Source organism: Panicum virgatum, chromosome 2N (assembly GCF_016808335.1).
Source record: "Panicum virgatum strain AP13 chromosome 2N, P.virgatum_v5, whole genome shotgun sequence".
Taxonomy (NCBI): Eukaryota; Viridiplantae; Streptophyta; class Magnoliopsida; order Poales; family Poaceae; genus Panicum; species Panicum virgatum.
The window spans coordinates 45601301-45671869 of NC_053146.1; the positions used below are offsets into that span (position 1 = coordinate 45601301).

General features: G+C 47.7%; 4 protein-coding genes across 6 annotated transcripts; 3 read left to right on the forward strand and 1 right to left on the reverse strand.

Moving 5' to 3' along the window:
- Positions 1-17404: 17404 nt before the first annotated feature.
- LOC120660705 (AP2-like ethylene-responsive transcription factor At1g16060) lies at positions 17405-22811 on the forward strand. The gene is made up of 8 exons (XM_039939327.1): positions 17405-18960; positions 19062-19144; positions 19514-19522; positions 19720-19808; positions 19907-19980; positions 20408-20458; positions 20624-20700; positions 21828-22811. Exons 1-8 carry the CDS (start codon positions 18794-18796, stop codon positions 22430-22432), a joined length of 1155 nt encoding a protein of 384 aa, XP_039795261.1. The 5' UTR covers positions 17405-18793; the 3' UTR covers positions 22433-22811.
- Positions 22812-30298: 7487 nt separating this feature from the next.
- Positions 30299-37143, forward strand: LOC120660706 (queuine tRNA-ribosyltransferase catalytic subunit 1-like). 3 transcript variants are annotated; one of them, XM_039939328.1, is made up of 16 exons: positions 30299-30515; positions 30605-30699; positions 33039-33132; positions 33575-33753; positions 34023-34073; positions 34361-34417; positions 34537-34657; positions 34866-34932; positions 35035-35076; positions 35188-35293; positions 35500-35610; positions 35829-35900; positions 35980-36081; positions 36165-36211; positions 36299-36326; positions 36546-37143. In XM_039939328.1, the coding sequence occupies exons 2-16, from the start codon at positions 30682-30684 to the stop codon at positions 36705-36707; spliced, it is 1257 nt and encodes a 418-aa protein (XP_039795262.1). In that variant the 5' UTR covers positions 30299-30515; positions 30605-30681; the 3' UTR covers positions 36708-37143. The 3 variants fall into 3 exon arrangements, with proteins under 3 accessions (XP_039795262.1, XP_039795264.1, XP_039795263.1); XM_039939330.1 differs by lacking the exon at positions 33039-33132 and having other exon boundaries at positions 30300-30515; positions 36546-37094; XM_039939329.1 differs by lacking the exon at positions 30299-30515 and having other exon boundaries at positions 30624-30721; positions 36546-37094.
- Positions 37144-47037: 9894 nt separating this feature from the next.
- On the forward strand, positions 47038-48441 carry LOC120658852 (gamma-glutamyl peptidase 3-like). The gene is made up of 3 exons (XM_039937002.1): positions 47038-47754; positions 47836-48003; positions 48139-48441. The coding sequence occupies exons 1-3, from the start codon at positions 47239-47241 to the stop codon at positions 48253-48255; spliced, it is 801 nt and encodes a 266-aa protein (XP_039792936.1). The 5' UTR covers positions 47038-47238; the 3' UTR covers positions 48256-48441.
- Positions 48442-50297: 1856 nt separating this feature from the next.
- On the reverse strand, positions 50298-53558 carry LOC120660707 (S-adenosylmethionine decarboxylase proenzyme-like). The gene is made up of 3 exons (XM_039939331.1): positions 53324-53558; positions 52069-52227; positions 50298-51953 (listed from the first exon to the last, which is right to left on the reverse strand). The coding sequence occupies exon 3, from the start codon at positions 51761-51763 to the stop codon at positions 50579-50581; it is 1185 nt and encodes a 394-aa protein (XP_039795265.1). The 5' UTR covers positions 51764-51953; positions 52069-52227; positions 53324-53558; the 3' UTR covers positions 50298-50578.
- Between the last annotated feature and the right edge of the window lie 17011 nt (positions 53559-70569).

Consider the following 70569-nt stretch of genomic DNA (forward strand, 5'->3'; position numbering starts at 1 on the left):
CTCAAAAATCTTTCCATCCCATAGCTGTTTATTGAACAAAGTTATTAGTTGGCTTTGGCACTGTCTCTTAACCTATGCACTTGGGCCAAGTACGTGAAGGACAATTTTTCAATCTACCCTATGTTACTGCTTTCTTCCTTTGGAAGTAAATGAAATCATCCAAAAGATCAGAAGGGAAGGGATAACATTGTGAAGTATTCATGAAGCTTGCAGCATTGTTGTACTGTTATGGACAAGTCAGTTATTTGTCCTCAGCAATTATGGCTTTTATTATAAGGATCGTTTTCTTTACCTCAGTTGTCCATTTGGTTAATGTGTTGTAAATTCCAAGATGGTTGAGTAGTGCATATTACCTGTTGGCGTATTTCAGTGATTGCAAAATATTAACGAATCAATTCCATCTGTATGTTTTCAGTTCCAAATTTATTTTTTTAAGTGTAACTTTGTGCTTTTGCTGGTTAACTTCTAACCACAATTTGGGACTATTCTGTATTGTATGGGGCTGTATGCATGACTATTTATTTTGCATTGTTGTTCCTTATATTAGGTAAAACTAAAGGTGAATGATTCTGTAGAAAAAGGGATGATGCATTGATATCTGGAAATCCCTTATATTTACCTGTTTTGTCTTTTATGTTTTGCTGGGAGCTATTTTATCTTTTCTTTTGGGCTCATTTGGCTATGGGGGCAGAGATGGTGTCAGCAGTCAAGACAAAAATTGTACCAAGGATTGGACTGCTTTGAGCCATACAACGTAGATCCTCCAAATGGAAGTAGCCAAAGCTGTTGTTTGTTTGCCATTGCAATTGATAGAACTTACAGCGCAAAACAAAACGACGATTGATTGGAGTTGTATGAATTGATTGTGACTTTTATGGCATATCACTATTACCCTGAAATGTAAAAGTTCTTCATTAGATATATGGAATTTATACAACCTGTACAAAATAATACATCAGTATATATTATTTTGTGATCTCTGTTGGCTGTAACTTCACCTTCAACAGAGGGCTTGAAGTTAGATTTCTTCATGACACGACTTAACTTGATGAGTTTTTGCAGTTTTGTTTGTAGATCTGCTGTACTGAGAAAATTGATCTGGTATCAAATGATCAGAACCTACCTTTTCTTATGCGATGGCTGATCTGGACACTGAAAGAAGCTATGGGAGATGAAGAGAAGCTAGACAGCCCAAGGTCATCTCTAATCATCCAATAAGTAGTTATGGTTTTACAAGCTCACTCTCAATATCTCCAGGTACATTCTCAAACCTCCCTTGCTGTTCCATCCGGATGGGAAGATTTGGATTGCCTTTTTTACTGATGCTACTGAGAACTGGATGAAAATGATGCGCAAATAGGGAAAATTTTGTCATGCCCCAAGTAGCCCCATGCATGGAGCTCCATCACACAGATACATGCAGGGGATCCAATTGCTTGTCGATTAGGGAATCTTAAGGTGTTGTCGGAATTTGTGTTAGCACCCTGCTAAATAATGGTGAGGGGTTGGGTTTGCGTATGGTGCTGGTTTACTCTGTCCTGTCCAACCATAAGAAACATAATTAGTCCATTTGGCGCATGATGAGCGAGGCATGTTGAACCTGATTGGTCCCCGGGACCTGCTGGGGCGTATGAGGTATGACTCTCGCGATCAGGTTGGTTTGGGGCATAGGTGGCTGGCTTCAAGTCCTGCCCCCAGTCGCCATTGCGGTCCTGAACTGAACATCAGGTGTAGGCATTAAGGACTGTCCATCCGCAAAATCATGGCAGGGATCAGCGCATTGAAAGGTTTTCTTTTTGATAGCAAGGCACCGATTTGTCTTGTTAATTTATTGTCATGAAATACAGTTGAGCACTTGACTCTTGGCTATTTTTGAGTCCAGCTGGCGATGGACAAGATAATGAATTCACCAGTTGGGCAGGATGAGTGAGTATTATGTACTGTAAGTAAGGCAGCAAAGCTTAGATAACCTGGGTGCAATTTCACAGTGTCCAACAGCCCCTTTGGATGTATTGAAGTTAGAATATTTGAATCACCTTGTTAGAGTATATCAAGGATATTATCTCTATATTAGATAGATTACGATTGTATCCGTGTTCTACTATATCTATAGGAGAGGCTTCTTGCCCTCCAAATCATGTACCCCTATATATTCAACCCCAAAGCTCAGGCTAATACAATCCAAGCATTATAAATAGAAGATCCTATTATTCTACATGGTATCACGAGATTAGGGTTTGGGATCTTAGGCTAAACCTTCTGCTGTCGCCACCCGCGCCCTGTCTTCCTCGCGTCTCCAGTCGTCTTCCACAGCACGCCTCTGGCGCCACCCCTCTCCCCCCCTCGATGGCCTTCTAGCGTGCCCCTGGGGAGGCCACCCATGATCTCTGCCGGGGCCGCCGCCTCCACAGTCTAGTGGCCGATCGATCCAATCCGCCGCCGTCGTCAAGTAGCAACAGATCGTGAAGAACTCACCAGGTGTCGTCGTCCGCAGGTTAGCCTTGGCCTCCCACCTCTTGCTCCTATCCTGGCAGGATCTGCCATAGGCCGGTCGGTTCCGCGCTCGTCCTTACTAGGCAGACTCCGCTGGATCCGGCGGCCCCTTCCATGATCGTTAGCGCGGCTCCACCTGCCGGGCCTTGGCCCGTCAGTGGTCGCGGCTAGCTGTGCACCCCTTCTACCGCCCCTTCCTCTGGTGGGATCCGCCAGTCTCTAGCACCGCCTGGCGCCAGGATGACACGGTGGACCCCCTCCGCCATCGGTGGAACCTCTTCTGCGCCTCGTAGACAGCGGCGGATCTTAAGGGGGGCTGGGGTGGGGGGCTCCAGCCCCCCTAAGAGCAGCTAATCACACCTAAATTACTGTAGCAAAAGCCTCAAATCACCATTAAATCTTCACGCAAATCAACATCTCCATTGTTTCAGCCCCCTTGTCCCCCATCCTGCATCCGCCACTGCTCGCAGACGCCACGGCCCCGCCTTATCTACGCTGCCGGCGCCGCAACCCCGCCCCCTGCCCCCTTCCTGCTCGCGCCTCCTGTCGGACTGCTCCACCTCCCTCTATCTCTATCCGTCTCTCTCTACGTGTGGCTGTTGACGGCAATGGGAAGAGAAGGAAAGAGATAAGAGAGGGGGAGGGTTGGTGCTAGGCGTACCCGAAGGTTCTCCACGAGATGTAGTTGTGTATCTTTTTCTTTTTTACTCGATCAGAGATTGGGATTGCGTCACCCACCGCCCGTTGACCTCACGCCTCTACTTTGACGTTGACGTCGACTTCACTAGTCTCTTCTTCTGTTGTCGGTCAAAACCCACCGGCGAGTAGCGACAGGCAACACGAAGAGCCGGGAGGTCGCCGGGGCGCTGGCAGGCACTGCTCCCTCGTCAACGGCCCGCAATCCTGGCACACGCCGCGGATTTCTAAGACGCAGGGCGTGCCACCTGACCTATACCTGATCAGTAAGGTGCGAACGTGCCTTCGACGATTTGCCTACAAGCACAGACACGTGTAAACATTAGTCCGAGCCGTGGTCGGCTCCCCGGGACGACTCTTGCATCAGCTTTAAAGAGCCGATCGAGTCCCGGTGTCAGATTGGATCTGCATATCCAGATGGTAATGGATAAAGCAAATAACTGCAAAAACTGCTTCAATTAAATCTAGCTAATTTAATCCACGACGATAAAAGCTTCACTGCTAGATTGGAGCATCCTACACGTAGTTAGGCCTAACGAGCGTAAAAGATAACCGAACCTTAACCAGAAAAGAGGCCTAAGAACAAGCGAAAGCCGATTCCCGGATCAATCCCTATTAAGATCAAGGCAGAGCATCTAATACGTCGCCGGATCGTCCAACCCGTTTGCAAGGCCTAAACTAGCAGATATTACGCCAATTCTTAAGTATAAGAACAAACCATAACAGATTAGATCTACTAGATAAAAAAGAATCAGAGTGTCATCTCTACGCGACTAATTCCATGCAACGAGAATTAGTATAAGATTAAAACATGATCGCGTAGAGATGACATGATATTCGTAGATGGTAAGCAACAAAAGCACGATGAATCTACCAAAAATCATGCTACGGATATCAGGATAACTAGCACTACTCGCCATCAAAAACGCTTCAGTACGAGTAATACCAAGGTAAAAGCAAGAACAACGCTGCCCTGATCGCAAGAAGCGATCAGGGCAGCATGACGCTTACTTGGATGAAATCCTAGAATTAGGGGTGGCGGTGCGCCGAGAGTTGTTGTTTGCAAAACGTGATGACGTTCCTCCTTTACAAATGTCATAGGGTACATATTTATAGTCTTGTAGACTTGACGACCAAGTTAAACAAAGCCTAGTCCAATACGAAAACTAATCTATCTCTAATGATTACAGATAAAGAGAGCCCATTGGCTCCCGACGCACACAGATAAGAAGAGCCCATCGGCTCTTGGCATGGACCACAATCGCCTCTTCCCTGGACAATCTGTATAGGCCCATCGGCAGCTTCGGCCCATATCCTTCTCGACCAAATTCTGGTGGTAACATAACCGATTCACAAGCCTTCTTTAATTTCCGCACTAAGCCCAACTTGCTCTCGGCCCATTAATTAACCCTATTAATTTATGGCGATAACACATGCCCCCCAAGTTTCAAAGTATGAATTCTTTGAAACTTTGTATAGTCGACACCTCAATCTGCATGATAGACTCAGCGCCTCGGCTCTTCAGATGCTGCTCTTCCGATAGATGATGCTTTACTGATAGCCGACGCAAAGAGACGAATCGACTTTACTCCTACTAAATAACTTGGATCTTTTGAACAGAAAATAACTTCACTCCTCAAATGATTCTCTCAAATCGCTCAATGTGTATGATTCCTCACCAAAACATTATATTGCCTCCTTTCTCCCTATCTCTAGTATGGCTTTTTGTGGAGTTCAGGGTAGGGAATGAAGAGGTAGCATACTCGGGCCGCATATGTTGCAAAGTCAAAGACCGGATCCAATAGAGAAAGCAAGTCATACAATCAGATCAAGACGTGCATGTGTGTGGAATTTTTGTGGCTGGAACTCGCATCCCCCTTTTGCAGAATTCTCCCTTTTATCTTTTGCTGAGATATGAGCTGTCTTTCATTTTTCTTTTTTTTTCTCATGCCTTTTGGGGCACGAACATTTATATTTTTTTCTTCTTTCTTTACATAGCCCAAATCTTTCTACATGATGAATATAAAGAGTTCTGTCAAAAAAAGAATGGAGCATTTTTATGGATGGAAGGCATATACTTGCGTAACTTCCAGTGTAGAAGTCAGCATATGAGTGATTGAGTACATGGAGTGTACGTGATCTTGATCTTAAAAATATGAAGCGAATCTCACAAGGATCACAAAGAATTTGACAATGCCTAATGCAAACACAAGCAGCATATGTATAAAGGTTTTAAATGTGTACATATGGCTCCGGTAGGAATTTAGCATGTCACTGAGGAGCTAAGCTATTTAAATTCAAAATTCCCAAGTATTTTGCAGTAAGAAATAAAGTTTGCTCGTCATACCGGTATCAGTAGTGTTGGCGGCATCGGTAATTTGTTGGTGATCTCCTGTAGCTTCCTGATGCTCTCAACAATTGGTCGATAGAACAGATTCTGCCCTTTTTTTATACTGGCCAACTCAACGTGTTGGCCTCTCTCACTTTTGCTTTTTTTACTGGCAAACTCAACGTGTTGGCCTTTTATAATGCAGCCAGATGGACCTCATCGGCTCTTGTTAGTCGTCTTCCCACATGCTCGGAAAATATTTCTTGAGGTGTTGGCCATTGACGGCTACAGGAAACTTGAGACCATCTAATTCTTCAAGCATGTACGCATTTTCAGGCAGGACCTGATCAACCTTGTACGGTCCATGCCAAGTAGGAGACCACTTACCATACTTCCTGTCTTTAGTTCCCAATGGTAGCACTGCCTCCCAAACTAGGTCTCCAACCTGGAATTCTTTCGGCTTGACCTTTTTATTGTATGCACGAGCAACTTTAGCCTTGTTTTCCTTGATCTTCTCAAGTGACCAAAGTCTTAGCTCTGTAAGATCCTCCACATTATCGCTCATCAAGCCTGCATACTCTTCAGCCGATAGATCATTCTGAAACTCAACACGTCTTGATCCGGCCGTGATCTCCCATGGCAACACAGCGTCTTGACCGTAGACCAGATGGTATGGTGACGTCTTGATGGATCCGTGACACGAAATACGATATGCCCACAAAGCCTCTGACAACACCTCATGCCAGTGCTTAGGATATTCATCGATCTTCCTTTTGATCAGCTTGATAAGGCTCTGGTTGGATGTTTCAGCCTGTCCATTAGTCTGGGCATAATATGGGGATGATCTGATCAGCTTGAACCCCGTGTCATCGGCAAACTTTCTAAATTCCTCCGATATGAAGACTGATCCTTCATCGGTTGTAATGGTCTGAGGAATCCCAAACCTATGAATGATGTGCTCTTTAACGAAACTGATCACATCTTTCGATGCCACCGAGCTCATGTGTACCGCTTCCACCCATTTTGTGAAATAATCCGTGACAGCTAACACCCATTGGTGACCTTTGCTAGATGGCAGGTTAATCTGGCCAATCATATCCATAGCCTAACCCCTGAACGGCCATGGCTTAATGATAGGATTCATTACTGATGCCGGCACCATCTGAATCTTGCCGAATCTCTGACATGCCTGACATCCCTTGTAATATTTAAAGCAATCCTCAAGCATGGCAGGCCAGTAATATCCCGATCGTTTAATCAGTCATTTCATCTTGAGCCGATTGATGAGTACCGCATGCTCTTTCATGAACCTCATGCAAGAGCCGATTCAACTCCGAAGGCCCCAAACATTTAAGCAGCAGTCGTTCCAAAGTCTTGTAGAACATGTCGTCCCCTATCAGAACATACTTCATAGCTTTGAGTCTTATTCTTCTGGGTGCCCCCGAGCCGAATCCTTCAAATAATTGAAGATATCGGCTCTCCAGTCTCCAGGTTCTAGAAACTAAACCTCTACATCGACCCCATCGGCTGTTTTCTTGTATCCGGAAGCCATCTGTGCCAAGTCATTGGCTTCACTATTCAAAGTCCTTCGTATCCAGTGGAAATTAATGTACCTGAATTGTGACATCAACTCACGGCACTGCATCCATATCGGAAAAAGAGCCTCGCTCTCACATGTATATTCTTCCGCGAGCTGAGAAATCATCAGTTTCGAATCCCCAAATATTTCCACTGCTTCTGCACCAGCCTCCAGGAGTAATTCCATCCCCTTGCGAACGGCCTCATACTCTACTAAATTATTGGTGCATGGAGTAGCCATCCTGATGGAAAAAGAATAAGTCGCCCCACGAGGCGATACCAAAAGAATTCCTACGCCGCATCCATCATCACAAGCCGATCCGTCGAAAAACATGGCTCAGGCACGTACAAAAAGTGCAGACACGTCAGTGTTGACCCTGTCTGCAATGAGATCCGCCAGTGCCTGTCCCTTGACTGCCTTTGCAGGTTGATATCGAATATCGAATTCTGACAACGCAAACATCCATTTTCCTAGTCGGCCTTTTAGAATAGGAGCCGACAGCATATGCTTGATGACATCCGATTTACATATGACGATCGTTTCCGCCGAGAGCAAAATATGTCGAAGCTTTGTACAAGTAAAGAATAAACAAAGACAAAGCTTTTCAATCTCAGGATAACTGGTCTTGGCGTCCAACATGCGCCTGCTGAGGTAGAAGACAACCCTCTCCTGATCGTTATGCTTCTGAATCAGAACCGAGGCGATGGAAGTGTCACCCACGGATAGGTACACGTAGAAAGGTCTGTCATGTTGAGGCGGAACCAATACTGGAGGCTTCGACAAATATTCCTTGATTTCATCAAGAGCCTGCTGCTGTTCTGCCCCCCCAGTGAAACTCATCCTCGGACTTGACCTTCACCAGACCCATGAATGTCTCGATACGACCAGACAGATTGGAGATAAATCGTCTGACAAAGTTGATTTTGCCGATGAGCTTCTGTAACTTCTTCGTAGTAGGCGGTTTCATTGTCTTTACTGCTTCTTGACTCTTCAAGACGATCTCGATTCCTCGCTCATGTACCAGGAATCCTAAGAACTGACCGGCTGATACGCCAAAGGCACATTTCTTCGGGTTCATTTTGAGCCCGAACTTCCGAGTCCGCTCCGAAACCTTACGCAAATCTTCCAGATGCCCCCCAGCCGATATGGACTTGACCACGACATCATCAATGTAGATTTCTACCAGCTTGCCGATGAGATCATGAAAAATGTAATTCATGGCGCGTTGATATGTTGCACCGGCATTTTTCAATCCAAAGGTCATAACCAAGCACTCGAACAAGCCGACCGCGCCTAGTACTCTGAACGCGGTCTTGCTTATATTCTCTGGGGCCATGAAGATTTGGTTGTAGCCGGCGTTACCATCCATAAAACTCAGCATTTTATGACCGACAGCGGCGTTGATCAACGTTTTTGCCACAGGCATCGGATATTCGTCCTTTGGCGTCGCTCTGTCGAGGTCTCTGAAATCCACGCAGACTCTCCATCGGCCATCCTTCTTCTGTACAGGGACCACACTGGAGATCTATTCTGCATACCTACATGGCCTGATGAACCCTGCTTCCAACATCTTTTGCACCTCTTTCTTGACCTCCTCCAGGACTTTAGCCTTCATCTGCCTTGCTCATTGTTGAAACGGCCGAAATCCTTTCTTAAGCGGGAGCTGATGTTCGACGATGCTTCTATCCAGACCAGGCATTTCAGTATAATCCCACACGAAACAATCCCGGTATTCCTTCAACAGTGCTATCATCGGCTCACGCAGGCTCGGGTCTAGCTTCTTGCTGATAAATGTTGGTCGCGGCTTATCCCCGGAACCGATATCAACTTCCTCCAAATCGTCAGCTGATGTAAACCCGTACCCCAACTTGCAATCGCCTGTAAAATTGACTGTGGACGCAGGCGACTCGTCATCATCTGCCATGTCGACAGCAAACACGGGGAGATGACAAAAGAAAATTTTCGGCCGACCGCACGGGCCGGCCGTCTCTATATTACCCCTCGAAACTGAATGCTCATTAATTAACCAACTGCCAGAGCAGGCTAAAGTCTGTCCGCAATGTAACAGTTTCGACTCTAAACAAGGATTGACTATTTTTTGGGGCCGATTGCCGGGACCGGCCTCTCTAAACCTACTAGGCTCCGTAGCGTGCCAGGATGTATTTATTCTGTGAGGCCAGTGGATAAGACCAGGCTCAATCTGTTTTTTGTCGCTTCGATCCGATCACAGTCTTCCAGCGCGATCCCTGAGATCGGCTCTTGCCCTTCCGCGTCCCAGGCATTCATGTCTGCGAGCGAAACCTCGCTGGAGTCATCTGCGCGGACCACCTCCACTTCATCGCCATCCCATTGTACCAAACACTGGTGCATCGTGGAAGGAACACAACAATTGGCGTAAATCCAATCCCTCCCAAGCAGCACTATGTACATACTCTTACTGTTGACGATGAAGAACGAGGTTGAGACGGACTTGCGGCCAACTGTCAACTCCACATTGAGGACGCCCTGTGCCTCCGATGGCTGGCCGTTGAAATCATTAAGCATCACGTTGGTCTTGATAACATCAGCAGCAGAACGACCCAATCGGCACAGTACTGAGTACGACATTAGATTGACCGCGGCGCCAGTGTCGACCAACATCCTGTTCACAGGCTTGCTATCGATGAGGCCCTTGAGATATAATCCCTTCAGGTGCTTGTAGCTTTTTTCCTTGGGCTTCTCGAAGATGATCGGCTGTGGGCCAAGATCTAGCTGCGCGACAGCCAATTCCTCCGGTTGGGGCGCCTGAAACTCCGACGGGAGCACAAACACCATATTCACATCAGCCGATGGCTTTTCATCGGCTCTTGGCTGCTTGGGGCGCCACTCCCTCCTTGGAGGGTGCCTTTCCACCCTTCGCGGGTGTCTAACTTGCTCCGCGAGATCCGGACGCATTTTCCTCAACACGTCGAGGTACCTTGCTTCTGCCTCCTTGAGATTGCGTAAGTGCTGCACCATCGTGGACGATGATACTTATCTTCCCCTTCTAGCTCAAGATCATCCTTCGATGGCCGCTCAATATGGTCGTCGTGACGTGCTTTGGGCCCCAAGCGCTGGAACACCGACGTCTCGCCTGGCTGGCGTCCCCGAGGCCTGCACTCCAAGCAATCATCGATAGTAGGCAACTGGCTCATGCCGGAATTCCAACAGTACCTGAAGAACGGGCAATGCCAGTGGTCGCGCATAGCCTGGCGCCTCCCCAGCGTCCTCCCTGTATGGTGCTCATACTCCTCTTCCGATTCATATCGACGGCGCAACTTGTACTGATACTGGTATTTTTCAAGAAGCCGATTGGAAGCTGGGAGTTGATTGCGGATGTGACGCACTTGTTCTTCAGTAACATGTTGCTGCTCCGGCTCGTCTTCATCCTAGGGCCGTTTGCCAGAAGCGGCCTCTTTCCTTTGCTCGTCACGGCGGCGCATGGGTCCCGCCATGTTAATCTGGAACGCCAAGTTCTGACCCTCAGGTCTAGAATCCGACAGCTCCACCACGTTAGCTTGTGGGAATGGTTGATTGTCCACCTTCATCGTGTGTTGGGCCAGAATTAATCGGCCTTGCTCGATAGCCGATTGGATCTGCCGACGCAGCTCCTTGCAGTCATTCGTGGCATGGGTGAACGAGTGGTGCCACTTGCAGTACAGCCTCCCCTGCAGCTCTTGCGTCGTTGGCAGTTTGTGATTCTCTGGGAGCTTCAACTGCTTTTCCTTGAGCAGTAAGTCGAATATCTGCTCTGCCTTGAGCACGTCAAAGTCAAAGCCCTTCACAAGCCCCATCTGTTTGACCCACTTGCACGGGACGGGGTTTGGCCCCCGGGTCCATTCTGCCACACCCACTTCTTGTTCCCCGCTAGAATCATCTGTTTGGGCCACATTCACATGGCGTTTGAATCTTTCCTGGTACAGATCAGGGTGATAGTGTTCATACGCCGTGAGCTTCTGTACCATATGCGCCAGAGAGGTGAATTCCAACTGAAAAGCCAGATCCTTGATCGGCTTAGCGAGCCCCAAAACTGCCAAATCGACTGCCTCCTTTTCTGTGATGCGCGATGAGTAGCATCGATTCTTAACCTCTCTGAAGCGCTGCACGTACTCCGACACACTTTCCCCTCGCTTCTGCTTGACTTGGGCGAGGTCGGCAATCTGGCTTCAGCAGCCTCTGAGTGATACTGGGTGTGGAACTGATCTTCCAGCTGCCTCCAAGTCCGAATCGAATCTGGGGGCAGTGACGTATACCACCCAAAGGCTGAACCCGTGAGAGACTGGGATAAGAAACGGACCCTTAGAGGATCCGACACTGAGATCATCCCGAGCTGCGTTAGGTATCGGCTCACATGCTCGATAGAGCTGGCCCCTTCTGACCCGCTGAACTTGGTGAACTCCGGGAGCCGATACTTGGGTGGCAACGGGATCAAGTCGTAATCACTTGGATACGGCTTAGAATAGCCGATCGCCTTTTTCTTGGGCAAGATGCCAAACTGGTCCCTTAATATTGCACTGACCTGCTCCACACTCAGAACTCCTGGGGCCGAGGGCTCAGTACTCGGCCCGGTAGCGTACTTCGCTAGCCATGCCTGCTTCTCCGCATCTGTCCCTGAAGCTCCTGTATTCGCCAGCTGTCCCGCGCGCGTTGGGTTGATGTTATCAGGTATGTACACGCACGTGTAGCCGTGCGGGATCTCCTTAGGAGGCTCGCTCAGGAACTGGCCTTCTCCAGGGTCACCGCCGATCTTGTGGACGACGTAGATCGGCGAACCTTGCGGTCCTGGGGCCGTGAGCAAGTACGATACTGGTGGCCTAGAGTGGAGCAAGGCTTCTCCCCTGTGACTCCCCAAGATTGGTCCTGCTGGGGAGTACTGGTTCTTGATCACCTCCTGGACGACACGATGTGCCACACGCTCGAGCTCATTCACCAGGCTTTCTGAGTGCCGATGAAGCGTGTGAGCCACCATGTAGTTCATCTCCTGGCGTAGGGCTCTGGTGCGCTCCTCTGATGGTACGGACAAGTCAACATTGTCTAGAGCGCCTTCGGGTGAGAACCCCTTCCACCTGATGCCGTGGTTGCGGGTCCTCTCGAAAGAGCCGATGAGATCGGCTTCGAACTGAGCTTTGACCTCATCGTATTTCTGCTTGTGTTCTGGAGTCAGCTCTTCATATGTGACAGGTTTGGTGACCGGCGGAATCGGTGCTTGGTCCTGAGGTCCTGTCATCTCTGCGGCGGGCGTTGTTACTGATGAGGGTCCCACTGGGCGTGCCAGATGTGTTGTCGGTCAAAACCCACCGGCGAGTAGCGACAGACAACACGAAGAGCCGGGAGGTCGCCGGGGCGCTGGCAGGCACTGCTCCCTCGTCAACGGCCCGCAATCCTGGCACACGCCGCGGATTTCTAAGACGCAGGGCGTGCCACCTGACCTATACCTGATCAGGAAGGTGCGAACGTGCCTTCGACGATTTGCCTACAAGCACAGACACGTGGAAACATTAGTCCGAGCCGTGGTCGGCTCCCCGGGACGACTCTTGCATCAGCTTTAAAGAGCCGATCGAGTCCCGGTGTCAGATTGGATCTGCATATCCAGATGGTAATGGATAAAGCAAATAACTGCAAAAACTGCTTCAATTAAATCTAGCTAATTTAATCCACGACGATAAAAGCTTCACTGCTAGATTGGAGCATCCTACACGTAGTTAGGCCTAACGAGTGTAAAAGATAACCGAACCTTAACCAGAAAAGAGGCCTAAGAACAAGCGAAAGCCGATTCCCGGATCAATCCCTATTAAGATCAAGGCAGAGCATCTAATACGTCGCCGGATCGTCCAACCCGTTTGCAAGGCCTAAACTAGCAGATATTACGCCAATTCTTAAGTATAAGAACAAACCATAACAGATTAGATCTACTAGATAAAAAAGAATCAGAGTGTCATCTCTACGCGACTAATTCCATGCAACGAGAATTAGTATAAGATTAAAACATGATCGCGTAGAGATGACATGATATTCGTAGATGGTAAGCAACAAAAGCACGATGAATCTACCAAAAATCATGCTACGGATATCAGGATAACTAGCACTACTCGCCATCAAAAACGCTTCAGTACGAGTAATACCAAGGTAAAAGCAAGAACAACGCTGCCCTGATCGCAAGAAGCGATCAGGGCAGCATGACGCTTACTTGGATGAAACCCTAGAATTAGGGGTGGCGGTGCGCCGAGAGTTGTTGTTTGCAAAACGTGATGACGTTCCTCCTTTACAAATGTCATAGGGTACATATTTATAGTCTTGTAGACTTGACGACCAAGTTAAACAAAGCCTAGTCCAATACGAAAACTAATCTATCTCTAATGATTACAGATAAAGAGAGCCCATTGGCTCCCGACGCACACAGATAAGAAGAGCCCATCGGCTCTTGGCATGGACCACAATCGCCTCTTCCCTGGACAATCTGTATAGGCCCATCGGCAGCTTCGGCCCATATCCTTCTCGACCAAATTCTGGTGGTAACATAACCGATTCACAAGCCTTCTTTAATTTCCGCACTAAGCCCAACTTGCTCTCGGCCCATTAATTAACCCTATTAATTTATGGCGATAACACTTCTTCATCTTCGACATGCGGCATGGCGGCATGGACGATGCCCTATGTGATACCCATTTGCGCTGCCCTCCTCATCGCTTCGTCCGCATGTCAACCCTCGCCGGCACGTCTTTGTCTTCACGGATCTGGACGCCTTCACCGACTTCGCCCACCGTGGTCTCACCTTACGCTACTCGATCTAATCAGCCGACGTGCATGATCCACCCGGCTCTCGTGACGTTCGTCCTCATTGAGCGTGCCCCTTCACCGAGCATAGAGGGCTGCCCCTGCGTCGTCTCTTCAGGCAGTAGTGGCGTCACCCCATGGTCTTCTCCGCTGTTGCTTTCTCACCGCCGCCAACCACATCCACGACCTCATCGTCGACTTGTCGCTGCACGCTTCGCACATTGTCTTCGTCAAGCTGTACGAGTTTTTTGCCGTCTCTTTCAAGCACTGCTGCCGCGTCATCCGCGTCATCCGGATCATTCGGCCTTATGCTGGAAAGTCTGGGTTTCCCTTCTCGCTTCGTCTAGCACAACCATGTCGCTAGCATCGCCATCTCATCCCCGATTACTTCGTCTACTCCATCAACAGCAGGCGTTGGCATCTTCTACCCCGCCTTCTTCTGCGCCTGTGACCGCCTTGGAGGGCTTCTCTGCTGGTCCCTTAGACGATGGCATCTGGTTGTGCATCGTCGCTTGCACTGGCAACACTAGTGCATGCCCATCGTACTCGACGCAATCCCGGGCCTGGCAAACCCGGGTATGCCTCGCCCGCTGGCCTGACTGCATCGACTTCGGCATCGACCCCCTCTACGATTGCCTCGGCGCGTCGCCATCTTCTTCGGCGTCTTCTCCGTCACGCCACCATAATGGCGCCTCCTCGTGCGCCCGTGGCTTCATGCGTGGCTTCCTCGTCTTCAGCAACCTCAGCAGCTACGTATAACGACCACGGCTACCCTACGCACGACATACTTGACCATGGCTACTCGCCATCCAGCTTGGCTACCTCAACGTCGTCACTTGAGCAACTTCCAGTCTCAGCATCGGCGACGCGTCGCCCCGGGGGGGGGGGGGGTCGTCAGTTTCAGCCTTCGGCATCTTCTCCTTCTGCTGTCTCATCGTATGTGCCGCTCCTGCTGTGACTGCGGGGGGATGTTAGAGTATATCAGGGATATCTCTATATTAGGTAGATTAAGATTGTATATGTATTCTACTATATCTGTAGGAGAGGCTCATTGCCCTCCAAGTCATGTACTCCTACATTCAGCTCTAAGACAGGCTAATATAATCCACGCATTATACATTTATCCTATTATTCTACACATTTCCATGTAAGGATACGACAGGGCAGTTAACTTGCTCAAATTATTGTGGGATACATTCCTAACCCCAACTTCCTAGAAGACCAAACTTGAGCTCAACCCTAGAATTTAGAGAAGTCCAATTCATTTCTCTCTCTCTCTCTCTCTCTCTCTCTCTCTCTCTCTCTCTCTCTCTCTCTCTCTCTCTCTCTCTCTCCCGTTCTCTCACTTCGTTCCTCCAAAATTGTCGTATTGTTTCACCACTCGGTTTAACAAGGCTGCTGCATCTATCTATCCTGCATTTTTCAAATTGCTGCCTTCCAAAGAAAAAGGCGTCTTGAAGCGCCTTCCACAGCCTCACCGAAGCACTCGCAATCACCAAACTGAGCCAACGATCTTGCAAGCGCGGCACGCCGCTGCGCTGCGGTCGTGATCATCGGCATCGGTCCAGGACGAGTGCATACTCGGTACAGGTTGCTGTCCCCATCAGCATGTTAACATGCCTGCTTCAGAAGCAGAACATGCTTCGGATCTTTGTGGAGTTCAGCAGCTTCAACTCCAGTGCGGTGATGGATGTGCAGGTACATCGGTATCACTATGGGGGGCATCACAGGTTGCCGTTGCGGCGTCATAACTGGGAGAATGTAGCAGTTTTAAGGGAGGGGACGGGATCATGACCTCCGGACGGTCGGAATTCGTTGGTGGTTGCTCAATTCCGTCATAAATCCCATCCATCGAAAGGCTCTTTCCTCTTTTTTATGAAGCGGGAGGGGGAGAGCTCCCCTACTGGTATAAATTAAAAGGCAAACAGAAGCGTTTAAGTTACAAGAAAGAACAAAGAAAACAGAAGAAAACTAAGAAACGCTATCAAGCCAAACTTTGATGCCTGGGAAGTACTTTTGCTTCGCCCTGTCCCTATGAATAACCATGGCAAACTCATGAATAAAAGCAGCTTTCATGTTCTGGATGGATGGCTCAACTCCATTAAAAATGAGACTATTCCTTGTTGTCTAAATGCTCCAGGATAAGAGAACGATGACCCTGCAATCTGTTCCTTTAGCTGCTCATGAGCTATTGTAGGGGCAATGATTCGTTCGGCATGAAAATAAAAAACTGGCGATGGAAATATGCTGGTACTCAAATGTGACACTTGTTTACTCCCTCCTCCATCATATCACTGTCTGCTTATTGTCAAACTATTTTTTTTCCTGAACACTATGAGTTCTCCGAAGAAAAGTGAAGTGCATGGCTAGAAAAGAAGCCCCACAATGGCGGTTTGTCTCGTGGTCAATAAAAAGTAAGGGTGCAAATGAGTGACTCTTAGGGGCACCTCCGACTCTCTTTAGTTCAAAATATTGTACTAGTTTTTCAAAATGGAATTAAACTAAAGAGGATTGGAGGTGTACCTAAAGGTTATCTATTTGCACCCCTAATAAAAAGTCTTTGTTTTCAGTTGTTTTACAAAGAACTTAAACATTTGCTTAGCGAAAAAAAAGAGAAGGTAACCATCAACCTGGGCGCATATTTTTTCCCTCTAATTCCACTGAAATTCTTCCATTCTTGCGTCGGAGAAACTCTAATGACGGCTAATGGAGCGTGGAATAATCCTCACACCTCATCACGAATAATGGTGCCTGCTATCTCGATGAGAAATGAGGCTAAGACTTGGGGGATGCGACTTTTTGACACTTCAGCCAATGTTTGGTCAGATGGGAGCAGCCTGGTGCCTGTTGTCTGTCCTTTCGACATCACATGGAACAGAGGAACGAAGTGTCGTGAAAAACCCACAAGATCATTTCTCAGAGTAAACCCAAAAGAACTGAGAAAAACAGAGAATTCAGGAATGTTGAATGCCACCAAGGGAAACAGCATATTTTATTTGAAAACACATTAAGAAATTCCACTGGAATTGCAAATCAAACCATGATGTAACGGGCAACAGGATTTACACAAAGCTGTGCGATTCTGCACCAACTTTCCAAGCATGCAAAATAAGTGATGAACTTGTCTTGTTTTCGCAGTACGGTACCAGCAGCACCGAGCTAGTGAGGCTGTAAAGTTTGCAGCCCCCCCCCCCCTCCCCCCCCCGCCGAAAAACGACCCCTGGCGTTGCTGTCACAGCGTGGGAAACGAGCCTGATCCATCGTACTTGGGTTCGTACGTGACGGCTGAAAACCTGTGTTACCCCGATACCCCAAGATAGGCACGTATCCCATATCAGACTGATATGTATCCGATATGGATACATCATGAATACGCGTGGGATATGTACCGACGGAGTATCTGTAAAAAAAATAAATCAACAATAATTCGGATACTCCTTACTGATACGTTGGGCTTATTTGATACGTCATTCCGATACGGCCCAACCCATCAACACTGACTCCCCCACTCCCACGCCTGCTACCTCTCTTCTCCCGTAACCCTACACAGCCACCACTGCACGCTCGCTCGCAAGAGCTCCTGGTGAGGAGGTCCGCTCCACCGCTTCACAACATGCGGAGGCGAGGCCGATGAGATCCCCACCGGCGACGAGCCCCCGCCCCCTCGCGATGCCTCCCGCGCAGGAGATGTGCCACCACTACTCGCCCGTGCCCCCTCGCAACGCTTGCTGCGCAAACGCACGCCGTGCAAGGGGTGCGCCACCGCTCGCCAGCCTCCGGAGACGAGCCCCCGCCCCCTCCATGCCATCAATCGACTTCTCCTCCTCCTTCAAACCGCCACGCCGGGAGCACCGCGTTGGGGAGCACGGAGCACCCGCCAGTCCGCCACGGCTGCGGCTAGCTCCCACGATGCAAGGGCGAGGTGCAGGGAAGATGACGATTCAGCAGCAAAGCAAGCTACCGGCGACCTCCCATGAGTATATCTGCCTTTCATAGTTGATCTACTCTACTTCTGCAGTTCTCGTTGCTTGATTTTGTGTGTTCCCCACATCTCCTTCATGATTAGTGTTTCCCCTATGCTTGATTACTTGCATCCAATAGATGGCCTCTCCAAATTTGGATAGTGCTGGCGCAAGTGCTAGTCCTAGCATAGGATCTGTGGCCACTGGCCACAACCACAACAGACATTAGACTTTCACAATTTTAATTTGCATTATTATTTATTTATTTATTAAAAAATAGTAAAACGTATCCGCATATCATGTTTTTTGAGAAATTGCCGTATCCATATATCCGTATCATTCCGATACCGATACACGTATCCGTATCCGTGCTGCATAGCTGAAAGCAGCACCCCTCATCTGGTGGAGCTCGGTCGAACTGCCGAACTGGTGGTGATGGAAAGCTGAAACTAGCAACGAGCTCCTTTCTCTCCTGCAGGCTGCAGGACATGAGGTCCATGGCTTAGAGCTCGCATCGCATGCCCTAAATTAGAAACGACGTGGCGCACGGATGGCCATCGGATGGCTGTCATCTGGCCGCCGAGGGGCTCGTTCGACTCGCAGGTGCTCACAGCTCGCTAGGGACAAACAAGACGCCGTTCTTAGCCGGCCAATCAGATGGATCAGAAAAATTTTAGAGAGAGAGAGAGGAGAGAGAAAGGGCCGGCTGGCCTCCATCTCTCTCCTCTCCCGTCGTCCTTGTACCTCCTCTGCTCATTTGGCATCTGACCTGCTCTCCAAACACCAACTCAACCAATTCTGCCGCCCCATCACCCAGCCATTCCAATCCCTCCTCTCGCTCCGCGTCTTTAAAACGGCCACCTCCAGGGGCCACCATAGTTGGCCACCCACCTCTCCCTCCTCCTCCTCCGGTCTCTCTCCATCTCTCGTTCCACGGTCGCAATGGCCAAGCCGCGCAAGAACAGCGCCGCAGCAGCAGCAGCCAACAGCAACAGCGCCGCGGCGGCCGGCGGGGACGCCGGGGTGCGCGTGAAGCCGAAGCGCACGCGGAAGAGCGTGCCCCGGGAGTCCCCCTCGCAGCGCAGCTCCATCTACCGCGGCGTCACCCGGTGAGTAGAGTTCATTCGCCGGCTAGCTTCTTGCCGCGCATGGCGCCGTGGCCGGCCGGCTGGCTGATCGCTCACCCGGCGAATCCATCGATCGGTGGCAGGCACCGGTGGACGGGGCGGTTCGAGGCGCACCTGTGGGACAAGAACAGCTGGAACGAGTCTCAGAACAAGAAGGGCAAGCAAGGTCAGTGCTGTGCTCAACCTGGCCTCCTCCCTCCCCTGCTCGATCTCTCTGCGTTTTTTTTTACCGCTGGGCGCTAGCAGCAGGCGACGGTCCCCAGCAGGCAAGATCACGATGCCATGTCTGATCCTCCTGGGCCTTGCGTATAAAACTATAAAAGTAGACTGGCGCATAGCGTAGCAGTAGTAGCAGAAGCTGGGAATATTTAAGGTGGTATTAGTAGTAAGTGGCGAAGCAGCTTATTTAAGTACAGCAGTTAGTGAGATTGATGCATGATAGTACTTCTACTACAGTACTATTTGATATTTGATTCGAAGAGGAGTCCGTCTGACCGTCTTGTTCTTGCTGCTCTTTTGTTGTTGGTGCATGCAGTTTACCTCGGTGAGGCTCTCCACTCACGACCTTGGCATGACACGGGAGGAGCTAGCTCTAGCTACACTCCTCTCCCTCTCTCTCTCTCTATCTCTCTCTCTCTACCAAAAAAGAAAAAGAAGAAAAATCAAAGCTAACTAATGGCTGGCGTGTTGCTCACCGTGGTGTTTCTCTCCCTCCGGCTGCTGTGTGCTGGGGTGTGGCAGGCGCGTACGACGACGAGGATGCAGCGGCGCGGGCGTATGACTTGGCGGCATTGAAGTACTGGGGCCCCGACACCATCCTCAACCTCCCGGTACCGCCACAATTCATTGGCCCGGCACCATTGCTCGCACAGCGTTCCTGTTCCTCGGCGCTCATGCCCCTGCCTGCCATCTCGTGACATCCCTGCAGGCGTCCGCGTACGAAGAGGAGCTCAAGGAAATGGAGGGGCAGTCCAGGGAGGAGTACATTGGATCCCTGAGGAGGTACTTGTACTCTTAGACTAGCCACAGTGGTGGGCATCGGCTCCAAATCAGACTCGCGTTTCAGGCATCGAGGTTCAAACCGTGCAGTGGCCGACTCTCCCTCTCTCTCCTTTTACTGACACAAATATTCCTTTTACTCTCCCTCTCTCTCTCCTCAACGCACGGGTAAGCACCGGGGAGGGAAGGAGCCTCGATGCCAAAAAAACTTTTACCCAAGCATCGGTGCTGCAGTGGTTGACTCGATGCCCCAACACTCTCTCTCCTAATTCAAGCATCGATGGAAGCCACCACTGTGGCTAGTCTTAGGCAGCACAGACAGCACTTTAGTTTGACAAAAACAAATTTTCAGTGATCATTTTAGCGAGGAAAGTACCGAAATCACGCCTGTGTTTAACCAAATAATCAGGTCCATGAAATTTGTCCGCAGGAAAAGCAGTGGGTTCTCGAGAGGTGTCTCCAAATACCGGGGCGTCGCGAGGTAATCCATCTCTATGACCTAAGTATTGGAATATCCCTTTTTTTTGCAGTAAAAAATATTCATGAAGCACTTTACTTCTAAAGGAGTCCTCAAGCATACACACAGTAGAATTTAGGATAAGAAAATCAAATAATATAAATTTATATACACTGTTAATGTTTACAGACACCACCACAACGGGAAATGGGAGGCGAGGATCGGTCGTGTTTTCGGGAACAAGTACCTCTACCTCGGCACCTACGGTAAACTCTTTTTCTTTGCGAAAGAAATCGCTTTTGCTGAATATACCCACATTTTGATATACAGTAAAGTGCACTAATATTTCAGGCTACAAAATATAAATTGCACTAAATTTTGGAGCTATATATAATATATATAGATTGCACTGAATTTCGAAGCTATAATATAATATAAATTGCACTAAATTTTGGAGCTATAAATCATGGTTCCGTACTTGGAGTGTGCCAGCGCCAAGCCAAATCCGAGTAGTGTTAAGTGCGAGCTGTTCGGGCAACTGTACAGCAGCCTACACCGGGTGTGCAGTGGCCCCCTAGTGACGGCCGTCGATGTGCGAATTGATTGACCCTATGAATTCCCAACTAATTCCTGCATCCTCTGACTGCAATGGCTGTGGCTCTCAGTTAGACTCCAACAGGCAACAGCGGCGCGTGCCCGCCACCTGTTTGTAATGCTGGGGGGGTCCGTCCTCCTCTAAACATTGGCAACAATTCTATCCCCACGCGTAGAAACACTCCACCTTGTGAAGAAGAAGCATTTGCCGCCACGATTTAAATACGAATTAGCGAGTCCACCCCATGATCACGAGGTTGGAATGGAAGCAGTTGGGGGTGACTTGAGAAAGATCAGCGGCTGATGACGTATTAAAAAAAAGATTAGCGGCTGATGATGCAGGAGGGCGAGGCCGTTTGGGCCATTTGGCAGCAACTTGAACTCCGGTTGGTTGGGGGCCGGGGATTAGATGCAGTGACAGTGACCTCACCTCACTGCCGTCGACGGCCCCGGCCGGGGCCAGCTGCCAGCAGCACCAACTTCCAGCGCCCCCCCTGTGCCTGCCGCTCTGCACTTGTCGGAGCCTAACAACATCCATCAACACTGAGATTATCACAATCAATACTCATAAAAAAGGAATCCTCTTCTGAAACCTTGAGACACGTCCTGTCCTGATCAGGATAAAGCTCGGTTTGGAATGCGCCGATTTTTTATTTCAAAAAGAATGCGCCAATTTCGGTCAGATTCGTACGAAATTTACGAGTTCCGGACTAACGAATGAGAAGGATGTTTCAAATTTCTCCGGGAAATTGCGTCTTTGAGCGCTGAGTGGGCGTTTTTTCTTTTTGGTGCACGGCAGCGACGCAAGAGGCGGCGGCGATGGCGTACGACATGGCGGCGATCGAGTACCGGGGCCTGAACGCCGTCACCAACTTCGACCTCAGCCGCTACATCAAGTGGCTCCGCCCGGGCGCCGACGGCGGGGTGGCCGCCGCCGCCGCCGCGGCGCAGAACCCGCACCCGATGCTGGCCGGCCTGGCGCAGCAGCAGCAGCTGCCGCCGGCGGACGCCGTCGTCGACGCCGCCGCCGCCGCGTTCCAGCACGACCGCCGCCGCGCCGAGTTCCCGCTGCCGCCGAGGACGTCGCTGGGCCACACGCCCACGACGTCGGCGCTCAGCCTGCTGCTGCAGTCGCCCAAGTTCAAGGAGATGATCGAGCGCACGTCGGCGGCCGAGAGCGGCACCACCACGTCCTCGTCCTCGTCGCCGCCGCCGCCGTCAGCGCAGGCGCAACACCAGGCGCCCGGGGACGGCGGGGCCGCCTCGCCGCAGTGCGGCTTCCCCGAGGACATACAGACCTTCTTCGGCTGCGAGGACGTCGCGGGCGCCGACGTGGACGCTCTCTTCTTCGGCGACCTCGCCGCGTACGCGTCGCCGGCGTTCCACTTCGAGCTGGACTTGTAGCTCGGCGCCCTCGGTTGCGCTATAGGCCTTGATTACCTTTAATGCGTAATATGGTTTTTTTGTCGATATAGGAGAATCGGATCACCATTGCCAACCAAGAAATGAAATGGTGAGCCAAGCAAACAAGAGGAGGAAGTAGCACAGCCAGACAGCACACCTAGTCTGTCGAGACATTTACAGTGGTAGTGAGATTTACTGAACAATTAAGATTGTATTATTTTTTCATCACCTTGGTAACCGAGGTAGAGTGAGTGAGTGTGTGAGCGAGAGCAAGAGATTGTTTCATTTGTTTCATTCCTGATGAATCCTGACAGAAAGGAAAACAGCAACCATATACATACATATTCATAAACATACCTGATAATTTGTTTTCTCCTAAGGCCCCGTTTAGTTCCCAAAAATTTTCACCAAAAAATTTTCACCTCCCATTTGAACACATGTATGAAGCACTAAATATAATTAAATAACAAAACTAATTACACAGTTTGGATGTACACGACGAGACGAATCTTTTGAGTCTAATTAGTGCATAATCAGCCATAAGTGCTACAGTAACCCACATGTGCTAATGATGCGGTCAAAGGCCTCAAAAGATTCGTCTCGCGGTTTCCAAGTGAGTTCTGAAATTAGTTTTTTAATTAGTGTTCGAAAAACTCTTCCGACACCTAGTCAAATATTGACGTGACACCAAAAAATTTTCACCAAACGCAACTAAACGCCCCCTAAAAAAAGTGCAGCATGTTCTCATCTGTAGGCTTGCATTGCTTCACATGGATGGTCCTGCCTCCTTTTGCAATCCTGTCAGTTAGTAGTAAGCAGGTCTCTGAAACCCTGTATCGGCGTTCGAATTCTGAAGATTTGCAGCCACTCGTACAAAGTTACCACCACCAGTCGTCCAGCACTAACAGCTTACGGCGCAAGTACGCGGCTGCGATTTGAGGCTGAGGAGTGAGGACGTCCTTGCACTGCACGTGCGCCGGCACAGTTCTGTCGTGCCAGAGCAGGGCGGCGATGTGCTCGCCGTCAGATTGTGCGTACACTGGCTGGCAGTGAGAAATGCAGTGTGTGGCTGTAAACGGAATGGCCAGTCACTGGGTCACTGCCTCGCTGTCGCAGCGTCTCTGCGCCGTCCGGTCCGGAGCGCCGTACAAACCGGTCAGTTCAGGACGGCGACGTGTCAGAACGGCAGGCTGCAGGGCGGTCGCCACCCGCCGGGCCGGCGGCGGCGGCGCGTCATCTACGGCGAGGCGTGGTTTGCATAGCTGTTGGCTGGTTCTCCTTGTTGAAATCGATGCTACGCCGCGCGCGCTCACGTTTCGCGCCGGCGCCGTCGGCCTGCTCTGGCGACGACGAACGGTGCTCGGGGAGGGGAGCTCTTCGTGGGCACCGTCGTCGCTTTGCCCGTAGCTGCTGCCTGCTGCTACGGCTACGGCTAAACGCCACCCGTTGGATTTAGCCGGTGATTGGCTCGTCTCTGAACAAGTGAACATACTTGGCCTCTTCCGGTGTCGGGGTGCCAAGAAAGATCCTCAGCGGTCGGTTTTTGACAAAAACAGCTTGGTTTGTCTTTGGCGATGTCGCGGCGGCGGAGGATGCGAAGACATGGTCGTGGCAGTTTCTTGCCGTCAGAATTAAGACCAGGTCTGCATCTTGGCGACTGATGGTGAGAGGACAACCCGTCGTCGTTCGGGACCTAAGAAAAAAGGCTTGGCCGTGAAGTTCAGACCAGGCCCAGTTCCAATAGCCCATCAAAGCCAGGTCCAATTATGTACCCTTTCAGATCCATTTTGAAATGAAGAATTAGGGGAGGAATTTTGTAGTATTTGATTCCTATAGGAACTTTTTCTATATATATACATTTGAAAATTGAAATTAAGAATCGCGCATCTACAGTCCTACAAAATTCGTAAGAAAAGCTCCAATCTATAGGAATTTTGGAGAATATCTAACATGAGGTCCAATATCTTGGAAACTTTCCTGGTATCAATCAACTTTCTTAAAATTCATGTGCTGTATTCAAACGTTCCGAAAGTTCTTGCATTCTAAATTTTTATACACTACAAAAAATGACCTTTTATCTCTGCATGTTAGTATCGGTCATTATTTGGTTTGGTACTAAAACTAGCACAGAACTATTTTAGTACCGAATCATAACACCACCCGATATCAAGAGCACTAAGAGCCATTGCATATGTTGTATTCCAAAAGAGGTCTTAACCTATCCGGATTTGAACTTGGTTATTGAAGTGGAGTCCGCTCGATACCAACCAACAAAAATGTTGTCGGACCTCTATGTTATCAGACGGTGCGTGACAATATCACGGTGCTATACTATTAAACATGAAGCCAAATAGCAAGACACATTGAAACGCTCCGTTTTTAGACGTTGTTTCATTGGTATATCTATGGCTGGGCGTTCGGGTTACCCGAAAAATTCGGGTCGGGTTTTTCGGGTTTGAAAAATTTCGGGTTTTGAAAACTACAACCCGAAATTTGCTAAAAATAATCGAAACCCGACATTTCGGGTACCCGATAATTAGGGTTCGGGTTCGGGTTTTACCCGAACAACCCGAACTATCCTAGACTCTGCAATACACCGCGGCTCCTCGCTCGCGGTTGACCAAGCAGGTAGGCAGCCCGCGCGGCCGGCTCGACGCCGTCCCTCCCTGCGTGCGTTGCGGCCGATTGGCGCTCGCGGAGGGGGGGGGGCGCGTACTCGGGCTGTTGCCGCCGCCGAAGCCCCACCAGCTCGCGGGACTGCAGGAGCAAAAGATGAGGGGGCGTGGAGGAGGCAGATCTGGCGAGGGAATCGGAGAAGGACGCGAGGGCGAGGAGGAGGAGATTGGAGAGGCGGAGGAGCTTCAAGATGCGCCTGGGCGGTGGGCGCGGTGGCGGCGGCCGGCGTGCGCCCGGGCGGGGGGCGTGATGGAGGCGGCTGGCAGGCGCTTAGGCTGGGGCGCGGTGGCGGCGGCCGGCGGGCCCTGGGCGGTGGCGGCGGCCGGTGGACCCTGGGCGACGCCGGGGAGAAAGGACCTCGCCGCCTCGAGCTCGGGGGCCTGCACAGCTGCACCTGCACGCTCGGTCGCTCGGTGGCGGGCGGTGGCGCGGTGGGCATTGGCGCACTGCCGGTGGCGCCGGGCGGTGGCGCGGGGCCAGCTGGGCGACGCGCCGTGGTGTGGGGGCGGCGGCGGGGCACTGGGGTCGGGGGGTGTCGTGCTGTGTGCGTGCGGTGCGGGGGCCGGGGTCTTGGGCTTGGGGCGCTAGGGTTAGTAGCCTGGTGGGCTGGTGCCGTGGCCGTGGTGGGCTGGTGGCCTGTTGGGCTGGGCTGCCTGCAAAAATGAACAAACATATTTGAGTTGGGCTGTTTTTCGGGTAGTTCGGGTACCGTGGCCCAATACCCGAATTACCCGTAATAATTTCGGGTACCGTGGGTTAGAACCCGAATTAAGGTTCGGGTTTTTCGAGTTCGGGTTTTTCGGGTTTGGGCTCGGGTTTTTCGGGTTCGGTTTTCGGGTTTCGGGTATTTTGCCCACCATAGGTATATCCGTTTGTTAAAAATATATTTAAGGAAAAAGTAAAAAAAGAGAGTAAATTGCATCCACTATACAACAACTTGTTATATGGGTGCAAATTAATCCAACAACTTATAAAATATTCAATTTAGTGCAATAACTTGACAGTGGCTACAGATCGGTCCAACAACTTGTAAAATGCCCAACTTAATACAATAACTTGGCAAATAGGTGCATTCACAGTCCAAACATTACACGACAATGTAACTAACACAAAGTCTCCATAAAGAGTATATTCATGTTAGGACAAATTATTAAGTATTATTTTACCATTGATTTTTGTGTTGTGCCTGCATGGCAATGTATTCGGCCAGGATAAAAACCGTCACTATTTAGAAATTAATGTTATGGCTTTACATTAATTATTTTTGTATAGTTATTTAATTTTAATTAAAACTATTTAATTTGATATTCAATATTGAAAAATTCACCCTCACTATTTCTGATATGTTTGATTATATGCACTGTTAAACTAAAAAAGCCAATACATTGATATAAACTATTGATACTTTTTAGGAGCTTCATACATATATTTTTAAAGCCTCATATTTTCTTTACAAAAGAAAAAAAAGCTAAATAAACATGAGCATTGTTGAATGCATGAGCAGAAGCGCAGAAGAAACCTAAGGTTTCTAGGTCTCTCTTATCGACTTCAGTGTTTGAGTGATGGTAATGGTATAATTCTAAACTTTGTTTGCATTTGAACTAATAAAATTTTTTTACATAGTTGAAAACAAACAACCGGATCATCATCAATAATTTCCATTTATAAAATTTAAGAATTATTGTCGTTCATCTACTTTGCTTAATATGTTGCTGTTGTAATGGTGGTTAAATAATATTTATTTTTAATAAAACCCCAATTAATTTATTCTGAGAATAAAATTATTGGTGTCCATTGCGACAAAAAAACTACTGTGAAATAATACATTCCGACGTGAATATACTCTTTATTGTGACTTGACGTTAGCAAATATATTGTCGCATAATGTTTGGACTGTGAATGCACGAATTTACTAAGTTATTGCACTAAATTAAGTATTTTCTAAATTGTTGGATCAATGTGCACCCAGCTATCAAGTTATTATACTAAATTGAGCATTTTATAAGTTGTTGGACCAATTTGCACCCACCTGCCAAGTTGTCGTATGATGGGTGCAATTTACTCTAAAAAATAAGGACTTCACTTTAGGGAGAGGGTCTCAGGACCGGACACACTCTCTCCTCTTCATAATTTCGTGCACCTTGGGCGTTGCGCCTCTCTTCTTCCCCATCTTGTCTTCCTCGGCACGACCGGCCGGTCGCCTCCCACCGCCGCCGCCTCCTCCATCGCCCCACGTCCAGTGGGTGATCTGTCGCCATGCCGCATCACCCGCATCTCACCCCCCAATACGCGCTCTAGCCCTTTCTAACATCCGCTCACTCCAACAGACCCCGGCTGCCTGCCTTCTGCCGCCACCTCCTCCACCGCCCGCTGTAGCGAAAATGGCGTCTCATGCCATATTTCAATAAAATGTTTTGGTGATTGATATAGACAACACAACACTTGGACTAATATGATTGTTAAGATGACCATTCTCAGGCTTTTAGGTTCAAGTGATGACAAAGAGAAGATAGGCCTAGCAAGGCCCGAAGGGCCGCCCCTACGGTAGTTCCGCTAACCGATTAGCGGACGGGGGTCGAGGGGGAGCCGCCCCTCGCGGGTCTCAGGGCAGTGCCCTGAAACCTCTTCGGTCCAAGGGACAAGAATTGAAGAGACCGTGAAGAAATCTAAGTCGAAAAGATCAAAACAGAGACAATTTACTATCACCGGTTAAACCGACGATAGAGAAATTGTACTCACCGGTGCAACGGACTCAGAGAAGGCAAAAATCAGCAGAGTACGCCAGTTGAACTAATGTTGGTTTCTGAAGCGTCGGTGCAGTTGTCCAGAGACTCCATTTTTGGGGGGTTCTGAGATTACATGCACCGGTTGAACCGATGTTAGTTTTGAGAGCGTTGGTCGATTGAAGATTACATGCACCGGTTGAACCGACGTTAGTTTTAAGAGCATCGGTCGATTGATCAGGTAGCCGTTGGAGCAGTAACGGCTAGTTGCTGGGAAAATACACTCACCGGTTAAACCGGTGATGACAAAAACTAGAGCGTCGGTTTAACCGGCGTTAAGAGATTTCGTCAGCCTTTTTCCCAACGGCTAGTTTGGAGGGTTGGGCTATATATATGCCACCCCACAGCTCATTTGAGGTTGCTGGAGACCAAGGAAGTATACAAGAGCCAAAGATCATCTCCAACCACCATAGTGCTTCATTGTACATCATATAGGCTTAAGTACACTTGTGAGAGTGCTTAGTGCTTGATTAGGCTTAGTTCTTGAGAGAACTAGCTTGAGAGAAAGCCTTGCTGCGGCAAGCAACTTGTGATCTATCGTGTGACCCTCCGACTTGGTGTGGAGTGGCAACGACACTTTGTGCGGGGGAAGAGGAGACCCCCTCCTTGGTGGAGAAGCTCCGTAGTGGATTTCGGCCGGGTGACCGAGAGAGACGGTGGCGGTGCACGAGACTTAGTATCTTAGGGGCACTTGCCTTTGCTTGCCGGCATCGTCTTGGTGGCGTAGTGCAAGACGGTGATCGGAAGAGCCTCGGTGTCCCGTGGACGTAGGCGTTTGTGCCGAACCACATTACATGACCGTGTCTACTCGGGAGTTTGCATCCCTCTTGCACTTACCTCTTTACTTACCATATTACGTTTCTGCATTTACTTTATCTTGCGTGCCTTTACCTTCCTTGTTAGTTTGGTTAGGATTGGCTATAGGTTGCAAGTATTTTGGGGTAAGTAGAGAATAGAAAAGATAAACCTTAGTCATAACTAGCAGGTATATGACGTGTTAGGTTTATCTTATACAAGTAGTTTTGAGCCCTAGGTTAAAAAGCGATTAGCGACCCTATTCACCCCCTCCCCCTCTAGGATCGGACACCCCGGTGATCCTTACACCCGCGGCAGGTGACGACCCTACCGCCGTGTCGCTTTGCTTACATACCACTCCCGCTGCACCACCCTGCCCTTCCTAACCACTTCCACTGCTCACTCCTGCCACTGATCCCACCCGCCGGGGGTCCTCCTCAACCCGATCGATGGCATCATCGCCGCCCACAACTCACAACCATCGCCGAGCATACTGCCGGCACCGGCCATCCCTCTATCTCCATCTCCAGAGAGCTTTCTATTGTCGTCCATGGAGCCCCCAAACCTGGAAACCTAAATCCCTAAGGGCAATCTTAGTGTATAATTTCATCACACAGTTACCAAGAGTGCTACGTTAACTTACACTAGAATGAACAACCTCTCTCAATGCATAGTTTCGTTACACAGTTTTATAGATAAGCTATCACATTTAATTGTTGATTGGTATTAATGATCAAGTGTACTATGTGACCAATAGAAGTTGATGAGTGTATGTTGATGAAATTCAAATAATCTCAACGGAGTTTCATTCCAATTTTATGGAACTTGGTAACTGTGCACACCAAATTTCATTCCCATGAAACTCTATTTTTTTCTTTTTTAAAAAAATTTCATGCCATTTCATCACTTTTGGCTATGTGACATGTTATTTAATGAGAATAAAACTTATATAACACTTGCATTGAGATTTGAGAATGGTCTAACCCCATCACCCTTCTCCACCGCCCATAGCTAGCCGGTGGCCCCTTTGCCGGCCGCTTCGCCCACCTCCCGTCCGCAGTCATCTTCTCCTATTTCGATTTCGCCGACTTTTGTTTTTTTATCTTGGATGTTACTTTGTACTGTAGAAAGTACCGGATGGGCTCTCGATTTAACTCTAAATTGAGACTCTCCGTTTAGGCCTTGTTTAGATTTTTACCCGTAAATTCCGTAAATACAAAAAAACATCACATCGAATGTTTTGACACATGTATAAAGTGCTAAATGAAGTCTATTTATAAAACTTCTTGCATGAATAAGCTGTAAATCGCGAGACGAATCTAATGAACCTACTTAATTCATGATTTACAATAGTAATGCTACAGTAACCATCCACTAATTATGGATTAATTAGCATTATTAGATTCGTCTCGCGATTTACAACCCATCTGTGTAAAAAGTTTTGTAAATAGACTTTATTTAGTACTTCAAATTAGCAAGATTTCATCGAAAATTTTTTTACGTTGGAACTAAACACGGCCTTAGTTTTTAGGAAAAAATAAATAAAATTTCGCTGTTCCCGGGGGTTGCCTTGCCCTCGTGCCACACACCCGAGTCAAAAGTGGGCGCGCACCACTCCCTGAACCTGAACCCTAAACCCCCGGGCTCGGCTCTTCACCTCCGGCAGACCGGCCTCCGGGTAACCGCCGCAACTACAACTACCCACATGGGCCACATCGCCCGCCTTGTCCGGCGTCCTCACCTTCGTCGTTGTCCTCTCCATTCCTCTGGGTCGCCACGGCGTGGAGATCTACTCGTCCGGAGTTCGGATTGACTTCTTCCTTTTGTTGGTAAGGAAGCCGAGCTTCCTCTATGCCGTTTTTTCCCTTTTGGTGCAGCCTTCAAATTCAACTTGCTGTTTCTCGGATTGGCGCTCCAGTTTGTCGCGGATTTGTTTGTTTGGGTTGCGGAGTATCAATCCAGGTTCCGATTTGGTGATTGAAGCTTCGTTTCTCCATGGCGCTTCGGTTCGAGGTGAGTCGATGCTTTGCTGGAGGTTCGTCCCTTACTTTTTGAAGGACTGCTTAGTTTTTTCCTTTTGTGTGTATTCGATTTGCTGAGGTCAGAACTTGAGAAGCGAACATGGGTGTTTCCATTGTTGCGGGCTTTCCCCTTGACTGCCTATCGAAGAAGTTCGTCTGAAGTTTGTGGTGTGAAAGCGGATAGCCTTTGCTGATAATATCTATAATGTTTTCTTGGAAGATTGCACGGGACACTGACTAATCCAAATAGTGGGGGTTGACCAGTGCAATGCTGTCCTAGGCTAGGCACGTGTATTTCCGAGCTACAGATCTCCTTTAGCTTTACTTTTATGAGGTGCAAATTGTCTTTTCCTCGTTATATAGTTGATGACGTACTGTGCAATGGGAATAACTTTAAGGTAGAATCTTTCAGTATTCTTACACTTTAAGGTAGTACTTTATTTCTGTGGTATTCTTCACTGAAGTGAAGTTATAGTGGTCCATGTCATAGGAAAAAGGTGGACAGGAAAAAGTCAGAGAAGTGGGCCAGATGTAAGTGCCACAAGGCACATGCTGTCATAGTGGCATGGTACAGATGAGCTGGTGTCATTGTTAGCTCAGTAGCTCAATCTTTGGGCTCCTGCATATGTCACCATCTTTGGTGGACAAAATTTTGTGGTTGGGTAATTTTGCTCCTGCACACTCTACAATGTTGATTTTTGCCACAGGACATTACTCAATTTTGACTTTGCTGCTGGACACTCTTTAAGTGTGTATCTTTGGTACTGGACACCACAGTCATTATAATATTCATTTCCTGGTTGAGAGGATAGAGAAAATAAGTAATCTGAACAAAATACCCTTGCAATGGTAGACTGCTCACAAGCGAAGGTAATTTTGCTCCTAGACACTCTACAATGTTGGCTTTTTCCACAGGACACTCTTTCAAGTATGCATCTTTCCTACAAGACATAATAAAATAATGATTAAACATGCCTAAAATGCTCACATTCATATTTCAGTATTTCACAAAAGAAACAAATCTTAGACGTTGATAGCCATTCATAGTTTCATAATTCATACATGTTCAGAGCCATTACAGGGCTAATATTGATACATTTAGGAGGCATTGCAAGGCTAAAAGTCCATACATGATAGCAGCCATAATAAGGTTCAAAAGCCATACATGATAAGCCATACAAGTTGAGCCATACAAGTTCAGCCATAATCAAAAGGAAAAAGTAAACAGCACATGCACTTCAATTTTGTTTGCCCAACAGCAGTGCCTTCTTCGCCCTAGTTAGAGGAGATCCAGGGCTAGTTGTCAAGCCCATTTCTTGATGGTTTGTGGCTAGTAGGAGTGCCTTCCTCGCCCTTGTAAGAGGACTTCCAGGGCTAGTTGTCAAGCCATGGCGGGAGAACGAAGGTGGCCGGGTCCTGATGGTGCAGATCGAGCGCCGGGCGGACGGATCCTGTTGGTGCAGATCGAGCGCCGGGCGGACAGATCCTGTTGGTGCAGATCGAGCGCCGGGCGGCCGGGTCCTGTTGGTGCAGATCGAGCGCTGGGAGGCCGGGTCCTGTTGGTGCAGATTGAGCGCCGGGAGGCTTCTGGGAGGACCTCCTGTTGGTGTGGATGGGGCTGGGGTCGGCCGATGCGGACGGGTGGCGGCATCGGCGCTTGCGTCGCCGAGCGCGCGCGAGGCTGCTGCTGGCTGCGTCGGGTCCTGCTGCAGGCAGCGGCGGCGTCACGGCGCTGCACGGCCACGTCGCCGAGCGCGCGCGCGGGAGGGGGGGTGGGGACTGGTGGCGGCGCCCCTGGGGATTGGGTCGTGGCGCCGGCGCTTGCGTCGCCGAGCGCGCGTGAGGCTGCTGCTGGCCGCGTCGGGTCCTGCTGCTGGCAACGTCGCCGAGCGCGGGGGGGTGTGTGGTGAGATCGGTGGCGGCGCCCCCTGAGGTCGAGCGGGTGGAAAGGGGGGGGGGCACACGGGTTTCAACAGGTTAGGGTTATGAACAAGGGGTAATTTGGGCATTTAGAAACTTTTCTCCCTCCATTCTTCTCAAAATGAATATTATAATCACTGCGGTGTCCAGTGGCAAAGATGCACACTTAAAAGGTGTCCAGCAGCAAAGGCAAAATTGAGTAATGTCCTGTGGCAAAAATCGACATTGTAGAGTGTCCAGGAGCAAAATTACCCAATTTTGTGGGATGTCTGATTGAACCTGTTGAACTACTCCCTTGTAGTTGTGAAATGTGAACCATCAATATAATTCAAAACAATAGAGCTTAACAGCACTAAATTTAAATGTAGCGATGGAATCTAATGTGGATGCATCTCTGTTCCGTGCTTCCAGATATTAGGAAGATTCAACCGTGCCCGTGCAGCTCGCTTAACTTTGCCCCACTTTACTTGCCAAACACCACTTTTTATGCCTGTTGGAACTCAAGGTTTGTTCTTTGTCTTTTTACATATGCAAGTTCGGTTTGCCATTTTTCCTTGTATTGTAAGGTTATGTGATATGCACGTGTTATGTCAGATCTGAAACAAATAGTCAGGCTCTATCTACTTTTTACTCCTAAGATCAATCAGAAATTTTCCGCACCATATGTTGGACACGGTGACTGCATAATATCCGGATATATGCATGTCCCATGATGATGACCATCATAGTATCTTTTCCTTTTTCGTTGAAATAAATCCTATGTATTTTTGTACTTGATGCATAAAAGCTTCGGCCATGATTTACTAACCTGTGAATCATCATAGCTCTCAAAGTGTTTTCTCATTCAATTGTTTAATGTAGCAAGAGATTTTGTCTGTGCTTGAATTCCATGCAATTGTGTGTGTGCATTTCTACCTCACAATGGATCTGTTTTTCTTTTTATTTAGGTACAATAAAAGGCTTGACTACTGACCAACTGGAGGATATAGGTTGCCAGATTATACTTGGAAACACATATCATCTTGAACTACGTCCAGGTTCTCAACTTATTGATGACTTGGGTGGCCTTCACAAATTTATGAATTGGAAAAGGGCATTGCTGACTGACTCTGGCGGTTTCCAAATGGTTGTTCCGAATTTTTATTTTCTTAACAAATTAAATGTCATAGTAGAGCGTATGGACATGCAGAACTAAACTTTTGGCTTGTTCGTTTGATTGATGTTTTGCTCATACAGAACAATATAAAGCACAAAACTTGTTGAATCCCATTTCCACACAAAAGCATCATTATTCTTCTTTCCTACATTTTATGAACACCTATTTTTTAAGTGTTTGGTTCGTTGCCAATTGCAGTTCTGCTGCTGTTTTGCTAATTGTTTGGAAATTTCGTTTAGGTCTCGTTGCTGCATTTGGCTGATATTACCGAGGAAGGAGTTACGTTTCAGGTAGTTTTTTTTGTAGCCACGTGTTACCTGATGCTCTTGTTCTTTATTAAAGTTGCATTAAGTTATGTTTCTTACTCCTCTGTTGCGATCTGCGTAAAATTTATCAGTCAGGTGTGTCATATAGTCGAATAGAATCTTGTATGAGGACATATTTCAGTTGTACCCTACCACTGAAACTTTTATTTTGTAGATAAACACCATTCTCTTGATAACTTTTTTGGTGTTGGTAATTGATTTTCTTTTTACATGTTCTCTGATTTTATTGCTTTTTCATGCCCAATCTACAGTCACCTGTTGATGGGAAGCCCATGCTCCTGACACCTGAGGAATCTATCCATATTCAGGTGTGCTCTTCTTTTGGTAGCTTTCAACTTGTCAAAGAATTAGATTTGTCCTGTCACAAAATCCTAGTTATATATGTGTGCCAGTTCCCACCCTTCATATTTGTTGGAAATGAATGCAGAACAATATTGGAGCTGATATAATCATGGCTCTTGATGATGTTGTGAAGACCACAATTACTGGCCCAAGGATAGAAGAAGCTATGTACCGCACCCTTCGTTGGATCGACAGGTGTATAGCTGGTATGAATATTTTCTGGTTGACTACTATTGAGTTATCTGACAGTGAGAGTTTAATTAGCAATTGTATCATTTCACTTACTGGCTCTATGTATGAGATACATTCAGTTATCTTACAAAAAGAACGTTTGACGCTGATAGTGATGTATTATCCAATGATGAGGATGGTTTATTTAGGGGGGTGTTTGTTCTGTTCAATGTTCAAATGTAGCTCACAAGAAACCTGATGTCCAGAACTTATTTGGGATTGTGCAAGGAGGATTGGATCCAGTTCTTAGGTGAGTTCATCTAGCTTGTTATATGCAGTACTTGTATCCTTTATTTTTCAGGCCATAAATTAGATTGACAACTGACTATGCTATATTCTCCCCTAATTCCAGAGATATCTGTGTGAGGGGCTTGGTTGAGCGGAATCTTCCTGGGTGCGTGACGGATTAAATTGTCCCTGTTCTCGATGTATTTATTTTCTTTTATTCGTGTATGTCACTATGTTATATCAGTCATTTGTCTCGTTTTTATTTTTATGTTTCTAGATATGCAATTGGTGGTCTAGCTGGTGGTGAAGACAAGGACTCATTTTGGCGTGTTGTTGCCCAGTGCACTGCTGGATTGCCTGAAAATAAACCACGATATGTTATGGTATATACCTTTTCTCTCTCTCTCAAACACGATGTTATGGTATATACCGTAAGTTTGAATTTCTTGAAGTGACCTTGTTAATTTAAATAATTTAAATAGTGTTCTTCTTGCATAAGATTTGATCTAGTTTCAAGCCTTCAATCATGTGGAATATAGAACATACATATACTTTATTTGGTTAACTTCACTTCTATGCTAATATGCAGGGTGTTGGCTATCCACTTGATATTGTAGTCTGCAGTGCTTTGGGTGCAGACATGTATGACTGTGTTTATCCAACACGGACTGCTCGCTTTGGGACTGCCCTTGTTCCTGAGGTATATCCATTTGGTAAATCTAATCCATTCAACCTATAGTGTGTTCCCATTGAGTCATATCACATAAGAACCTTTTTTATTGTCATTTTTATCCTTTTTATACTGTGAGGTAGCCTCATATTCTGAGAAGCTTTTCTTTTCTTTTCTTTTTTCGTTTGCCCCTTGCTCTGGCTTTTGTACAATGTCAACTTTTCTTATGTATCTTATTTTCTCCTTAGGGTGTCCTTAAGTTGAAACAAAATGCAATGGCAACTGATGAACGACCAATTGATCCTACCTGTTCATGCATGGTAAGGCTTGAACCGCACCAGGAACCAAGTGAAGTTATCTGGCAATTTTCTTTGTTGTATAACATGGTCATATTGCCAGGTCTGCAAAAAGTATACGCGTGCATATTTACATTGCCTTGTAACAAAAGATGCTATGGGCTCTCAACTGCTGTCCTATCACAATTTATCATTTATGATGCGGGTATACTAATTCTTTGCTTTGCCAAGTCATTCTTTGTTTGAATGTTTAGCCATTGTCCCTGATTGTTTGCCTGTCGATTGCAGTTGAGTAGAGACCTCCACATGTCAATTCTTGAAGGACGATTTCCAGAGTATGTTGTGCCATCAAACCCAATTTTTCTGAATTGTGAGTGGAAATCTGCATAGGGAAATAACATGATTCTTCTGTCATCTTGTAGATTCGTGCGAGGATTCTTGAGGGCACAGGTTTGTCTTGCTTTTCTGTTGTAGCATACGCATTATGGCGGTCTTGTTCTCAGAGAAACGAATAGGAACTAGGCGTGCATCTTTTATATGGTTGAATTGAAACAATAGGCCAGATTACAAGCTGCCTCCTTGTCATATCCAGAAACTAAAATTTGAATCTGTCCTATTATGTTCTTTCATTCATATCCAATGTCTTACTGCATAAACCATGATATGCAGTTTCCAAAGGGAGACGTTCCGCAGTGGGTCTGTAACTCGATGGAGGTTGCTGGCATCGACATATCCGAGTGCTGCGCTTCGGCCAAGTGTCATGTCCCAAGCATCCAGGAGCAACCTTTAACCGTTCCAGATGACGCAAATGGAGTCGTGCAGCAGAATTAAAGCCGTTCCCTGCATCTAAAGATTAAACGCGGCAGGCTTTTTCACGAAGAAGGTTTCCTGTCGACATACAGTCAAGTAGGGTCTCACAGTCTCAACCGGTTCAGCATAGAATTTTCCAATAGTATGCTGAAGCTCACGCACAGGTGTTTGGTAGCATTTTTTAGGGCATCGTGCGCACGTGTGTTTAGAAAAAACAGCAGGGGCATGCAATTTGCTGTACCATGCTCCTGGAGGCGGAGGCCTAGGTTATACGCCGTCCAGATTAGTGGATGGAAAGAATTACCTGTCATTGGGTCCTTGGCACGCAGTCGACGTTAAGGACTCTTGGTGTTGCGTTGGGGTCAGATGAAAGAAGCTTGTAAAAGCGTCGGTCGCCTTACGCTGAAACATTTGTTGTTGTGAGGAATGAAATTGGTAGTCCTTGCAACTTTTTCCAGCTGCCACCGGTTATGATTTTGTCCGGCACGAGCGTGACTAGGTGCTCGCTGGGAGCAGGCCAAGACTCGGGCACACTTGGACTGGAGGCCGGTCCTTAGCCGGGTCCGGTCTTCAGGCCGGTCCAGGACCAGCAGTCACGGCGAGCACGAAATCCGTGTCTTGCCGTCGTCGCGTCTTGGACTTACCGGTGGGTTATTAAGACAGTTTCAGTAGGAGTGTCATCGATATAGTTACTAATATTAAAAATAATTTGAGAATTGTGCCAGTACAGTGTTATGGTGATAATATTTCTGTTATATTTCATGACATTTCTCTCCCCTCTCTCATATTGTTGGTATATGTTAGTAAATTTAATGTCCATGATACTCTTATAACACTCCCATTGAGATTGGCCTAAAAAAAAGATAACTCCATCCATTCCAAATTATAAATCATTCCAAGAATTTTGGAGAGTCAAAGTTTTTCAAGTTTGACTAAATATATATAACAAGATAACAACATTTATGATACTAATTAAGTACTATTACACTCTTTGTTAGTTATATTTTCATAGTATATCTATTTGATTTCATAAATTTTTATATTTTTCTCTATAATTTTTGTCAAATTTTGATATAGTTTGACTCTCCAAATTTTTTGGAATGACTTATAATTTGGAACGCAGGTTTTCACGTGAATCTGTTACGGCTGTTATTCCAATTGACTTTTCCTCAGGGAAGGGGTGCGGTCCTGGTGAATCTAGGTGCGCCCATGCAGTGTTCCAGGAATCCGTGGAACATGCATGGACCATGGGATCGGCCGGAGACAACGTGGTTGCGCAGGGGCCACGCTGCTACCACGGCTTGGGGAACCCGCCACAGATTTCTATAGGTCGAAATTGTAATATGGTCAGGCAACACCATTCCTCGCATGATTTGGGGGCCGCGCGTCTTTGTTGTCGAGTTAGAGGGGAGCTCGGTCTTTTCGAGCTCGTCATACTCTAAATTTATCATCTAAAAAATTATAACTCCTAAAAAAATCTAAATATTAGATCCTGATTATCGATATTTTTTTCACTATATCCAGTTTTTCCACATCCGTCGTACTTTATATATCTTTCTTTATACTAACTACCCATCCAGAAGACCCATATGTTAGCCTCATCTTCTTTTTTTACTCCCCACGTCAGCCTCCTCTCCCCATCACCCTCCCTCCCCAGTCTTCTCTGGGCCCCTCTTCCCTACCTCCAGATCTCGCCGCCTCCCTGCTCCTCCGCCCCATCCCCTGTTTGCGGCGGAGGGAGCCCGGTTCAGTGCGTGGCGACGGCAACAGTAGCGGCGGGCGCGCGGGAGGGAGGACAAGGTGGAGGAGCAGGGGTTGTGGTGCTCGTCTACGGCATTGGCAGGCTAGCACGCGGTGAGGAAGGGCGGGACAGTGCGAGGCCAGCCGCGGCAGCACCGAGCGCATGCGAGGCCATCCCGCGATGGGACGGCGGTGGATGTGGCAGGCGCGACAGCAGCGGTTGTGGCGGGGGCAGGTGTCGAGCTCAGCCATGGTGACCCGGCTCGCAGCAGGGGCGAGCCGGCGACGGCGATGAGGCGGGGACACTGGCCCTCTCGCGCACGTCCATGGTTGGCTCGGGGTGGCGGGGTGGAGTCCATCCGCCGAGAGAGGCACGCGCGGCGGCGGAGGACGGCGGGGAGCAGTGGCGGGGACGGTGGACGGTGGCTCCTCCTTCTTTTGTTCTGAGCCGCAACATGCAAGGCGGGGTGGTTGGGACTAGAGGCGATAGCGTGCCGTCCGTACAACGTTGGGAGTAGCGGGCGAGAGGAGGAACACTAAACATAGCGTAGCATTTATAGGCCCGCTGCAGCAAATTTTACGCCAAATCGATCTTGCAGGAGATGGTATTGGTTGGGATAGAGTACCCACTGCGAGCAGCCTCATGGGGAGAGGTGGTAGGGTAACACGGCGGTGGGCTCGGGAGAACCACGAATCCTCACCTTGCTCTTCAACCCTATCATCTTCCTTCGGCGAGCGGCAAGATACTTCTGCCAAAGACTGGAACATTAATTTCAGCGTCAAGGATCCAATTGTGAGCAAAGTTGGTCTTAGTGTGAATCACCGTTCATTGTGCAATATTGTTGATGACCCAAATTGGCACGACTGGGCGGACAGATTAGACCTGTTTTCTAAACTGGTCAGTCCGATTTCGTCAAGTTTCTCAAAAGCCAAAATGGACTTCATTATTGCGTAGATCTCGTCGAGACGATCAAAATGCATACATGGAACGTCTGGTTTGGACTACGGATGAGAGAGTTCTGACTCTGGAAAGAATTGACTCAGACCCGGACCGGTCAGACTGGTTGGTAAGGGCGGTCAGACCGGTCCGGACTGCCGAGTCCGAGTTAGGAGTTGTATTTTAACATAAAATTAATTAGAATTTCGATTTCTAATGAGGTAAGACCATCCCTCCCTATAAATATAAATCTAATCTATCCGAGTTAGGAGTTGTATTTTAACATAAAATTAATTAGAATTTCGATTTCTAATGAGGTAAGACCATCCCTCCCTATAAATATAAATCTAATCTATCAAACACTTTTATCCTTTTTACCTTTTTCTTTGCCCTAATTTTTTCCAACCTCAATATGTTCTTCTTCTTTCGTCTCCATAGCGTTTGAAGATGCTCTAGGTGGCCTGCCGGTCCTAGGGCAACCCTATGTGCGCTTGCCCCGATGGGGTTCGTCCTGGATGAGCGTTCGTTGGACTCGCCGGTCTGTCCAAGTGAAACCAGTCTAATCGGTTCCAGCTACCGGTCTGAACGGTCATCGCAGGAGGTGCTTCAAGGAGCCCCTCCTCTCGCCGCGCGATCTAGCGTGTTCGTGAGTTGACCCAAAATTTGTGTCAACAATATATTGTTGCTCTGAGAGCAGTCACATATACACGTTGATGCCTGGATTAAATGGTAAATTACTTTTTGAGTTGCATATTGTCACGGCGGGAAATGGGCGACTACTAAACTACTCGATTGCTCGTATGTTGTGCGCTTGATCGGATATGGTCTAGCACACAAAGACTTGATTATTTAGACTGGTTCGGGCTTGAAATACCCTACGTCCAGTATGGGGGGTGGTGTTCTTGCTCTATTGCTCTCGAGCCCAGGTGCTCAATGTTCAGAAGGGAGCTTACAAGCTGAATCTAGCAGTGTCGGATCTCTGAGGGTCCAACCCTTTCCTACGTGGGGGACTTTTACTTTTATAGTCCAAGGTGGGGCCCCCATTTACATATATCTAATGCTGTGTCTTGGCACCGTCGGGGTGTCCTTCATTCTTGTCAGTTGTCGGGGCCCACTCGGTCGGTTGGGAGTGGGAAGGCTTGATCCTGGTGATCTTCTTGGGCGACGGGTTGTTCAGGTGTTGTCCCATCCTAGACCAGTCGGGGCAGCCTGGTCACTCGGATGGTCGCTCGGGGGTTATCTCCGGTCTTGTCTGCCTGGACCTATGTCCCTTATCTGCAGGGCTATCTCATGCCTCCCTTGCGTAGCCCCTGCCAACAGGACAGCGCACCCGGTGAGGGGTGCCTTACCGAGGTCAGATAGGGGGTGTCCGGTCACACTCGCTGGCGTAATGGGGTGGCACGCAGGGGCAACCATCATTACGGCGAGGGAGGGGACGTCTGTTGACGCCCACCTCCTGTAGTGTCACGGGGCCTGCGCGGGCGGCGCTGTCCCTTTGTCAGAGAGTCCAGTAGCCTATATCTGCTCCGCAAGATAGGGGGAGCCGTCGTCGTGGAGCCTGCGCGGAGGCCTGGCTTGATCGGCACGCCTGTCAGGGAGGGCAGCTACATTGGAGTGCACGACCCGGGTCATCTAGCATGGCTCTGACCTGGAGCGCCAGGTCGGGGGACTGCCACGTGTCCCGGGCGGTCGAGCTTCCGGCCGCATTGCCTTATGAGCGAAGGCTGCCCACGCAGGTTGACGGGCCGCGTCGTGCCCGGCCCAGGGAATTTGTTGGGCTTCCTCCTCTACGAGTCAGGCCCGTCAGGGGGCCCAGGTTTATACCCCCGTCACATATACCCCCGTCTCATTTAGAGCCTCCACATGAAGTCACCAAGGATTCTAGTGGACACTCTTAAAAAATCCAAAAAATCCTATAAATTCTCACAAAAATAAAAAACATACAGCCATCAATCCAACAACTCTAATTATAATAACCATCGGATCTATTATCTTTCCTAATAAATTATCCACCTCTGCTATTATGAAAATAGATTAAAGTAACCCCCCTAAATATGTATCTAAACTACCCGCCTCTGCCATTATTAAAAAAATCTTAAGTAACCCTCTAATATTTAAATAAATTAACCACCTATGTCATTATAAAAATAATACATATACCCCCTAAATTTGTATATAAATTATCCAATTATGTCATTATTATTACAAGTTTAGTCACTCCTAAATATGAATATAAATTATCAAATTATGTCATTATTATTACAAGTTAAATTACTCATAAATCTGAATCTAAATTATATAATTATAATAAAATATTAAAGTGCAATAATATAAATACTAAATTACTATTTCTATCATTATGTATATATTATTTATGTTATTGTTTATATAAAACCACGATATATGACACCTTATATTCATGTATGATGGAAGAGATAATAATATCAATTCACAAATAAATAGTTCAACTAAATATATATCAAATACATATAGAGGTGTGATGCAAAATGAAATCTATTGTCATCAGATAACGAAAAATATAAATTCTAGAGCATGTGTTAGAATGTTTAATAGATGAAAAAAGAGTGGGATAGATAATTATAATTATTGATCACATTCTTATATTAATTTTAATTATTCCCCGTGGAAGCAAGGGGTTGATAGACTAGTATATTGAGTTGATTGGAGAAGCGGAAGACTCACTTCAACATTTGCCCTCGCATCGATACTTCCTCAGGCTTTAAATATGAAAATATGAGCCAGTAGTAATTACATTTTATTTAATCGTACACGAACTCTACTTAACATTGCTTATATTCTGCATATGACCTCCCCCCCCCCTCCGAAACTGCCTGCAAAGCTTCTATATATTTATATTTGTGTTAATTGAGGAGGAGGATCAAAAACATATTTACAAGAAATTAAGCACTCCTCCCTCCGTTCCAAGGTTTAAGCAAGGAAATTGGCACACATATATTCCTCGGGCGCACTATGTTTGGAAGATCCAAGCATTCGAACCTGTTCTTATTCTGCACAAATTCGCTTCTTTTGTCGCAAGGAATGGACCGACACGCAATGTAAGTTGGTCGGCACATCTTGAGAACAAAGCGGCAGCAGGCATGGCTAGATTCAATGAACCTCGACCAATCTATCCGGGTCATTGAGATTCAATTCGGGGGCAATGTATTCTTGCCATAGAAGATAGCATAAACTGAGGCAGTGTAACACCCTGCCCGGATACTCCGGCCGTAGGCCCGGATACTCCGGACATGGAGTTTCTAAGTCATCTAAGTTTTTTCATCTGAGCCCCACAACCATTAAAACTAACTCATCTCTCTCACAGCTCACTCTCACTCTCACACTCTCTCTCGTTACTCTCTCTCCCTCTCACTCCCTCGAGAGCCCTCTCTCTCTATCCAAACTCTAGAACTCAAAAATCCCCATCCCAAATCAATCTCAAGACCAAGGAAGCTCCAATCAGCGTGGGGGATTATCTTCTCCAGGTATTCCACCATGGGGTGGCTTCGTTTTTGAGTTTTCTTGCAAGGAGAGCTTGCTCAAGTTACTAAGAGCTAGGGCAAAAAGGGTCGATCTAGGGTATTTAAAGCAATTTCTTTTGGGTCAATCATCTCCCTATGAACTATTCTATTAGAGCCTGAAAGGGTTTCAAATTTTGTGGATTGATTTTGCCAAAATCAAGATTTCAGTTTTTGGGGCGAAAATGGTGTGAAGCCCGGAGACTCCGGGTATAAGCCCGGATACTCCGAATTTGGAACACTCTGGGGGAAACACCGGGAATAAGCCCGGATACTCCGGACATTGGAACACTCCGGGAGAAACTCCGGGTATAGACCCAAAAACTCCGGACTTGAGAGTCCGAATAGTCCGAGCAGGTATCCAGATACTCCGGGTTTTTGGGTATTTTTGGGTGGAAAAGAGCAATTGGGGTAGATCTTTAGTAGTTGTACTCGGTGATGGTTAATTGTAATTATAAAATCGTATTTGCATTAACTCATATCATATGCATACGCGTAGCAGCCGCGGCAGAGGAGGTGGTATACGAAGTGGTTGTGGAGCCACATGAGCCCCAGGGGCAAGCCCCGCAGCAGGAGGTTCGCGAGGAGTCGGCCCAAGGCCCAACTCACCCTAGTGCTGAGCAGCAGACTCAAGGCAAGCCCCGGTGCACATCCTACTATTTCAAATTATGACACCTATATATGTCTCTAATAATTGTGCATTAAGTTTAGAAATTGTTTGAAACCTTAGTTGCATGATCTCTATGTTTTTCTGGGCCTCATACTAGTATGAATAGGTCGTTAGCACTGCTATGCTTAATAGGGCTCGATAGAAGTTGAGTGATAATTATGTCACTCGCGAGATATAGGATGTCTTTAGATTATAGTATATGAATTATTACATTCAAGATGGAAGGAAAGGGATGGGAGGCCGGATGGGGGAAGGTGTAGCCCCATCTGTGTTGATTAAGGACGGTTCCGTTGTTGGCTGTGCTGATTGGGGATTGAATTGTACTAACCGCATGCCTGGAGTAGGAGGTAGTCGAAACCGGTAAGCCGAGTACTGCCTCGCTTCGAAAGTACAGAACTTCATCACCACCTCTTAAGGAGAGTCGAGTAGTCGCGGAGAATTGGGATGCATGTATTTATTTTTTGTGGTCTCACGTTGAGCTCGACTGACTATATGTAGGTGGGGCGGTTCTGTAGTTCGAGGCGGGGAGAGGAAAGGTCAGTGCGTGGGGTCCGACGGGGCTTTTGCGTGCCGTGTTGGTTAGGTCCACCTTGCAAGGTTAAATCGAATCGATTCGCCGTGTCTCGCAGTTATGAGGGCCTTGATCTCTTGGTCACCTCGTAGAAAGGAATTGGAGTAAGAATGAGATGAGATGCAATGATGGCTGATATTATTTAATAAATATTTGCTCACCTTGATTGTTGTAGCCTTGCAAATCCTAGATGGTTAGTCAATTTATTGATATAATTGGGAGCTAAAAGTTAGAAAAATAAGGACTTACTTCTAGTGCTTGTTCTGCAAAATTAACCACCAGCCAAAAGCCTCGCATGTCTAGGTATGTGGGCTAAGTTATACCCACTGGTCGGGTATGTCTTGCTGAGTACTAGTTGCTCAGGGTTTGTTGCCACCAATTTTTGTTACAGGACACCCGGACGTTGATTTCTGCCCCTGCTACGTCAAATTCATCCGCAGAGATGCGGAGGGGTGGGAAGTGGTGGATAGAGACCCTTAGATTAGGGATTTGGCGGGTTGCACACTTGAGGGCAGGGTGTGCAGCCCTCAGTTTTGTTTCGACCGGTCTGACCAGTCATTGGACCGGTCTGACCGGTGGTTGGTAGGGCCAGGTAGCACCGATCTGACCGGTGAGACGTACCGGTCTGACCGGTGGTGTTAGAACTGAACCAGTGAAGTAATGTAGTTGTATGTTTTCTCTTCCATTTGAGTTTGGCTACGCTATATAAAGTTTGTAAATTATGTAATTTATGTAAATTTCGTGAGCTTGTGTTTTGAACTCAATTAGTAAAACTCTCGTTATCGGTTGTCATCCTTGTATATTTTTTTCAAGTATTTTATCGTGTACCATCTACGCCCGCCTTCGCGTGGGACTACCGGTGTCGTTTCGATCGGGCCGTGGGTTGAGAAAGGATCGCCAAATTAAGCCATTAAGCGAATGTGCCTGATGTGTTTAAATGACGACCATTACGCTTAATTAGAGTTTTAATTTGACGGTTCCGTTGCAGTTTGCCTGACTCTACGTCTTGGCAACAAAACAGGTCACGTCTGTCAAGGTCATATTCTATACATGGCATTTCCCTGCTTAGACGGAAACAGGCACCAATTTTCTTTGTCGTGGATCGCACATTCTGCTAGCATGTAAAGAATTTTACAGCCAACGAACTTTCAACTAGCAACAGAACATTTCTTAAATCCGGACAAGAGTTTCCTGTAAACCATCTAGATCGTCGATTTCAGCTGAAAACTGGCAGCCATTTGTCAAACCCACCACTAATTTCTATGACCTAAGTCGACAATTTCTTAAACCTATAAACGAACTTTTGAAAATCTCGCAACATTTTTTTTAGCGAGTGTGTTAGGATCGGAACAATTAGCAGCATGCATGCTCATCAGTCAGCTGAACCCGATGACAAAACGAGAGCGGTCTCATCTCACGCGTTGAAATTAAACAAATGCTCAAGCAAGCGCCCGCTAAACCTACCAGTCTCCCCTAATAACCATGCCGCAAAAGGAAATGTGCCTTACGCGGTAGGTGCCAGAAAAATGAAAAATCATTGAACAAATGGGAAGCAGCCGCTGAGAGAGTTGAATGAGGTATGAGCTTGCTTGACATTTCCTTCATCTCTGACTGAATATCCCAAGACAGAAAAAGGTACATGGTCGTGTTTGGAGCCGTAGGAGCAGAATAGCGGTTCCACAGTCGGAGACAGGGCAGGTGAAATGGATTATATCTTACTCACTCTATTTTTATTTACATATCATATTAGATTTATCCTAAATCAAATTTGATCAACCTGAACCAAATTTATAGAAAAAATATTTATAAATCAAACGTGCCCGGCACGAAACAGGCCGGGCAAGTGAATGAGATTAATATCTTACTCCTTCTATATTTATTACATGTTGTATTATGTTTGTTCTAAATTAAATTTGACCAACTTTGATCAAATTTATATAAAAAATATTTACATACCAAATTTATTTTTATTAATCCACGATGAAATATCGTCACGGTTCACCCAGCTTGCAAACCGTTACTTTTGATTAGTGATCTAGTCGAATTAAGGTTGATGAGCCAAAAATTTTTTAACTTTAAGTGAAGGGGAAAAAACCCAAATGCTTCCAAAAATTTCAGATAAAAAACCTGATAATATTTTGGGATACAAGGAAACCCACTAAAATAACTAGAGCTTTTGAAGCAAGTTCTACAAGCTTAAAATAAAAGATTAGGTAAATTTAAAACCATAAAAAGGCTTAGTAATATTTCAAATAAATTCATGCAGGCCTTGTCATCAATGACAAGAAATCTCTTAATTTGAGCCCTCGAGCAGGGAAGCCATCTTTGATGATATACATGCATGGTTTTTCGGTTTTGTCGTTAGAAGCTGCAGGTAAAAAAAAAGAATAAATACTGTATTTTTCAAATTTTATCCGAATTTGTTCAAACATTAATTAGATTCTCGAGCAGCTGTTCCGATTTCCGATATGAAACAAAGAGACGCCGACCCGGACCTTCGAATTTTTTATGACTAAAACTTCCTTCAGCTGTTCAAGCTCGCCCGTACACGCGCAATGCTGGCCGTCAGACGGCGGTTGCCCATGCCATTCTCATGGTACTACCCCTACCCCGTCGACAAGACCATCTCCTTCTGGAAGCTCTGGTACGGTCCCAGATCATGGTGACAGTCAAAAAGCTCGATCGGAGGCATCCGCCGCGGCTGGCCGCGCGCGACGAACCAAGCACTCAGCCGCCGGCCAACCTGTCCGCGCAGCTGCAGTGTGAACTGCAGTAGCTGATACTAGCGGCACGATCGATCCTTGGAAAGGAATCATGCGATCCGAGGCTGCGAAGTCTGAGGACTGTCACGCCGCCTCCGACTTGGCATAATGCGGAGCAGCCTCCTGTCGTCGCCGTCGCATCGTCGCCCTCTCTCTTCCGGCCGGCCTCTATAAATCGAAGCGATCCTCGCCAACTGCCACACACACGCTTCCAAATCGTAGTACTAGCTAAGCCCTCAGCTGAGATCGATCGTTTCAGCTCTGCAAGCTTTCACATTTCTCTCGTCTCGTCTCGTCTCGTCTCGTCATCCAAGGTTCGATCGAATCGACCTGACCATGGTTGCTGTGGAGGCAGCGGCGACGCCGAGCCGGCGGTTCGCGCTTCTGATGGCGGCGCGCGACTCCGACTACGTGCTCAAGAAGTACGGCGGCTACCTCCACGTCTTCGTGGCGGCGTTCGGCGGCGCCGGCGAGGCGTGGGACCTGTACCGGGCCGTCGACGGGGAGCTCCCGGCGCCGGGGGACCTCGGGGCCTACGACGGCTTCGTGATCAGCGGCAGCCCGCACGACGCGTACGGCGACGACCTGTGGATCCTCCGCCTGTGCGCCCTCGTCCGGGAGCTCCACGCCATGCGCAAGCGCGTCCTCGGCGTCTGCTTCGGCCACCAGCTGATCTGCCGCGCGCTGGGCGGGCGCGTGGGCAGGGCCCGCGCCGGCTGGGACGTCGGCGTCAGGGAGGTGGCCATCGCGGACGCCGCCGCGGCGCTGCCGCCGTGCCGGTTCCTCGACGCGCTGCGCGAGCGCGGCAAGCTGCCGCGCCGCGCCAAGATCACCGAGGTCCACCAGGACGAGGTGCGTGCGCGTAGTATAACGCCGGCATTCCCACGTACACCTCTGCAATCTGCTGATGGCGTTCTTGGTCATGGCGAGCAGGTGTGGGAGGTGCCGGAGGGCGCGGAGGTGCTGGCCTCCTCCGACAAGACGGGCGTCGAGATGTTCCGCGTCGGCGAGCACGTGCTGGGCATCCAGGGCCACCCGGAGTACACCAAGGACATCCTCCTCAGCCTCGTCGACCGCCTGCTCGCCGCTGGATCCATCACCGTGAGTGCCATCCGGCTTCAGACTCCATTGCCGCTTCTTGATCTCTGACCAACGAAACAATGCCCAGAGGACACACCTGGGTCTGAAGTCTGAATCCCGAAGCATTCTGTTTTACCCTGCTTTGCCACTCTGCAGGTGTCGTTCGCCGAGGCCGTGAGGAGGCAGCTGGAGGCCACGGCGCCGGACAGGGAGTTCTGGCTCAAGCTCTGCAAGAGCTTCCTCAAAGCTGATGAAGATCAGGTCTGCAAGTGATTGGCATCTACTTGAGTGGTGTTGTAACAGTAGATGCATGGGATGCCCTGTTTTGGGATCAATTTGTTCTGAGCCCAGTTTATGATGATAGAGTGCATGCTAATGTAAATAATACTAGGAAATTTGGAATAAACAAAGCCTCAGCGGACAGGTTAATTTTCAATAAGAGACTGGTTGGCGGGAGTATGTTTGAGCTTCTCTTTCTTGTCAAACAGTTGACCATCTTCTCTCTTAAAAGAAGACCATTTTGACGACCCAAAAAGGTATGGTTTGGCAACTGCTAATAGAGTATATTGGGAGCAAGTTCTGTTTGTCTGACTGGAAGACCAAACAATTTTAATTTGTTTGGAGCAAGCTCTGATAATCTGTTGAAACCTCAGAAGCAATGGGAATGACTTCTGAGCCCAACAAAGGCCAGTACTATGCATAATAATATAAGTTGTGGTCTTCTTGGTCTAAGGCTGCTAATTATGAGCAGAGAGAAATAATCCAATCAATCCTCATTTGGAGCTTCCTCACTAAACCAAAACGGCAACATACAAATAAATTAAAATAAAAAAGAGGAGACGAGAATAACAAATAAGCAACTAGCACTTTGCACTTAGAATATCACTACTCACTCCGATCGAATGAACTTGGCATTTTTACTAGTCTTGGACATGCAAACAACTGTTTTTTCATTAGAATTTATTTAGAGATTGCGATGAGATTATGAAAGTGCTTTTCATGACAAACTGGCTTAACTTTCCGTGCCATTTCCGTCACTTCCATCAGGGGCGAAGCCAGATCAAAATGGCGCCGGGGTCTTGTCTGTTGCGAGCCGGGGTCTTTGTGTTGGAGGAACAGTGTAGCACAGTGTTTTCTATAGAGTTTTCACAAATCCATCGGGGTCGGCGGACCCCAATAACAAAGGGCAGCTCCGTCCCTGACTTCCATCATCCTTGTGCTCCTTAGCGCGTCTGCTTTTCACGTAATAATTACTAAATTGCCCTTACATTCTTGACAGAGCTTTTCTCAAATTTCCAAACTCATCAGCCAGCTCTCGTTGATTCAGCAAGGTGTGGTGCGGCCTCCCGTTTCGGATCGGCGTCATGTGTCGTCCTGCCATGCTGCCAGCACACCGACTGGCCGTCCCCAGCCTCAACATCAACTGAACTCAGTAAACTGATGCCAGAGACGGGGCTGCAACCAAGGGATGAACAGCTACCACATACTGTCACAAACACCACTCAAAGCATGAGGAAGGTCTTGCAGAGCTTCAACCAGATCGAGCTCCCGCCTCCAGCTTCCTCTCATGGCCTTAGCAAACGGCGGAGAAATCTGCCGCGTACGTGTCCGAGTATAAATGGAATCAAGGCCCTCGTCAGCACGAAGACAAGAAAAAAATGCTTCAGAGTTCAGACATTTGGGCTCGTCTGCTTATGTGTTCAAGCATCAGAAGCACTTGTGGGCTCGTCCTAGTGGAGACACAGAATTATGCATCATTACCCTTTTCTAGTCCCAAGATATGCGGGGCACGCAACACATATTACTCATCGGGGGGCAAAAAAAAAAAAATCTATTGTACCGGAAGAGAAATGCCTTGCTTACTGCCTGACCATCCTCTCAACTCTTACATCATAATCAGAACTAGTATACTTGCAGGCTGTATGCAATGTTTGGAGTAATAAGTCAGATCGAATTAAAATGCTCCAAAGTGGCAATCTCCTCAAACTAATGCGAAATTGGACACAGTTTGGTATATTTGCATGTGCGTGCGACAAGAGTACGACTCAGAAGATTGAAAAAGCTAGGTAGCAGTCGATCAAGCACATTCATACCAAGACTATGGAATCAAATAACGTTGCAGATAATTCATGACTTTGCAGAAAACAACACCATCTCAAATTGTTGACGAACCAATTTGACTGACTTGACAAACAATCAGATGTGAGTCAGCAGAGCCTTGGACGATTAAGAAAGTTCAATGCATGCATCTCCCCACCAAACAGTAATATGGATTTTGCTTACGAAAAAAATAACAGTATAACAGCGCAGTAGTAGGAATGACAATAGGCAGATGATAAACTGATAATTGATTGAGAGTTATTACAAGATCATTCTCCCCACAAGGGCATCGGCAGCAGAAACAAATGCAGAAACTCACTATGGCAGACGCAGCAAACCATCTAGAGCACTTATTGAGCAGGAAAATATAAAAGAACATAACATTATTATGCTTGCCGGTAGCCCAGCCAGCTGCTTAAACGAAAATAGAAGAGCAGGGCCAACAGAGGCCTCAATCCTTAAACTTGCAACTCGAGGTGAAACCACCCAATCTTTCTCACGCATCCACACCTTTCTTCACCACCTTCTTCTCTGCATCCCAACAGATACACATTTCATCACTGTTCACAGAGGTCTCCATTCCATCACTGCTCCATCCATCCATCTCCAAGGTCGACCTGGGCGACACAGTACCAGGCGAGATAGCGGTAAAGCTCTGGTACACCAGCAGACCACCACCAGGAAGCTCCTGCTCGACAAGGTCATCACACATGTAGGAGTCAATGTCTGCACCCTTTGCCCATGATTTGGCAAACTCATGCCCACCAAAGATGGTAACAGCAACTGAAAAGTCTGAAGGAGAGAAGCCTGCCAGGACCCTCTTGATGACGTCATTGTAGACTAAGGAGCTAGGATCAAAGTTCATGGCTTCATAGCTTGCATAACTGAAACCTTCCTCAGGTGTCACGTGGATGGTGGAGGCTGCAGGTCCGAAGACACCATTCATCGAGTACCCGCATGGGTCGAACTCAAAGTCACAGATCTCCATCTCAGGGATGATCTCAGAAATTCCTGAAAGCTTCGTCATCTCCTTTGCTGATGAGCAACTGCCATCAGTGGAGTTCTTGAAGAACACTGCAGCTTTCTTAACATCCAGCCCAGTCATGCACATCTCCAGTGTCACCATAGGCTGCTCAGGCTCGTCCGTGGCATAATAGACATGCCATTTCTTATTGGGCTTGAACGCGTCACCAATCACATATGCATTGCCACCAGACTTGAGCCCACCAAAGAAACCATTCAGCACTGATACCTCCTCCGAGAAGCTGCGGTGCGGTGCCGGCTGAGCACCGGAGAAGATAAACGTCCCACGAGAGTACTTCACTGAAAGAACAGGCAGTGAGAGCTCTGCAGCAAGCTCAAGGATGCGAGGAATGGAGAGCAGCAGTTTTGTCGTCCCACAGGTCTTGAGGACAACCTTGTGGGGATACACAAAGAGGCTCGACTCGGACAGAACATACGAGTCAAAGTCCTTGTTTGAGAGCTGGGACACTATGGTGCACCGTGCAAGATCCAAGAACGAGTCAATCTGCTCGCGAGAGAGGGCACGAAGGCCACGACCACATGGGTCCTCAAAGACAGGTGCATCAGAGAACGTTATCTCAAGGCGCTTCTCATAGCCCTCAAACCCAATAGGGGAGGCAGGAGAAGAGCCCCAGGAATCAGCTGAAGGCATCGCCATTAGATGACGTGTTGCAAGGAAGGGAGGATGGGAGAGGGAGGGAGAAATGGGAGAAGACAAGTTGGAATCTCAGAAGCAGAGAATGCAGCCAGCCAAGGGAGAATTATCAAACAAGAGAGAAAAATGGAAGGAAAATCCTACTCTACGGCGAATTGCATGTGAAGGGATATCAGGATGGCTTGCGGGCGCACTGCAAAAAAAGAGATCAACCAAATAATAAGCATTAGAAACCAGAGCACGAGATGCATCAATGAACAAGTTTACATTTAGAACTACATTGCTCAGGCTGTTGGTTCAATTCTTACGTTGGAGTAAGCAGCAGACTGGAACTTCTTGATTCCTCCGGCTGGGCGAACGTCCTCAATTTTATAACCAAGGGGAGCTTCGTACATCAAATTGCTACTACTAGACTTCTTGCCACCTTTTGACTCCATTAGAGCATCCACAATTGTTCCTTCTTAAAACTGATGATCAAAACAGAGTAAATTTCCTTCTTAGGCAACAGAACACAAATGATAAGAGAAATTATCAGGATCCAAATCTGAGGTAGCAGATAAGGATGTGCACAAATGTTTGAGAATCGAGAGTATATAATTTAGTTTACATGCTGAAACCATTTCAATTGAAGAGGAAACAGTGTATGAATAAAAACATGTTGAGACTAACATACACAATTGCAGCAATGATACGATAGACAACGTTTTAGGTTGTCCATGAATAATGAACAAGTATCCAAAAGGATCAATTCAATATTTAAGTATTAAGTTAGTAATCAGTAAATGAAGCAATAATTGTTAACTTCATCCCAGTCGATATAAATGAAACCTCATGAAGCAAAATTGTTTGTTCCTTTTCTTAACCTTGTATTCTTCTTTAGGAAAAACCGTGGCATCAGTATGCAAGAAGCAACACCATGGTGGCAACATATTGCCCAAGAACAGTCGACGAAAATAACCGTATGTGCAGACTAGTTTGATGGCTCGTATGAGCTGATTTTTTTTCTTACGAACAACTAAAGGGCAATAAAAGCTTCTCGTAACAGATTGGTGGTGGACATTCTTGAAGATCACAAGAAGGTCGGGATAAACTAAAGAAAGGCTCTACACGTTCCACCTCGAACAGAAAATTGTACTAAGCTTCTTGGGCATTGCGATCCGATTATGATAAGCAAGGACGACACATACGACAAAGAAAGAAGGAATATACTAACTAGTAAGATTTACCGCGCACTATTGACTCACCGTCGAGAATACAATAAACAAAACGAACTGCAGGCAAGATCCAATCTTCCGCACCGCTCCCCCAAGGGAGAAAGACAAACCTTCCCGACGCCTCCAACAAACAGGGGAGGAGAACGAGACCTACGGAATCACACGCCCGAGCAGAGTAAAATCTTCCCTCGCCAGCCAAACAGCCCCGCCCTCAAGCAAGATCCAACGCGGACACAATCTATACAGAAGAAGAACCCGCCGGCGGCGCTCCATACGGACCCCCGGGCGCGCGGGCAGAGGGGAACGGCGGCGTGAGCACAGCGCAAGCAGGAAAAAAGAGGGGACTCACGTTTGTTCAAGAATGCGGCCGGCGGCGGCGCCGAGATGAGACCAGCAGCAGGCTTCTTGGAAGGACCGGCCGGGAGGCGAGGGAGCCGCAGCTGCTCTCGGGGGATGCTCGTGCTGGTGTTAACGGGGAGGGCGGCGAGACGCGGCGGGGCGGGGCGGCTTCCCTCCTCTGCGAGGCGACGGATTGGGATCGAAGGAACAGAGGCGCTCGGCTTGTGCCTTGTTGCGACGGGGGCAGATGGGGTGGCGACCGGCGCCGCTATTTATAGCGGGCAGGGTGTGAGGTAAGAGGCGGCAGGGCGCCCGGCCCGGGCGCGAGCGGACGCGGAGCCAAAACCCTAAACCTGGTCGGGTCTAAAGAAAACGAATGAAGCCAAGAGTATTAGTTTTGTAAGAAGAAATTAGTTATTTATAATTAAATATGAATCATGTATTTTTCACTTGATTTACCATGTGGGTAATCAGCTCAATTTTTCAAATTTTTGACTTTGTTCAGCTGGCTGCGGCTGTGCTTGTGGCTAGTGCTGATTTATTATGAGAGAAAAGAACCGATGGCTCTGGCTGGTGACTTGTACTAATTTGATTTGATGTGATAGCTGGTTGGCTGAGAAGCCAGCTGAACAGAATTAATAACTAATTAAGAGTCCCTGTACTTGCTGGTTAATTTGAACTTGATTCTAGGTTCAGAGTCAACTTGCATTGCATGGTTTATGCTGTACTATAAACACCTAAATATCCATTTGTTGTTATGATATTTCTCGATCATCTTTCAGCCTACTCCACAGCAAACTCTTTCACATCGATTTTTTGGTGAATCCGCTGATAATGAAGGTACCCCATAACCTATGATACCAGTCTCTCCCTCTATCTCAGTGAAGTTTGAGATATTCGGCATGTCGAAATTATTTTGCTATTGAAATTTATAACTTAGACAATTTATTTATTGTCTTCTTATCGTATTTTTTAAAATTCTTTTATTTTATTTGAAAATTATGTGCCCATAGCATTGCACGGACCTTTCATATAAAAATCTGGTGCAACCTGAGGCAGACAATGGGTGTTTCAGAATTTTACTAGTTACATTGTTACACAAAGCGACTAAAGTGTCGCATTTCTTTCATGTTCGGTTTGGTTTGATTCTTTCGTATAAAGAATTGTTGACTCATCATGGGATGTACCTCAAGATGCCGTTGGGTAGGAAACGGGGTCACCCGTGCCCGTACCCACTAATCACCCATATCCAAATTACCCATCCCCAAATACTATGGATAATGCCCGGTGAGCATGGGTAACCCATGGATAACTGCGCTTCAAAAATCAAAATAAGTCTGGACCTGCTGGATGCCTAGATGGCCTCAACCGATTGCTGCTCGTTCTAAGTAGTATTCCCAAGGAGAGAGAGAGCTCGTGCTGCATGCTCCCATACGAATGATACGACATGCTAGCTCTAGCAGCTAGGCTTCTCTTCTCTATACGGAGCGTACGTGTGAGCGTACGTGTGCGCGTATGTGTTGGGTTGCGCGCGACGTATTGACAGAGTTGAATGGGTATATGGGTAAATGGGTAATTACCCTCCAATACCCTACCTATACCCATACATACATGGGTAATCCATACCCTCCCCAAATATTATGGGTATGGATTTGGATACGGGCAATGGTTAACCAATGGCATCTTGAGATGTACCGTGTGAGTTCTTCCACAAGGAATCGAACCACTAGGCTACATGTTCTTTTGTGACCATATTAGTATTTGACTTTTAAACAACAACACTTTTTGTGCAGGGTGCGCTTAATTCCATATCATTAGAGATTATACGATTTGCCATAGCAATAAGCTTCATAATTGGGAATTGTCAATTGACTGCACGATCAAGGCGCAATTATTAAGCACGCATGGAACCACTTTAATCAAAGTATGCGTCACAACGGGCGGTTAGGAATAAAACAGCACCACACAAAAAGAGCGCGTGCCGGATTTCTCGTCAAGCATAAAGGTGTCTGCATCAAGCTTTGACCGTCAGCTCGGCTAGTGCTTCTTCTGCTCCATCGTATCTTAGTATAAACAAAACAAAAATGGTCACACGCCGGCTTAACTATTTCCCACTTGCAGTACCAGATATGAAATAAAATCTGGCATCTCCGCCCGTCCGATTATCAGAAGAGCTAAGAAAACACCCCCGTGATTTGTCGAATCGAAACGCAACTTTGTTAGAAAAAACAATCAGATCCTAGCTAAGACTGAACTGGTCCGTCACCTTTGATGCTCTTGGAGGAAAAGACCAATGATAGCTTAGTAGTAAACAAACAACCACGCACTAATAGGAGCTTATCCCTCGGCATCTTCCACATGCTAAGTCATCCCCGTAACTTGCAAGAATAGAATTGGCATTTGACGGACCAACACATCTGTTGACGCAAAAATCAACACACTCATCCCCGTAACCTACCAGAATAGAATTGGCATTTGACGGACCAACACATCTGTTGACGCAAAAATCAACACACTGGAATCTGAGGGCAAGTGTTCGTCAAGTCACGGAAAAATCAACTAAGCGTGCCAGTCAATTTGACCTATAATTGACAAAGGAGAAAACAAAATCAAATTCGAGAGCGTTTCGGCTGAGATTCCGAATATCTCTCAGATGGGCGTATCGGCAAGCTTTGCCGATACTATAGACGACAAAAAGATATTAAATACAAGCGCGTAGTGAACGAGCATATCGGCAGGATCAGCCGGTACACTAAACGACAAAACCGGCTTTGAGCAGCCGTTCGTGTATGTATGACAAGATTTAAACTACGAATATGTAACTCAGATAATGTGAAGCTAAAAACAGATCTAAACCAGCTCTTGAGATAACAAAAGTGTTACTTCAAAACCTAAAGCCGATCTAGTATGTTTTTAGATGTGATAATAGCCAAAAAGTATAAAAAAACCTACAAATCTAGCCGATATCGGTAATTGGTGAATAAATCTAGACGATACGACAGCGATGCGCCCGGAAGTCAAAGCCTAGATTAACTCGATAACTTTTGAATAGATTTGAATGAAGCCACAGCGATGCGCCCAGTAGCTAAAGCTCAAATATACTCAGTAAAACGAAAACACACCAGCAACTCAAGTCACTCGAATGTGAGGCGTCCTTAATCAACTTGAAAGAACTCGTCGAAAAAAAAGGCGAAGTCGCCGAAAAAGTGCAAAGGAATTGTAAAGTTTGTTGTATTGGACGTGTATCAAGTTTTTCCGGTCCCTTACAACTCATATTTATAGCCTAGCGTTATTAAGTCCTAGCCGATTACGGCAAACATTACTTGACCCTAAAAAAACTATTTAAAAGATAAACTACTTAAAATATTACAACCGAATCATCAAGATTTTCATAGAGTCCGGATCCTCTTCTTCTTTCTTGACTTCATCGGCAACTCTCCATCGGCTGAGCACCAGAGCTGACGGATCAGCATCTTCGCAGAATATTCCTCTGACCCATCGGACGGGCTCCATCGGCCGATTTCAACCCTGTGCATCTTTTAGTTTCTTCTAAATCGGCCACCTTCCCATCACAAAAATCACCTTCTTGACACGTGTCAAAAAATGGTATATCTGTACATAGTTATTATCTAGCCAGCTGCACCGAATTATAGTACTCGTACTAGTTTCGCAAGTGCATATGGCAATTATTGGTCAATTACTCCCTCCATACGTGAAAAATGCAATCCTACGTTGAAAAAAAATCTCATAAATCCTAAAAATTGGACCTCAACTACAAATCTAATTAAATAGTTAGATTTGATTTGCATATCAAAATTAACTGCATATGGCCAACAAATGAGATCAGAAGCAGGGGCGGATCTAGCGTGGGGGCTGGGGGTGCGCCAGCCCCTCCTCTACGTGCTTGCACATCAAGGAAAAATAGGGGAGGAATGAGGGGAAGAAGAAGAGAAGAAAGAATGAGGGGAGTGCTGAAGGAGGAAGAAGGATGTCAGCCCTCCGTCCATGAATCCTGGATCCGCCACTGAGCATAAGAATCTTTTCATCTCACCATTAATAGAGTTGGACAAAATACTCGTGGCTCAATAACTGGGCTCGGAATTTTAGCTCGTTAATATAATTCGAAAAAACAAAGGAATAAAAAATAGAATCACACTGGAAAAAAAAACAACTCGACACCCACTTTTAGCTATTAATCTGTTCGAAAAAAATAGAATCGCACTCCTCGTAGGGATAAAAAATAAAGGGAGTATTATGCAACAAAGAACAAAGACTACTAATGATCCCTATCTCGAGTCATTGATCCATCCATCATCCCACGTCGAGGCCGAGCTGGTGTCCACGGCCACTATGGATCGGACTGATAGCGGGGCATGCGCGGATGCGTGATGGAGACCTTAGCTTGGCGTGCCTGAACGCCCTGCCATGCCCTGATTATTGTAGAGCAATAATAGCGCCACCATTTGCGTACGTAATGCGCGGGTTAGTTTCCCGACCACTACTAATTCATCGCCACCCACGCCGTGGCTCGTGCATTAGAGGCGTGCTGTTCAACCATGTTCATGTTTATTGCCCTAAAAAACCTGGTTCATCATGTTTATTTTTTTTGCGAATATCATAATGTTTATTTATGCTAAGAGTTATAAGTACCCAATGTTTTATGTGGTTTTTTTATGAGTTGCAAAAAAAAATAGTACTTGACATCTTATTCTTAGTAATTATAGCTTATTTTAGATTTCTAAGTATGCAAACATTTAGGCACTGGTCAGCACATACGTGGGTGGCGTGCCACATTTGTAGAAATACATTTCTTTAGATCATGTCGCATGGTGGTCACATTTTTGTAATAATTTGAAAAACTAATCAAGTATGGCCCTGTTTAGTTCCTAAAAATTTTCCAACAGTACCCGTCACATTGAATCTTCAAACACATGCATAAAGCATTAAATATAGTTGAAAAAATAATTAATTACAAAATTCAACTGTAAATGACGAGATGGATCTTTTAAGCCTAATTAGTTCATGATTGGACAATAATTGTAAAATAACAACTTAAGTGCTACAGTATCCAAATCTAAAAAATTTCGTGAACTAAACATGGTGTGTGTGTAAAACTTGGGGCTGGGTTCGGCTCCCCAATGGCTCCCTTTTCTCTATTGTGAGTTGCCTACTTTTTTTCGAACAAATTCGGGGCGGAGAGATCCCCACCTGCTATTTCATTGATCGAAAGAGCTTCGAGACGGAGCCATTACAATGACACTTACAAAGATTATCTCGGCAAACCGAGGGAGAACAACGTGAGGTCGGCTAGGCCGAAAAGAGAGAAAATACAGGAGAGGTTACATGGACACACACAAATTCTAATATAGCTCAAGAGTACACCAAATGTATTCTACCAATCGTCCATGGGTCCAGCGCCGAACAACTTGCTTGTCAGGTTCACCACAGCCAAAGTACCGCCACAACACCCCGCGCAGCTACGCCGCTCTGTGGTCACCCTCCAACGATTTGGGAGGGTTTACCGACCGAATGGGGGCTAAGGGTAAGTAGGGCATCTTGACCAAAATATCACCGGAAACGACGATCTCCCTTCGAGCTGACGGTACTACCAAATGAGGCACATCCAGACGCCACATACCGCCATCCAACACCCTTCGAGGGGAGGAAGCCCCAAAGGAGGGAAGGCCGGCAGAGGTGACGACTGGCATTTGATTTTGATATCCCATCAACAAGGAGAGCACCGACGAAGTAGAGGCGCCAGCAGCTGGTACTTGTGGAGCAACAGCAGAATCCAAAGGAGCACCAACAGGCTTGTAAAAAGGTTGCAGACACGAAGGGGGAGTGGTGGTCTTCCGAGGGAGCCACAGCCGAGATACTTACTTGCCAGGTTCACCATAGCCAAAATGCCACCACCACACTCAACGCTGCTACGCCGTCCTGTGGCCACCCTCCAACGAACTGGGAGGGCTTGCCAACAGAATGGGGGCTAAGGGTGGGGAGGAGGAGCCTGACCAAGACGTCACAGGAAATGACGACCTCCCTTCCAGCTGATGGAAATACCATTGGGGGCTCATCCGAACGCCGCATACCGCCATCAGACGCCCTTCGGCGGGAGGAAGCCCCAAAGGAGGGAGGGCCGATAATGGCGACACCCAGCATTTGATATGGTATCTCGAACAACAAGGAGAGCGTCGACGAAGTAGAGGCGCCAACAGTGGACACTTGTGGAAAACGGTGGTGGAGCAACGGTCGTCACCAGTGGCAATGGCGCAAGGAAGAGGAAGCCCTTTCATGATGCCTTCAAGAAGGAAGACGGCATCCCGAGGACATCGTTGTCATCGGCCCGCACAGGCGGAAAATGGCTTTCGCCTAGACCTCAATCTTCTATCCTCGGAGGATGCCGGTACTTGCCAATGGGGGGCTCGGAGTGCAGGGAGACGACCGGAGCGGAGGTGGCTTGGAGGATGTGCGACGCCCCCGTGGTGGAGCCACCAGCTCGTCCCCGTGGGGAAGAGGAGAGGCACCGGCGTGGGAGGCGCAGGCGGAGACGGCGCCAGGCGAGCTGCAGGGCCGGGATGGCCGAGACGCCAGGGCTGTCGGCATCGATGGAAGCAGAGTAGTCCACAAGGGCCACGAGCCCCAGGCCGCCGACATCAGCCAAGCCGCGGGCACGACGTGGAGGGCGGCACCCGGACGGAGGCCGCGGCCACCGGGCCAACGGAGGAGAGGGGCCCCGCTAGCGAGCGCAACCCGCCGGAGGTAGGCGACGTCGGAGCCCACGAGACCCGCACGGATCCGCACCCCAACTCATGGCGCCACCATTCCTGGTACCGCAGCTGCCACCGCCACAAGCCATGGGAGGCCCCGATGGCGACGACACGGCCATGCCACCGCGCAGCAAATCCGGGGTGCGGAGCACCGGATCCGGCCCCCAGAGGCCCGGATCCGACGCCCAAGCTTGCATGTAGTGCCGCACCAGCAGCGCGTGCGCTCGACAGCCGCGGCCGCTCGCAGTGGGCCCGACGGGACGCCATCCGCGCGCTGCCGCAGCTGCAGCCCGCCGCCGCGCGGCATAGTCAAGCCCCTCCGGCGACCGTGAGGGTGGGAGAAGGAGGGAGGGGGGGTGTGGCGGCGGCTAGGGTTTGTGGCACATGCGGCCGCGAGGAGGGGCGAGGGCTGTTGTGATGGCGAGGGAAAGGGGCCCTGCCGCCGCCATCCCAGCAGGGGCGCAGACTTCCGGCCGGCTGCTCCGGCGGCGGCGAGGGACAGGGGAGGCCGGAGATGGCGGCGGAGGGCGCGGCTCGCCCGAGTCGCCCCTCGGGGAGACGCGGGGGGGGGGGGGGGGGGGGGGTAGGTGAGTTGCCTACTTGACTCTCATATATACTTTGCTACATGTAATAATCAATAAAGAAATGACCATGTTAGTTGGAGAGTTGACTACTTGACTCTCATACTCTGCGTGGTACTAGTTTCCGCCAAGAATGGGACGGAGGAGGGAGAACCAAACAAAACTTGGCTGCTCGCATATACTAACCATTCCCTGAGGGCAAGGCAAACTGATAATTGCGCATTTGCGGTAAGCAAACCGGGTGGGCAAGCGCAACCTCGCGACCCAGCGTATATAAAATGCACACGTGCCGCGCGCACGCCCACAGCAACAGCACCGTTGGTGCCATGTACCTACCATCGCCATCCCTCATGTCATGGATCCCTCCGAGCGAGCGAAGGGAGCGAGAGCGAGGCCCGCCCGTCCAGGCGTGCATGGGAAAAGGCGCGATCGGGGTTAGCACTGAGCAGCTCGAGCCATATCCTGGTCCAGGGATCGGATCGTATCGCCGCACAGCCCCGGACAAGAGGCAGAGCAGCGCGGTGGTGGGCCGTCACATACTCACATGGTGCCAAGCTGCCAGCTAGGTAAAACGAAAAAAATAGAAAAGGAGAGGAAGATACTCCCTCCATACTCGAAAAAAATGTTGTTTTGGACAAATTTTGGATCAAACATTGAAAACATAAATTATAAATAACTTTTAAGTTGTTGGGTTTGAAAATATAAAAATCATATGAATAGATTTGTCTTGAAAAATACTTTCATAAAAATATAAATATATCACTTTGTGATAAATATTTTTATAAAAATAAGAAATCAAAGTTAAACTTTGGAGACCGTGACGCTGTCCAAAACAATAATCTTTTCAAGTATGGAGGGAGTACGTACAAAAAAGTGCTACAAGAAAGCACAGGCAAAGGCTATCGGCCACTAGGCAGGCAGGCAGTAGCCAGTAGGCACGCCGCACGCAGCGGCCGTGCGCGCTCTCGGCGGGCCGAGGCCGAGGCCGGGGGAAAGAAAAAAAGCGACGCGGCGGTGGCAGGCCCGAGGACGTACGGGCGCTCTCGATCACTCACGCGCGCGCGCACTCCACTTGCATTGTCGAGTCTCGCAAGGCAAGGGTGAAGGGCGGCCCGTGCAAGGGCAATTGAGCATCATCATCCATCGATGCGCAAATGCTCGACAGGCAGCTCGTCGGGACGCGACGCGACAAAGTGTGTGTTTAGTTCCCACCAAATTTCCAAATTTTCCATCACATCCATCACATCTCCTATCACATCGAAACATTAAATATAGCAAATAACTCATGCATGGAGTACTAAATGTAGTTAAATAAAAAAAACTAATTGCATAGTTTTGATGTACGTTGCGAGACGAATCTTTTGAGCCTAGTTAAGTCATGGTAGGACAATATTTACCACAAACAAACGAAAAGTGCTACAGTGTGCTACAGTGACTGATGTGACTTTTTCTTCCTCTTTTCATCTCATCTAAACACAGCCAAAGGAAAACAAGAAAAGGGGGAAGCCTCGGGATGAGCGGAGTTTGGCCGTGTTTGGTTTGGCCTGTAAAAAATTTTACGAAAACTTTTTGCATTTTTTACTAAAAATTTAGAGTAGTAAATAAAGTCTAATTACAAAACCACCTCCACAACCCTTCGTGTAAATCGCGAGACGAATCTAATGAGACCTTTGGCCGCGTAATTAGAGGGTGATTACTATAGCATCACTATAGCAAATTATCAATTAATTACCGTCATTAGATTCATCTCGAAAAGTTACACCCATCCCTGAAAAGATTTTGCAAATAAATTTTATTTAGTACTCCACGTGGACATTTGTCTTTTTGTGTAAAGTTGATGGGACGTGTAACCAAAAATGGCGTTTGTTTGGAGCATCGTCCCGTCGTCCTATAGCGTGAGGCGACGACTAACTCGGATCCCCATTGCGCACCAAGGGCCCCGTTTGGGCCTTGTTTGGCCATTCCATTCTATTCTATTCTACAAAATAATCTCGCATGTATGGTGTACTAAATGAAGTCTTTTTGTAAAAAAAAATTAGGGAAGGGTGTAACTTTTCGCGACGAATCTAATGACGGTAATTAATCGATGATTTGCTACAATAATGCTACAGTAACTATTCTCTACTCCCGCAGTGAAAGGCCTCATTATATACTTCAGGATCACTAGCGCGGGGGTTCTGAAGTTGGTTTTATAATCTGACTTTGTTTGACACCGTAATTAGCAGTCAAAATGTCACTATGCATTAGCATTTACTAGCACAGCACAAACCAAACAAGGCCGGTTTCCTAGAATGCTAGGAAATCAACATTTTGACCGCTAATTACGGTATCAAAATAAATCAGTTTACAAAACCAACTTCAGAATCCCTGCGCTAGAAACCCTGAAGAATCTAATGAGGCCTTTGACCATGTAATTAAAGGATAGTTACTGTAGCATCACTATTGCCAATTATCGATTAATTACCATCATTAGATTCGTCATGAAAAATTACACTCATTCCTGAAAAGGTTTTGCAAATAAATTTTATTTAGTACTTCATGCATGTAAAATTCTTTTCTCGGCTTGCGTGTGCTAGAATTACTGGAGGAATCCAAACAAGGCTAAGGAAAGCAAAGCAATAGGGCGGGCTGTGGAATCTCAGCTCACAAGGAGGCAAAGAGCCGAGGCGGCATCGGCATGGCTTAGAGGAGAGGACGGGAGGGGAAAAAGTAGAGAACTTTTTTTTGAAGAAATAAAAAAGAAGTGGAGAACTAGCGGGACGGGCCCAATCATTCACGCGTGCACTGAGGGAAAACTGTATCTCTCCTCCACGTCGCCCTGAGCTGGGCAGCTCAGGCGGACGCCCCCAGCGCCGCCGCCGGGCCTTTCTCCGTCTCCCCGTCGCCGCGCCGCCGCTCGCGAGGATGGCGGCGGCGGGGCCACCCTTTCTCCTCCTCTTCGCCTGGCGGGCGCGGCCGTGCGGCGTCGAAGGATCCCGCCGTGCGTTGGGCTGCAGCGGCTCCGGCGGGCCCGGATCTGGTGACTCTACGCCCGGATCTGGCTGCAGCGGTTGTGGATCTGCGCAGGCGGCAACTCTTGCGTTGGGGCTGTGCTACATCGGGTCGACGCGTGGAGGCGAAGTCGCGGCCCTAGGAGGTGGTGGTGCTGCAGGGAGGTGGTGCAGTGACAGCAAGGGGTGGTGCTTGCTGCACTGCTGCTCGTGGTCCAGGTGGATGCTCGCCGGTGGTCCCTTCAGTGCTTGTGGCCATGACGATGATGGCGCCCGATGGGGGTGGCCACCCTGGCGAGTGGAGGCGCCTCGCTGGTCATGCGTGCGACCACTGACCATGCTACACACGCATGTGCGTGCCAGTGGTTGTGTCGACCGGCATCGGGGCCTGGCGATGATGTGGGCCATCGGCCGGCGAGGTGTTGGCGCGGCTGTGGTGCCGCGCGCTGGCTGGGTGCTGGCCTGCGGCCGCCAGTCACGAAGATGGAGGCTCGCGCATCGACGGTGGCGGCGGTGTCTGCTGCTGATCCGGGTCGTGGATGCAGCTCTGCGACGTGTGGCGGCGCCGTGGGGGCGCAGCTAAGGGTGGCTCGAGTCTCTCTAGCGACACCAAGGTGGCATGGCTAGCGTCGGCCCGCGTGCTCCATCGCCGCCATGGTGCCGTGGATGGCAACGCGGTGCCATCCTTGCGGCGCAGACCCTGCGAAGACGGAAGTAGCGGAGATGTCAGGACGTCATGAGGTGCTACGAGGATCTCGTCACGGTGGTGATGGATGGGACTCCGAGGTGCCGCGCGCGGTGGTCGTCGGCTGCGCGTGGCGAATTGGCGACGGTGAGCGGCAACGCGATTGTGAGTGCTGCGGCACGAGGAGGTGCAAGTTGGCTACGATGCGTGGTGGCACGGCTGCGCTGCCGGCCCTGGGGGACTTCTTGCTTTGCCGGCTGTGGACGTGCAGGTGGGATGGGATTCTCTGGGCGAAAGCCTTGCCGGCTTCTTGCTTGTAATGATGACAACAACGTCTGAGGACGTCGTTCTCCCTGTTGGGGGTGTCATCTTGGAGCCCATCCCTTCTGCGCGGGTTTCTCTGGGTGAAAGTCCTGTCCACTTGTTGGACGAGCGACGGCGGCACCTTTGGCATCGTTACCTTCTTGAAGGTGTCATTGGTAGAGACACTTCTCGACCAGGCGGTGGAAGGTCACCGGTGGCTTGGCGGGGCAGCTTGGTGCAGGTGGCGAGCTCGAAGGGGGTTGCCTAGCTCATGCGGCGGCAATCAAAATCATACTGGCGGCCGGAGTTGACACATGGATGTTGGATCTGGCTGCTTGCAGCGGACTGTGGCGGTTAACATTGCTTGAAAATTATCAGTGCAGCGTGGGACTGCGTCGGAAGGCGGTGCTTGCGGCACCATCATCATGGGATGACTTGGTTTGCAGCAGACTGTGGCGGGTTGCTCAGTTTTACTCGGCAACTCCGGTGTAGTACATCGTCAAAAGATGGAGCAAGCGACAACTTGTCTTGCTAGTATGGCGGCGGAGGCTGATGCGTGGGTGGCGCAACGTAATGTGGTCGTTCGGCGAGCACGGCTCGGCAGTTTGATGGGGGATCTTGAAACACGGGGCAACACCATTTATCATCCTGATGGAGACTTAAGGAACGGATCTGTGGCAAGGAGTACTGTGACGGATGTGGCGAGGCCCCGGTGTCTTTTGCATGGCGACGAAAACGAGGAGGAGGTCCAACGGCGGGTGTGGTGAGGCCCCCGTGCGTTGTGTCATCGTAGTGGTGACGGCGAGACAGCCTGCGAGAGGTCCGGATTCGATGGTTTTACTCTGTCAGATGGTATTTGCTGGGGCAGCGGCACTACGGCGATAGGCCCGGCATAGCGGTGGCCTTCTCGGCGTGGTGCGGTCTGTTTTCCTTAACTTCTTATCGATGCGGGATCGTGTTTCGACGGCGTCTTCTAGGCAGAAGAAGGTTGACTGTCATGAGAACTTTGCTTACTCGGCCGTCGTGACTCTGCAATTTTGAGTGTTTACCTGTGTTGATGCCCCAATCCAACCGGGTGAGAGTTGAGGTGTGGCGTTCCTCGGGAGAGTCGAGTTGCGGAGTTCTCCGTGTGACGTCCCAATCCAACCAGGTGTATCTTTTTTACGTTTTTTTTCCTGCCTATGATCTCCCAGGACTGTAGTCTTGTATTCTTCTACTATATCAATAAAAACTCGCACTATCTTGTGCGGTTTGTTAAAAAAAAATCATTCACGCGTGTCTGAAAGGACCTTGGATGTCGCCTAGAGGGGGGTGAATAGGCGTTCTAAAAATTTCTGCAAAATTAACACTTGAAAGCACAGTTAGTACACAGACCGGTCAGACCGGTCAGGCAGACCGGTCAGACCGGTCAAATACTTAACCGCAGAAAACAACAGGCAACCGGTCAGACCGGTCCTAAGCAGAACCTGCCCGAAATCAGAGTTTTGTCACCTCTTTTGCTCTAGCTTAAATGTGACTTGGTGTAGTGTCTTTGTAGATGATGTCAAGTATATTTCTAGTCCCTGCACACTCAAAAACAACGCCACCAAGTAAATCGAAGCGAAAGCATAAAGTAATAGTTAGAGAAATGAGTAGTGAGACAACCCACAAAGGAGACACAAGGATTTATTTCTCGAACTTCAGATTCACCAACGTGAATCCTACGTCTCCGTTGAGGAATTCATTGGGCTTGAGTCTCTTGCAACTCGATCCCTTGAGTTGGGTCTTTTTCAACCACTTTCTCCTTTCCACTATCTTGATCCTTTCCACCAAGGGGGCAAGATCATGCCCGCACAAACTTGCCGCTGCTCACCACACCGTCGGGAGCTAGCCAGCGACACCTAGCCGTCTAGGAGGCAAACCTCCAAGAGTAACAAATGCAAAGATGAAATCTTCAACGGAACCAAGAGTGCTCAAGTTATGGTTGCTCTCACCTGCTCGAAATGGAGCTCTCACAATGCTCAACAATCTCACACACCCTCAATCTCTCAACCCAATCCAAAGATATAAAATCTTGTTAGAACAACTCACAAAGAGTGTTGGGGAGAGCTAGTTGGTCAAGAAAATGCCTCAAGAAACTCAGAAGAAAGCCAAGAACTAGCCGCCATCAAAGGAGAGGGCTGAGGGGTATAAATACCCCACTCCCAAAATCTAACCGTTGCTCTCTCAGTACAGACCGGTCAGACCGGTCCCCCAAACCGGTCAGATCGGTCCGTTCAAATCAACTAGCCGTTGGAGCCCCGACCGGTCAGACCGGTCCCCCTGACCGGTCAGACCGGTCCGAGCCAGAGAACCCCAAACCCAGGTTTAGGTGCTCCATTTAGTCCACCAAGTTGACACTTGATCATCCAAGTAGCACAAAGTTAGTTCTCAAGGGTTTTCTCTTAGGATCCTCACATGGGTCATCTATGAGCACTTTTGACTAAGTCAAATAATCAATGTTGCATCCCTCTTGATAGTACGACATATCTATACTCAAGATTAAATTTAAAACACATTTCAACCACTTGAGTCTTGAATCACTTCATATTTGCCATACTTTGATTTTGTCGAACTTGGAATTCCAACATTGCATAATTTTTATTTTGATCAAATCCATACTTGAGCTAGTGACTTAGAGTCCCATTAACATTGCAAATCTATCCTTGGATCCTCAAGTCACTCTAATATGATATTTGATGCATTGCATCGCTTCTAACAACAAGACTTGGATATGATTTTTCGAACACCACACGGATACTAGCACTTCACCTTAGCAATTCACACACATGGTGAGCCGTCGCTCCACCAAAGCTTGCTTAGTCCCTCGCACTAGTCATCTCGGTTGGTTTCTTCATCACTTACTCTTGCCATGTTGAGTTAAGCTTTGCACACCAACAATGAATTCCATATTCCATTCTCATATCTTCATTTCTTTGTCTTGTGTTGTAATTATGAATGATAACCATATTTCACGCATTGCAAGCTTCCACAAATAAGACCAATAAATCTTGCTTACAAATGTATGTCTCTTTTTATTTTTAATAACCCATGAAGTCTTGCAATAATGTCTTCAACAATTTGTACCTCAAATGTGCCAACCCATATATATAGAAACCAGTTGTTGTCATTTTATGAACACTTGTCTTTGTTTCTATTCACAACATGTTTGATTTTCACTAGCATTTGTCTTTTTTGTTTGATTCTATATCACATGAGCTAATAACAATAATTGTTTCGCAAATAAATCTCTACTCATGATAACTTCAATAACATCGTTAGTCCTTTAATCATGTTGTCATTTAACTCACCAAAACCCATTAGGGTCTAGATGCACTTACAGTACCTCCGCACACGGTAGGTCTGCAGCTCCCGGCCGGGGCAGCAGGAACGCGCGTGCATGGCCTTGTTTGGTTAGACACGCTAGGATTCTAGCGCGCCTATTCTAGTCTCCGCATGAAAGACCAAATGAAATCGATTTACAAAACTTTTTTAGGAATGGGTGTAATTTTTTGCGACGAATCTAACAACGGTAATTAATCGATGATTTGCTACAGTGATGCTACAATAACCATTCTCTAATCGTGCGGTCAAAGACCTCATTAAATTCTTCAGAGTCACTAACACGGAGGTTTTGAAATTGATTTTATAAATTAATTTTATAAATTGATTTTATTTTACACTGTAATTAACGGTCAAACTGTCACTATTCACTAGCATACTGCAAACCAAACACACCCATGTGATGCGCTTGCGCCGCTGTGCGCTCGGCTTTGGCCTCTAGCTCCGCGCGGATCCGCATAGAGATCGCGTGTGCGTGATCACCCGACCGATTCAGCCCGTGTTAAGTTCCGTTGAAAAAATTTTTAAAGAAATTTTACTAATTTGAAGTACTAAATGAAGTCTATTTATAAAATTTTTTGCACAGATGGATTGTAAATCGCGAGACGAATCTAATGATGTTAATTAATCCATGATTAATTAATAATTAGTGGATGGTTATTGTAGTATCACTGTTGCAAATCATGGATTAAGTAGGCTCATTAGATTCGTCTCGCGATTTACAGCCCATCAATAAAAAAAGTTTTGTAATTATACTTCATTTAGTACTTCATGTATGTATCAAAATATTCGATGTGACATTTTATTTTACGAGATTTATGGAGTCGTATCTAAACAGGCAGGGACACGACGCGAGCAGATTCTCGGGCTCTCCGGCAGTGGCTCAGCAGCAGAGCCCATGAGAGCAAGGCCAATAAGCTTGGCTATAAGCCAAGTCCATGTCATCTGTCAACAGTGCAAGCGCTCGGCAGCCAAAGCATGTTAGAGGAAGTGGCGGACCCCACATACTCAGGAACAGTGCAAACAATCGGCGGTGGCAGGAGCGACAAGCTCATCCTCTCTCCTCTTTTCTCACTCCTCCAGCTCGGTCAGACAGCTGACCTGTCGGGCGATTCACCCATTATTGGGCCTGCTCTGAGAGCCAATGCCAGCCAGCGCGCAGGATGGCGCACGTGTGCGCGGCCGATCGATTCAGACCTGCCAGCTGCCACTCACTCTGCCAGCCAGAGCGCTGAGGAACTGTGCTTGTGCGGCAGCTCGACGGCTAGTAGTACTAGTAGAGGCGCGCGGCGGCACATGCACACAGCCTCACACGCAGCGGCCCCGTATTTTTTACATTTTAGTTCTTTTTAATAAAAATTTTTACATCTAGATTTTTTAGAAACAATTTATGTTTTTAAACTTTATAAATTTGCCTCAGATTGTGGTGCCGAGATAACACATCTCGGCACTATGTTATGGCGCCGAGATATTTATCAAATGATGTTAATGTGACAACTAGCTCGGCGTACGGCGCCGAACTCAGCGCCACCGGCCGTGGCGCCGAGGTGCCGCACCTACACACATCCTGTCTCCATGGTCGCTGATGAGAGAATCTTTACACTGCCTCCATGCTTGCTGATGAGAGGATCTTTGCAGTGATCCAACGTCCCGTCCCATCACTTGAATGGCTTGCTCAGCTCCTTCCGGCCTGTCTGATTATTATTATTCATGTGTCTCCTGCTGGATAGTCTATGGATGCAAGGGTAATATTTTAATGCCAACGAGTGTGCTCCTGCTGGTGCAGCTGCATGCTGCTGCTTGCCTGCTATGTGTCTCCTGGTTACTTGGTGTCAGGTGTGCATGCAGTCATCGGTTGAAGTGAAGTGTGGGGGTGTTTAGGGAGCGTTTAGTTCCCCGCCAAAAATTTTTAGAGGTCAAATCAGCACTTTGACCGGATGTCGGGAGGACTTTTCGGACACTAATTAAAAAACTAATTTCAGAACTCACTTGGAAACCACGAGACGAATCTTTTGAGGCCTTTGACCGTGTCATTAGCACATGTGGGTTACTGTAGCACTTTATGGCTAATCATGCACTAATTAGGCTTAAAAGATTCGTCTCGTCATGTACATTCAAACTGTGTAATTAGTTTTGTTATTTAATTACATTTATTGCTTCATACATGTGTTTAAAGGGGAGGTGAAAATTTTTGGGTGAAAATTTTTTGGAACTAAACGCGCCCTTAGTTGGTGAAAAAGTTTGAGTTTGAATACTGTAGTATATTTTATTATTATTTAATAATTAATATTTAATTATAAATTAATTAGTGCAATTAAATTCATCTCGTAAGAATCAATTAGACTATGTAATTAATAATTTTTTTTCAATTGTATTTAATGCTTCATGCATGTGTTTGAAAATTTGATGTGACAAGTACTGCACAAATATTTTTGGGAACTAAAGGCCCCATGAAGTGAAGATGGAGGCGCAGACTCCAAAAATTATATGAATAAAATGTTTGCAAGCTGCCGCTGATTGGTGTTAAAACATTGTATAGGCTGTGTTTAGCTCGTGAAAAATTTTGAAAT

Coding starts and splice junctions, on each gene's coding strand:
- LOC120658852 (XM_039937002.1), top strand. CDS start 47,239: ATGGTTGCTGTGGAGGCAGCGGCGACGCCGAGCCGGCGGTTCGCGCTT. Junction 47,755..47,835: donor CCGAGGTCCACCAGGACGAG/GTGCGTGCGCGT, acceptor CATGGCGAGCAG/GTGTGGGAGGTGCCGGAGGG. Junction 48,004..48,138: donor TCGCCGCTGGATCCATCACC/GTGAGTGCCATC, acceptor GCCACTCTGCAG/GTGTCGTTCGCCGAGGCCGT.
- LOC120660706 (XM_039939328.1), top strand. Junction 35,077..35,187: donor GTTGAGCGGAATCTTCCTGG/GTGCGTGACGGA, acceptor TTATGTTTCTAG/ATATGCAATTGGTGGTCTAG. Junction 35,294..35,499: donor ATAAACCACGATATGTTATG/GTATATACCTTT, acceptor GCTAATATGCAG/GGTGTTGGCTATCCACTTGA.
- LOC120660705 (XM_039939327.1), top strand. CDS start 18,794: ATGGCCAAGCCGCGCAAGAACAGCGCCGCAGCAGCAGCAGCCAACAGC. Junction 18,961..19,061: donor ATCTACCGCGGCGTCACCCG/GTGAGTAGAGTT, acceptor GATCGGTGGCAG/GCACCGGTGGACGGGGCGGT. Junction 19,981..20,407: donor TACATTGGATCCCTGAGGAG/GTACTTGTACTC, acceptor ATTTGTCCGCAG/GAAAAGCAGTGGGTTCTCGA.
- LOC120660707 (XM_039939331.1), bottom strand. CDS start 51,763: ATGGCGATGCCTTCAGCTGATTCCTGGGGCTCTTCTCCTGCCTCCCCT.